Below are 60,948 nucleotides of genomic sequence, written 5' to 3' on the forward strand. Positions count from 1 at the left end.
CTGTCACTGCGAAGGCATGGCCACCCCAGCAGCTTCTCCTTACCTGACAGCCTCGCCCAGAGCGACCCAACCCAGGCTTGCCCCCCCCCCCTCTCCCTCCTCCCCCTCACACACACACACACACACACACCACATGCACGCAATGGGCACGTACATGCTGGATCAGCGTCTCCACGATCTTGTAGCGGTCAGGCATGTGGGTCACCATATCTGTCATGTTGTCCTCAGATGTCCTCACCAATGTTGGCCCAAAGACCAGGGCCAGGTTCCGTGGCTCCATCTGGGCAGGGAAGCGGGCAGGCCAGGCTCAGTGTTCTAGCTCTCCCCTCCAGCGCTTCTTCCTTCCCCCTCCTTCCACGCCCCTGACCTCATCCTGAGCTGTCCCTAGCTTAGGGAATGGACATCTTGCATGGACAATGGAGGTAGCTTGGCAAACAGAGAACAGGCCAGACAGCCACGCACACCTGTACAGGATGGGACTGAGGGGTTTGAGCCAGCCGTGGGGGCACTGGCGTGGCATAGCTGGTGGAGGGCCCGAGGGTATTAGACCCAGGAGAAAATCATCACTCCCCTCCATTTCCTCACTATGGAACCAAAACACTTCAGGACTCGAGCAGGAAAAGGTGGCGCCTAGGCCTGGAGCTTGATCAGAGGACAGGTGTCCGTGACACAGGACAGGCCACCTGCTTTTCAAAGCCCTGGCTGGCATGCAGGAGGGGTGGGGCAGGCATTGCTGAGGAGACCCGAGTGAGTCTATCCCCCCCCAACTCCAGCCGAGCCCACTCACCTTGTTCTTCTCTGAGTGGTCGGCGATGGTCTTGAGGTGGCCGACGAGGAATTTGAGTGTCTCGTAGTAGTGTCCCGGGAGATCTCGGATCTGGGTGGGTGAGAGGAGGGTAGGGACGAGGCTATGACAGACGCTCGCAGCTTGCAACACGTCTCCACGGGCGTCCCCTGCCACACCTCAGACAGGCTGGAATCTACTGCCCCCTTTCTTTGGTACAGATGGAGAAACTGAGGCCCCAAGTGGAGAAGGGCTCCTCCCAGGCCATTGGGGGACTGGCACTGGAACCCAGGGCCTCCTGGCACAGACGTGCTCTTTGCCCTCCCCCCTGCGTCTGCCTAACTGCACCCCTTGCTCACCAGCTTCCGCAGCGTCTTCATCCGCTCCCTGGAGTCTTCAATGCGGTTGGCCTCGATGAAGTCGTTGTATTTGTCTAGAACACAGGAAAGGCTCCTTAGCAAGCGAGGCGCCCCCTCCACACACCTGGGTGGGCTGAGGATCCCTGCCGGGGGCGCTGCTTGGTGCCCATTTCAGTCTAGTTTGGAGCCCTTGAGCCCCTGAATGTCCATAGGCCAAGCCAGCACACCTGCACAGGTGCACCTGACCTGCAGCCCAGAATGTCCACTGGGGAGGAAGTAAGGGCCGAGCCGCATGCTGATCTTGGAAGGGGTCCCGTCCCACTCTCCAAGACAAGAAGCCAAGGCTCTGCAGGTCAGGACACAGAGGAGAGGCTTTTGGATGCTTCCGCCTGCAAATCCCAATGCCCGAAGTTCCCAAAGATGTCCACAGAGAACCTCACAATGAGGCTGTTCTGACTTCTATCTGGGGCTGGGTGGAGCTCAGTGGTAGAGCTGTGTGTAGCACACATGAGGCCCTGGTTCCGTCTCCAACACCAAAATACAAAATTTACCCAGATGTGTACATGCACACAGACAGCCAGGATATTTGTTTGCTTGTTTGAGTTACAGTCTCATTATAGAATCTAAACTGGCCTAGGATTCACAATCCTCCTGCCTCTGCCTCCTGAGTGCTGAGATTATAGGCATGCACCACTCTATCCAGCTCATGTTCAGTTAACTGAAAAGGTCAGAGGAAAATGACAACCAGAAGAAATATTTCCAAATACCAACAAAGGGTTCAAATCTACAATATCTGTTCCCACAAATCCCTACTGAAAATGATAAGCCAGCAGAAAATGGACATATACTATACACAAGCAATCACAGAGGAAATAGAAAAGGCTAATAATAAACTGATACATAAATGTATGCATGGCTATAATCCTAGTAATTTAGGGGCTAAGGTAGGAGAATCTCAAGTTTAAGGCCAGCCATGGCTTCAGAGGGATTCTAGGACAGGCTAGGATACAAAGCAAGGCCTTATCTAAACAATAGGGAATGTGGTTTAGTGGTAGAATGCTTGCCTAGCATGCATGAAGCCGTGGGTTGGATTCCTCAGTACCACATTAAACAGAAAAAGCCAGAAGTGGTGCTGTGGCTCAAGTTTAAGTGGTAGAGTACTAGCCTTGAGCAAAAGCAACTCAGGGACAATGTCCAGGACCTGAGTTCAAGCCTCAGGGCCGGCAAAAAAAAAAAAAAAAGCAAAACAGCAAGAGGAAAGGAAGATAAAAGTGCTTTGGCTCATACCTGTAATCCTAGTTACTCAGGAGGCTGAGATCTGAGGATCACAGTTCAAAGCCAGCCCAGGCAGGAAAGTCCATGGTAACTATATCTATTCAGCAAAAACAGTTTTGGAGGCATGCCTCAGTAGTAAAGTGCTTGTCTGCAAGAAATGGCCCTGAGTTCAAATACCAGAACTACAAACAACAACAAAAAAATCTAATGCAGCCTAGCACTGCTGGCTCACACTTGTGATCCTAGCTACATAGGAGGCTAGGATCTGAGGATCATGGTTCAAAGCCAGCCCTGACAGGAAAGTCTATGAGACTCTTTTTTTGTGTGTGTGGGGTCCAGTTGTGGGCCTGAACTCTGGGCCTGGGCGTTGTTCCTCAGCTCTTCAGCTCAAGGCTAGCACTCTACCACTTGAGCCACAGCGCCACTTCTGGCTTTTTTTCTTTTTGCATATGTGGTGCTGAGGAATCGAACCCAGAGCCTCGTGCATGCAAGGCAAGCGCTCTACCACTGTGCCACCTTCCCAGGCCTCTATGAGACTCTTATCTCTAATTAACCACCAGAAAACCAGAAGTGGTGCTGTGGCTCAAAGTGGTAGAGTGCTAGCCTTGAGCAAAAGAGCTCAGAGACAAAGCCCAGACCTGAGTTCAAGCCCCATGATTGACAAAAACAAAAATAACTAATGCAGTAAGATTTAATCTCCCTGGTAATAACGGAATTCAATGAAAACAATGAGATTCTATTTCCTCTACTGACTAGTAAAAGTTTAAAGTATTAATAACAGGGCCAGATGCAATGGATTATGCCTATAATTCTAGCCTCTCAGAAGGCTGAGATCTGAGGATTGAGGTTAAAAGCCAACCTGAGCAGGAAAGTCCATGAGACTCTTTATCTCCAATTAACTACTAAAAAGCCAGAAGTGGGGCTGGCTCAAATAGTAGAACACTACCCTTGAGCAAAAATCTGAGGGACAGCATCCAGGCCCTGAGTTCAAGCCACAGGATTGGCACACATACATAAAAACTATCAATAACATGTGTGCCAAACTCCAGGTTTGACCCCAGTGAATTACATCCAACGCCAATAGGGAGGTGGGAGACATGCTGGCCCGCGAAGGGGTGACCCAGGCCCTCCTCAGCATGTAGTCTGACTTTAGCTCTCAAAGATATTCAGCAGTATACTCACTTAGCAGTTCCACACCTCCTAACCCAGGCAGGCATGCGAGGACTCCTCCAGGAGTCACTGACTAAGGCAGGGTTTGGAATAGGGAGAATCTGAAGACAATCTAAGCACCCATCAGGAGAGGAGTGACTAGAGAAATGACTGTCTCCCCAGACTGCAATCCTACGTGGTGGATTTAAAAGAACAAAGTCAAGCAAGGCGCCAGTGGCTCACACCTGTAATCCTAGCAACTCAGGAGACTGAGATCTGAGGATGGCGGTTCAAAGCCAGCCTGGGCAGGAAAGGCCGTGAGACTCTTATCTCCAATAAACCACTCAGAAAACTGGAAGTGGCACTGTGGCTCAAGTGGTAGAGCACTAGCCTTGAGCTGAAGAGTTGAGGGGCAGCGCCCAGGCCCAGAGTTCAACCCCCACAACCAACAACAACAACAAAAGAATAAAATCAAGCTTTCCATGGGGATATGAATGAATCTCAAAATTACAACCTTGCTTTTGTTAGGAACCAATCCCAGGGGTATGCTGCGGCCTGCTCACACCAGCTCCTGAGAATGTATTATGATCATCTCTTCCCAGTTTCATGTTGGTAACTTTTTTTTGGGGGGGGGGGAGGAAGGGGTGGTCCTGGGGCTTTAACTCAAGCCCGTGCACTGTCTCTGATCTTTTTTATTCAAGGCTAGTGCTGTGCCACTTGAGCCACAGCTCCACTTCAAGCTTTTTTGGTAGGCAATTGGAGTTTCATAGGCTTATTTGCCCAGGATAGCTTTAAACTGTGATCCTCGGATCTCAGCTTCTTGAGTAGCTAGGATTACAGGCTTGAGCCACCTGGCTAATGTTAATGACATCTTGTTTAAAATAAGCCACAGTGGGAGTAGTTATACCAGGGAAATTGAAATACGCCACAGATCAAGGGCATTTCCCCTAGACAGCCAGATCTGAAGTATTTAGCAGCACACCATTGAGTGCAATCGCAAAGCCCATGCAGGCCTGGGTGTCATCCATGCGCACAAGGGCAGGAAGGAAGCAACAACTGTGAACAAGCAACTCAGGACCTGAGCAAGAACTGAGCTCTGTAGTAGAATCCTGGCTCTGCCACATACAGGCTGTGTGACCCCTGGGCGAGTCACTTGACCTCTCTGAGCTTCCTTTTCCTCTTCTTGTGATGGAGTGGTAACTCCTTAGCACTGCCCTTAGGGAGCTGTTTTCAGGAGTTGGACCTGGCACATTGTGAGTGTGCAGGAAGCGCGACCTGGGGGATGCCAGCGGGAGAAGGACAATGACCTCTACGTCTCGCTTTACAGCTCAGCATTTCATACAAATGTGTGTGTGCGTTACACAAACACACCAGGTCTCCTCTCACGTCCCCTCCTACTTCCGCCTCTCACTCACCATCAGTGAAGAGAGGCTCAGGCAGCTTCCGGAAGAAGGACTTGAGCAGGCTGCTGATCACATTGAGGTCTTGCCAGCGCTGGGGAGAGATAAAAGATGTCAAGCTCCACACGGGACCAGCCAGGGCTGCCCAGGTACCCAGGCTTCTACATCAGTCCAGAAAACACACACCTGGCCCCAGGAAGTCTACCCCAACACTCGAAACACCCATTACCTGGTCCCTTCTTTGGACCAGGCCCCATGGGGAACAGAAATGAGCAGGAGCCACCCACACAAACCTGCCCTCAGCGCCTCTGTTGGACCAGCGAGTACCAAGCTCCCCACCCAGTGAGAATCTCCCACCTACCCAAAGTCTACGTGTCCATAGCAAGCAATTGTATGCCTCACTCCTCTTTGTCTCAGGCCCTTTGCACATGCTATTCCCTGTACTAGGATTCTACTCCCCCATCCTTCACATGGCTAGCTCCTCATCTTACCTGACTGCACTTCCCTGTCTGCACCTCGGCCTGATTTTGTTTCTTCCCTGGTGCTTACCCTTAAACTCAGGGCCTGGGCACTGTCCCTGAGCTTCTTTTTGCTCAAGGCTAGCACTCTACCACTTGAGCCACAGCACCACTTCCGGCTTTTTCTGTTTATGTGGTAGGGAGGAATTGAACCCAGGGCTTCATGCATGCTAGGCAAGCACACTACCACTAAGCCACATTCCCAGCCATCATCCTTTTTTCTTTTCTTTTCCTTCCTTCCTTCCTTCCTGCCCTCCCTCCCTCCCCCCCCCCCCCTTTCTTTTTGCCAGTCCTGGGACATGAACTCAGCACTATCCCTGAGCTTCTTTTTGCTCAAGGCTGGCACTCTACCACTTGAGCCACAGCACCACTTCCGGCTTTTTCTGCTTAGGTGGTACTGAGGAATCAAACCCAGGGCTTCACACATGCTAGGCAAGCAATCTACCACTGAGCCACATTCTCAGCCCTATCTTTTTGTTTTCTTATTCATTATTATCACCCATGGGGAGGGGAGCCACTCATATCAATGCATATAGCCAGGAATATTGGTAAATTCCCTCCATTAGGAAGACACCCTTCTCCTTTGGATACGTAATTATTTTCCCCCAAATGTTAACCATGCCAAGGTAGAGAAACTCTAGTCTAAATAAATGGCTGACCAGAATGAATGAATAGTGGGTCACTACTCATTCTATCCACAAGAGGGCACCATCACCCTGTACCATGGCAAAGTCAGGCCCAAATAACCTGCAGTGAAGTACGGTGAACTCCTGACCAGAAAGCAAATGGAAAATTCTCAACAAAGAGACCCAAGGGACAATGTGCACACTCATCACAATCAAGCTGTCGTTTAATGCCAGACAATTCCCAAACAACAGACTCAACACTGAGGTCTAGCAAATGACATCCATCTATGACTGACAGCAGCCTGGGCCTGCCCAGGCTCAAGCCAGCCCTCCTCCCTCCAGCTCTGGCCACAATTCTCCCTGACTCAGGCCAGGGGAGGCGCTTCCCTGAGTGCTCACCCTGAGCCCAGCCCGGCTCCTGCCACTCATTCCTACCAGCCCTCAGGGATGGGTCCTTCTACCTCGCAGCTGTTGAACCTAGGTTTCCGGCCCAGCCTTCCAGCCTCCTGTCCCTTCTGGGTGTCCCTCTTTGGCCCCACACACCCCAGGCCACTCTCTGGTCCACACAGTCTAGAGGCTGAGGCTGCTGTGACCTCATAAGGGGACTTGTCGATGGAGACACGAGCTGACTCAGCCCCGCTTCAAACTCTTCCTAAGCCACTCTGTTCTTCCCACCTGTCAGAGGCCCATACTCAGCTCCCAGTCCCCAGCCCCAACATCTGCTGTTCCTGCCCCTCCTTCCTCTCTGCAGTCAGCTCCTGGACTAGTTCTCTCCTGCCTGTTGCCCTCCTGATCCTCAGTCTTTTTTTTAGAGCATCAGCCATCTTCTCACACCTTCCCCAGTTACTGGCCACTGGATCAAGGTCAAAGGTTCAACCTGGATACCTCTATGCCCAGAAGAAGCGTCCATTCTGTCCAACCATCCAGTCCTCCTCTGGGCTCTGGGCAAGTCCATCATCCCTTACCTGTACAGCCCTCCTTTGCGTCCTTAGAGGACTCAGCTGCGGTTCTGCCCTGACTCCCACCTCACACGTCCCCCTCCCTCTGCTCACACAGGTCTCAGTTCTCTTGTGCATGATAGCTCAGCTGCATGTCTTTCCCTGCCCTCTCCCAAAGGCAGGAAGGGGCTTCGTGCTGTGTGATCATGGTACTCATGGCTCAGATTTATGGTTTTCTAAAGCATCTTTTTCATTAGAACCCTTGTGGTCATGAAAACCCAAACTGAACCAGGCACTGGTAGCTCACACCTGTAATCCTGGCTATTCAGGAGGCTGCGATCTGAGGATCATGGTTCAAAGCCAGCCCTGGCAGGAAAGGCCATGAGACACATATCTTCAATTAACTACCTAAAAACTGGAAGTGCACTGTGGCTCAAAGTGGTAGAGTACTAGCCTTGAGCAAAAAAAAAAAAAAAAAAAAAAAAAAAAAATCTCAGGGACAGTGCCCAGGCCCTGAGTTCAATCTCCACAACTGACCAAAACAAACAAACCAAAAGGTGACAGGCAGAACAAAGAGGGTGGCTCTTGTCCCAACAAGGATGGAGGTCCTGGTCTGTCCCTGACCTATGTCAGCCTCTCTGAAACCCTAGGATGCTGGGATCAGCATTTGAGAACCGAGGAGCCTGCTACAAATTCCTAAGTGTGGTCGCCCACTCTCTCCAGACAGGGTTCATCTGCCCACCCCACTCCCCATGACACAAGCCCTCTTCCGCTCATGGGGTCCTCCTCTTCCTCTAAGCCAGGGGGTCTGTAAACCCCCATCTGGTTTTATTTGCCCCTGGGCTAAGTATGGCTTGTACATTGTTAAAACCTACAGTGGAGAAAGGAAGGGAAGGAAGGAGGAAAGGAAGAACGGAAGGAGGGAGGGAAGAATGAAGGGAGAGAGAGACGGAGGAAACAGCAAACCAAAGCTTAACGTGTTTACTAGCTGGCCCTCTCCCAGAATTCATTCATTCCTGGCAAACATTCTGTTACCAGGCTGTTCCTCTGCCTGGACCTTGAATCTGGCTCCCTCTCGCTGTGGTGAATCCTGCTATCCTAAAGGCTCAGCCAAGACTGCAAGCCTCTGACCTCGGGGCTAGGGCTGAATTTCGGGTGTCCTCAGCCTTGGGAGGTGGCCACCGGAATAGGAAGGGCCCACAGATCATGGCACTGTCCCGACAGGTCCCCTCCCACCATCCCTGCCGCACCCACCTCATCCTGCAGGTTGATGTCACCAGGCCCGCGGTTGAGCTGCTCCTGTAGACTGGACACCACTGCATTATTGCCAGGCACCCGGTAAATGCCGGTGGACTCCAGCCCCCGAGCCTCCACAATACGGCAGCAGGCAGCTACGATGAGGGGGACTCGCTGGGGACACAGGGAGATCATGGTTAGAGCTTGGTGGCCAACATGGGAGTAACACAGGACCCAGAGATGCTGCTGGCAGCTCGAAGGGATAAGAATTCATCATGGAGGGTGGGGTCAGGGAAAGCAGCAGGAAAACACACTCTGCCTACATCCAGACAGTGGCTCCATGCCGCCCCCAGAACTGGTGCTGGTACTTCACCACAGACCAAGAAGGAGCAGGGCTAGGCTGTGCCCTCCAGAGGACAGACAGCATGGGGCAGGATCTGTACAAGGCACAAGGCTGTCTGCATGTCCCCTGCAGCTTGGCCTCTAGACCTAGGTTTCTCCTGCCCTGCTGCTCTGGAACAAGATGGGAAAGAACTTACCTGGTTCTCTGTGGCAGGCTGACACTCCTCTAGCCGGATCCCAAATGCCCTTGGGGTGACCTTCTTGTTCTTCTTGATGATGTTGATACCCCAGGGAGTTTTAGGGGCAGCAACAGTGTCATCTGGAATGGAGGAGGCAGAGAGAGCCAGGATGAACTGGGGGAGCCCAGACGGGGTGCCCACACTGTCACATTCACATGAGTTAGTACAAAGGGACTCCACCAGCGAAGTATTCAGGGTGCTGGGGGTGGGGAAGGGAGGCTGGGAAATTTTATCTGTTTGCCAGTGCCAGCGTGTGAATTCAAGGCCTCATACTCGCTAGGCTTGCTTGCTCAGCTGGCACTCTACCACTTGAGCCACAGCTCCAGCCCGGCATTTTGCAGGTTATTTTTAGAAGAGGAGTCTTGTGGACGTTTCTGTCTAGGCTGGCTCTGAATAGTAATCCTCTGTGTCTCCACAGAGTCACAGGCATGAGCCACTGATGCCTGTCTCCAGATTGTTTTTGTGTGTGTGTGTGTGTGTGTTTTTTTTTTTTTTTTTGTCGGTTGTGGGGCTCGAATTCTGGGCCTGGGTGCCGTCCCTCAGCTCTTTAGCTCAAGGCTAGTGCTCTACCACTTGAGCCACAGTACCACTTCCAGTTTTCTGGTGGTTAATTGGAGATAAGAGTCTCATGGACTTTCCTGCCCGGCCTGGCTTTGAACTGCAATCCTCAGATCTCAGCCTCCTGAGTAGCTAAGATTACAGGTGTGAGCCACTGGTGCCCAGCTCCAGATTGTTTTTGACATAGAATCTGGTTAACTTTTCCCAGCCCTGGCCTCAACATACAATCTTCCATGGCTGCCTCCCAGTATCTGGGATTAGGAAGACCTTTCTAAGGATATAAAGATGGACATGGCTATCTGCAGAGTAGGGTGAACCTCCCACCCCAAAGAGACACAGTGTGGACTGGAGGTTCACCGGGCTGGGATGTCATGGAGGGGGGATTAGGCTCCAGGTCTTTCCAGCCTGGAAACGCCAAGGCACCTCCCAGGCTCACACGTGCGGATAGGCCCCCTAAGAGCGCCCTCAGCACACCTGCACACACCGCCAGCCACCCAGTCTCAGCAGCCACCTTCCTACCCTTGTTCCCTGCAGGCTGCTCCTGAGTCCTGAGGCCACGGGCTGCACTCTGCTTGAGGAACTCAGACTTGAGGCCCCCCAGGCCCCGAGAGCCCTTTGGGGAGGAATCAGCTTTGGGCCCAGAGCTATGGCTGCAAGAAAAAGGAAGAGAGGAGGAGTCTTCAACACGGTGAGCCTAGCATGCAAGCCACCCAAGTCTCTACCCCTCGCAGCTTCCCTCCCATCCTAAGGCAATCCCACCCCCACCCCACCCCCGCATGACTGTGTGGGGAACTAGAGATGCTCCATGCCCTGCCCCAGGCTGGAGGTGAGCCAGGATGACCAGTATGACCACTGCTGCCTAGGCCCCCAGAAGCCCCCTCCCCGCCATGGCAAGCTGTTCTGTGAAGGCTAAGCCCCTCACCTCACTTTGCGGTAATCATTAAGCTTCTTGCTGATCAGAGCTTGGTTGGCACAGCCGGGGTCCTGGAGGAGGAGAGAAGAGAATAGCTACATGAGTACTCACATCCTGTCCACCATACAGCCTGTCCCTGGTCCCTGCCTCCTCCTTCCCTTTCCTCTCTTCCATTCTCAGGGTCTATGAGCAGCACAGATGCAGCTGTGTGACCCTGGATATGTGACACTTTGCCTCTCCGAGCCTCAGTCACCTCTGCAATACTAGCAGGGCAATCCCAGGGGTGGGGTGCAGAACTGTGCACACTGCACTTATTGCAATCCTGGTAGACATGAGAGCAGCTACTATGAGTCGTGAAGAGTGACACAGGACCCCCTGGCAAGACCCTGTTGGGGACAGCATAACCAGGCTTCCAGAGCAGAAGCCCGATGCTAGGTGCTTCTGCCCCTGCTATAGGGAAAGATGCCATCCTGAGCCGGGCAGGGCCTGGTCAGCCAGAGTTCTCAGAGCGGAGGCTGTGGCCCAGGGGCTAAGCGCCTCTCTCCCATGGCCAGAGAGGGGCCCACCTGGACCACATCCAGCCTCAACCCCAACACCCTACCCGACTGTCTGCAGGCGGGAGAGACACATTTGTGCACATGGTGACTGGTGACTGAAGGGGGGATGGGAATTCAACCCTTGGTGTGTGGCTCTAGCTCCCAGGAGGGCTACCAACCAATCCCTGCCAAAGCACTTGGCTCTGCCCGCTGCCAGGGCCCAGGCCTCCTGGCCTCCTCCCAAGGTCAGTGCCCACCCCCCTGTGTCTGGGCCGGCCCTGCTGCAGTCTGGACAGGGGCACCTCATTCTAGAACCCGCTCCATTAGAGACTCAGCTCCCTGCTCTGCTGGCCTGAAACTGACCTCTCTATGCCAGGGCCCGCCCCAGGCTGTCCTGACAATAGTAATAATTACCATCGTTACTGTAGTTGTTATTGTTCCTGGCGGCCATTGAACCAACCCAGGACGCCAAGCACTCTGGGAACGACTATTTATGTGCTTTTCCTCACACCTGAACTTAGGTGGGGAGCGGTAAGGTGAAGTCTTGCTAGCCTTTTCTAGAAGGAGTGAGGCTCAGAGAGGCAGCCCTGCCCTGCTCTGCCCCCGTGGCCCAGCTACATTGCAGGCCCAGGCCTCACCTCGCCCTCGGCCCTGCTGTTCTCCCGGATCGCTCTGATCCAGCCCAGCATGTCATCCCGGTCCTCAGCCTGAAAGAGATATTCACAGAAGTCAGCGGTGGTCAGCCGGAACACGTGCCTCCTCTTGGTCTCGCTGTAGGAGATGTCCACCAGGCAGGAGCCGATGCAGACGGGCGCCGCCTCGTCCTCACCTGCGCCGGCCGCCGCAGCCCCCACCGCCGGCCCGGGCTCCCGCCGCTCCTTGCTCAGGGAGAGCGAGCGCGCCCGCAGCGCGGCGTACACCCGCTTCCACTGGCGCAGGCCGCTGCCCGCTTTCTGCAGGGAGACATAGGGTGGGGGAGAGAAGGGGTACAGGTGAGATCTGGGCCTGTCCCCAGGGCCCCAAGCTGAGGAGCCAAGGGCAGCAGGTCCTGGATGGCAATGGAGACAGACCCCCACAACCTGCCCCATGTCAGGAGGCCCAGTCTACCCAGCCTCACCTCACCAGCCTCTTCCCGAGGCCAGCACTGCCGCCTAGGCATCTAGCAGGGCCTCTGGAGAGGCTTACAGGCCCCAGCCGACCTGACCCTTTTAAAATTAAAACTTAAAGCCATTCCTCGTACAAGCCCCACCCCAGATTCACCGCCCTGCGTGGAAAAACTGGTCAGGAGCTGCCCACACTCGGGGAGGGGCTGTCCCAATTCTTTGCCAGTCCCTCATGACTCCACTTAGCACCCGCTGCTTAGATGCAGCTCTCAGGATCACCTGAGACTACCATGTAGCCACTGCCAGGGTCCATTTCCCGCCTCTCCCTGCTAAGGCCTCTCTGGCATTAGGGGTGCCATACTCCAGATATCTTCTACTGGCTTCTTCTTGGGCTCCCTGCACTGCCCTCTACCCATGCTCTGATATTCGGTTCTCCACCTAGGAACCTGCCTCTTGGGGACAGTTGTCTAGAGACAGGCGTGGGTAGAGGCCAAGGATGCTGCTGAACACCCACCATGCATGGATGAACCCCACAACCAACAGAGCTGAAGGTAAGAAACTTGCCCTTTAAAAGGAGGCTCCTAGCCGGGCACCAGTGGCTCACGCCTATAATCCTAGCTACTCAGGAGGCTGAGATCTGAGTATTGGGGTTCAAAGCCAGCCCAGGCAGGAAAGTCCACGTGAGACTCTTATCTCCAATTAACCACCAGAAAACCAGAAGTGGCTCTGTGGCTCAAGTGGTAGGGTGCTCTTGAGCTGAAGAGCTGAGGGACAGCGTCCAGGCCCAGAGTTCAAGAATCTCCAAGAGTGACCAAATAAAATAAAATAAAAAATGAGGCTCCTGAGCTTTGTCCCGCCTCTCCCCTCCCCTCCCTGCAGGCCTCCCGCTGGGACCTCAGAGCTTTAAACCAGGTGTGTCTGCTGAGTGTGGGGGGGAGGGGGGTTCATGCACAACCCTGGCCCACGAGACACCCCAGCCCAGTCCTGAACCTCTCCTGGCCAGCTCTGTGCGTCCACCTGCACATCCCAAAGGCGTTCCACTACAAGGCCCAGGATTCTCACCCCCAAACCTGTTTTCCTTCCCCGCCCCCTTTGGACTCAGTCAATCCACCCAATTGCCCAGAAACCTGGGAGTTGCCCTTGACTCCTCCCTTTTCCTCGCCCTTGATGTCTAACGCCTCAGGAAGCCACAGCTCCAAGGCTTCCACAGTATCACCTGTCTGTCTCCACCATCTTGCCCACGTCACCGTTGGCACAGATCTTCTCAGTTCCCCTCACCTTGCCAGCTCTTTCTCCAGCCTGAAGCTGTGCCATCCTTTCCAAAGGTTGAGGAGAGCATGTCTTTCTCCCTGGGCAGCATCCTCTCATGGAAGGCCACCACCCTTGAGCCAAATCCAAAGTACTCAGAGGTGCAGCCCTGTCCCCTCTCCCAATTCATCTCTTTCCTCCATTGGCAAGCTGCCAGGCCTTTGCCAGTGAACTCCCAAAATCTTCCTTTTCTCAGGACCTTTCTTTTTTTTTTTTTTTTTTTTGGTCAGTTGTGGGGCTTGAACTCAGGACCTGGGTGCTGTCCCAGAGCCTCTTTGTGCTCAAGGCTAGCATTCTACCTACTTGCCACAACACCACTTTCAGTGTTTGAGTGGTTAATTGGAGATAAGAGTCTCACAGGGACTTTTCTGAACCGTGATCCTCAGATCTCAGCCTCCTGAGTAGCTAGGATTATAGGTGTGAGCCACTGGCACCCAGCTTCTCAGGGCCTTTGTACTGGCTGCTTCTTCTGGGGGAGCAGGACCCAAACTCCCTTCTTACTTCTGTTGCTAGGGATCAAACATAACTTATAGCACATGCCAGGAAGGGTTCTATCACTGAGCAATGCCCCTCGTCCTAAAGTGTTTGAGGCAGTGTCCAATGTCTTGCTGGCCCTCCTGCCTCTGCCTCTACCTCCCACTTCTTTATGTGGCTGCCTCCTCACCCTTCAGATCTGGCCTCCAAGGTTATGAACACCTCCCGGATGAGGCCTTCTCTAGCTTTTTTTCTGGATCAGTCATAGGGACCTGGATGTTGTCCCTGAACTCTTTTGCTCAAGGCTAGCACTCTATCACTTTGAGCCACAGCACCAACTTCCGATTTTCTGGTGGTTAATTGGAGATAAGACTTTCTTGTCCAGGCTGGCTTGGAACCATGATCTTTAGATCTCACCCTCCTGAGTAGCTAGGGTTACAGGCATGAGCCACCAGCACGCAGTTTCTCTGGCTTATTATTATTATTATCATTATTATTATTATCACTGCTGTACAGGGTTTGAGCTCAGAACTTTTATTTATTTAATATTTTTGGCCAGTCCTGGAGCTTGAACTCTAGGTCTGGACACAAGCCCTGAGTCTTTTTGCTCAAGGCTAGTGTTCTACCACTTGATCCCAATTCTAGCTTTTTGTGGTTAACTATAGATGTTTTATGGACTTGCTTGCCCAGGTGAACTCAGAACTTTGTTAGCAGGTGTTCTACCACTTGAGCCACACCCCTAGCCCTTCTTGCATTTGTGTTTCTTTTGTGCTGGTATCAGGGTTTAAACTCAAGCTCTTGCTCAGCTTTCATGGTCACAACTGACTCTGCCATTTGAGCCATACATCCAGTCCAGCATTTTGCTGGTGAAACAGGAAATGGATTCTCATAGACTTCTTTTCTTGGGTCTGGCTTCAAACTTCAATTTTCCAGGTCTCAGCCTCCTAAAAGCTAGGATTACAGGTGTGAGCCACCAGTGACTGGCTGCTTTATTAATTTTTGTATAGGGCTCACTTTTTGTCTGAGCTGACCTAGACTACAATCCTCCTGGACTACACTTCCTGTGTAACTGGGGATGACAGACAAGAGCCAGCATACCCAGCCTTTTATTCATTGAATGATGAGCCATGGGTGCCTGGCTTAGTTAGGTCTTGAGAACTTTTTGCCCAGTCTGGCCTCTAACCACCATCCTCCCAATCTCAGCCTCCCGAGTACTGTCGCTAGCCAGGACACTGGTATGAATTACCTTGGCTAGCTCTAGCCATTCTCCCTCCTCCCCCCCCCCCCCGCCCCCCATTAACGGCAGTACCACAAATCTCAGCCTGGTTGTGGATTTCTCCAGTAAATGGCTGGCCAGCTATTGAGGGGAAAAGCCCACCTGTCCTCTTACCTCCAGAGCCCAAAGCCTCTAGAGCCCAGAGCAGGGCTGATTTACTGATTAACTAGGTTGATCTTTGGCATGTCTTGAGGGCAGGGGATCCATCTCCCTAAAGACAGGAGACAGGGTGGACACAGTATACACTTGGTCTCCTTTTGGGTTAATCTTGAGCAGTTAAGCCATGAGCCCTGTTTGCTCTTATAGAACTCCTGGGCCGGGACATAGATGCCCAGAACAGAGACAGCAGCCCTTATAATAGAACAACTGGACTTTTCTGGGGAGACTCCCAGAGAACCCCTCCGGCTAAATTAGCTGGACCGCCCTGGACACATTAGGCCTCTCCCTGGTACTGGTGCTCCCTGCAGGTGCAATGAGAGTTCAACTGAAGTCTTCCTAGTGGCACCCCGCTCAGTACTGGCTCTTCCTGCAGGAACGGTGCCCCATGCACGCTCACATCCAGTGAGGGCTGTCTGACAGAGGCTGAGGACTGGGAGGGGGCAGGGAGGCTGGAGCAGGTGGCATCAGGACGCTGAACAGATCACCGGACAGACTCAGGATACTCTTCCTCTAACCTGCGGACCTTGGCTCCAAAAGTGCCATTAGTTTGGGCCAGCAAAGTAGACTCCTTGTGTTCCTCCAGTGAATGCCTTCTTCTCTTTTTTTGGTCTCTATGGTTGGCCTCACCTTCTCATCCCTCACTTCCTCCCAAGGCCCTGGCCTTCTCCCTGTACCCAAGGCCACAGGTACCCAAGGCCACACCTTCCTACGTGCCACACCCTCAGAGCGTCCGTCCCCAGGACACCCCTACCAGGGGATGTCCGAGTCCCCTGACTTCATAGAGTCTCAGTGGAACACCATGGCTTCATGAGGCTCAGAACCCATCAGCCTCTACCTGTCTGTCTCACAGCCCCAGCCAGGAAGCCAAGATGACAGCACCACCTCCACCTTCCTCAGTCTTTCCCGGTCATCAGCAAGCCCTGGCCACCCTTTGCATAGAATCTCTCATTCTCTCTCTAGCTGGTCCCCAAGACTTGATCATGCCCTCCTACCCCCACACCTAGACACGAGTCTTGACACTGTCTCTTCCTGTCACAGACAACACCTGTCTATTGGGTCACACTCTCTCCACTCAGCCTCCCTCGTGAGTCTGTGGACAGGGAGGAGACGGTCTCGGGTGTCCAGGCCACGCGCTGTGACAGCTGCCAGTGCTCAGGTGTCTTCCACATTCTGCCCTGGGCGCTCAAGGCATCCAGGCCCTCAGCATACATGCACCTCACCTTTCCTTCCCGATGAGGGTGGCTCCCCTACAAACTTTCTCTTTTCTTTATGCTGGTCCTGAGGCTTGAACTCAGGGTCTGAGCATTGTCCCCGGACTTTTTTTGCTCAAGGCTAGTGCTCTACCATTTGGGTCACAGCTCTACTTCTGGCTTGCCCCCCCAACCTCTTTCTTTCTTTCTTTCCCTCCCTCCCTCTCTTCCTCCTTCCCTCCCTCCCTTTCTTTTTTGGTGCTTAATTGGAATTTAGAGTCTCATGGGATTGCCTGCCTGGGCTGGCTTCAAACCAGGATCCTCAGATCTCAGCCTCCTGGGTAGCTAGGATTACAGGCGGGTGCCACAACACCCAGCCCAGAACAGCCCTTCCTGTTTCAGACTTCTGGGTACCTGCTTCCCGCACCCCTACCCTTCCCTGCGGAAACCTCCGAGCCCCCATCTCCACAATCTGTGCACTTGTCCCTGTTGGGCAACATGTGTTTTCTCTGTGATTGGGAGTGAGGACTGGCTGGCCCCTCCCACTGTGCCCTTACAACCTGACAGGAGGCTGAGCAAGGGATCTCACCATTGCTTGGGTTGAGGGCTAGTCCTACCTGGACTGTGCACCTCACTCCATCCCACCACAGTACTTGGAGAAGAACAATATTGTCCCATCTTACAGATCAGAAAAGGGAAGCTTGGGAAGTTAATGAGGTCCCCAGAGCCCTGAGCTTGATGACAAGGCCTGGGCAAGAGCTTCAAAGTGTGTCTCATTAAAACACATGCTCAGGGCTGGGAAGCTGGCTTAGTGGTAGAGTGCTTGCCTAGCATTCTTCAGTACCACAGAAGCAGAAAAAGCCAGAAGTGTTGCTGTGGCTCAAGTGCTAGCCTTGAGCAAAAGAAGCTCAGGGACAGTGCCCAGGCCCTGAGTTCAAGCCCCAAGACTGGCAAAACAAACAAACAAAAACCCACATGTTCTTCCCAGGTTCCACAAAACCCCCTGGGGACAGTGTGGGAAATTCAGGTCAGACTATTCAGGCTAGCCCCCTGGGTCACCACCTTCCACATCTGTGTATTCAACCAGCCATGGACCAAAAATAGAGAAAAAGACTATCTGTACTAAACATGGACAGATATTTTCTTGCCATTATCCCATAAACAATACAGTACAATAGCTATTTACTTGGCATTTACATTGTATCAGGCATTGTAAGTCATCTAGGAGGAATTTAAAGGGTATGGGAAAGTAGGCAAAGATCAGATGCAAGTATTGCCCCATTTTACAAAAGGAACGTGAGTACCTGTGGACTTCTGACATCCACAGAGGGGCCTCAGAGACAGTGGTGTGGTGGCAGTAAGGCAGACAGCAGCCCCCAAGTCTCAGGGCCTGGGATTTTTTTTTTTTTTTTTTTTTTGGTCAGTCGTGGGGTTTGAACTCTGGGCCTAGGTGCTGTCCCTCAGCGCTTCAGCTCAAGGCAAGCGCTCTCCTACTTGAGCCACAGCACCACTTCCAGTTTTCTTGGTGGTTACTTGGAGATTAGAGTCTCACGGACTTTCCTTCCCAGGCTGGCTCTAAATCGTGATCCTCAGATCTTAGTCTCCTGAGTAGCTAGGATTACAGGCGTGAGCCACAGGAGCCTGGTTCCTGGGAAATCTTTTCCTTTGATATTTTCTCCTTTCTCTTTTTGTTTCTTTTTTTCCTTCCTTCCTTCCCTGCTTCCCTTCTTCCCTCCCTCCCTCCCTTCCTTCCTTCCTTTCTTTCTCTTTCTGTGCCAGTTCCTGGGGTTTGAACTCAGGGCCTGGATGTTGTCCCTTAGTTTTTTGCTCAAGGCTAGTGCTCTATCACTTGAGACACAGCTCCACTATTTTTTGTGCTTAATTGGACATAAGAGTCTCATGGACTTTCCTGTCTTCAAACTGTTATCCTCATATTTCAGCCTCCTGAGTAGCTAGGATTATGGGCATGAGCCACCAGCTAGATCATTTCTTTTAATCCCCAGCAACAGGTTGAGAAACAGAGATTACTGTCAGCCCAATTTACAGACAGGACACTAAGTGACAGTGTTCCTCAGAGCACTATCCCAGACCCTCAGAGCTATATGCCAGGCTATCAAGAGTCAAACCTAGGTTTTCCTGGTGGTTTTGAATGGATGGCTTAGAGATAGAAGACTGAGGAGGAATGCAGAGGAACTTCGGCTGAGGTTCATGCCCTAGGCCCCATCTTCTCTTAGGGGCCACGCTTGTCCTCCGTCTGTGTCCTTCCTACCTCCTGTTCCCAGACCTTAGGTTCAGGCTTTTCATCTCTCACCTAGATCTTTATTTTGGGTCTGGTCGTGGGCCTGAACTCTGAGCCTGGGCACTGCCCCTCATCAGCTCTTCAGCTCAAGGCTAGTGCTCTACCACTGAGCCACAGCACTACTTCCGGCTTTTTTTTTGTTTATGGGTGCTGAGGAATCGAACCCAGGGCCTCAAGCATGCAAGGCAAGCGCTTTACCACTGAGCCACCTTCCTAGCCCCTCTCACCTAGATCTTTGTAGTGAACTCTAACTGGTCTTATTTCTACTTTCTTCCTTTCTTTCTCTCTTCATGTCTTCCCTCCCTCCCTCCTTTCATCCCTCCCTTCCTTCCTTCCTTCCTCTCTTGCTTACTTTACTGGGGATAGGACTCTGGAGCTTTCTAGGTAAGTACTCTACCACCTGAGCTATACGCCCAATCCTTTGGGCTTTACATTGGATCTCTTTTTATCCACTAGCCTAGCTCTAATTTTCCTACCTCTACTTTCCAAGTAGCTGGGATGTCAGGCATGTTCCACCATACCAGGCCTCTGTGGTAGTTTATAACAGGTCTTTAAGTTGTTTTTTTGTTTGTTTGTTTGACCAGTACTGTGGCTTGATCTCGGGACCTTGAGCTGTTCTTTGGCTTGTTTTTTGTTCAGGGTTAACACTCTACTAATTGGGTGACATCTCCAGCCTAGCTTTTTGCTGGTGATTAGAGATGGACTGTCATGGACTTTACTCCTGAGCTGCTCAAAGCAGGCAGCTAGGATTACAGGTGTGAGCCCCCAGTGCCTGGCCTAACTGTCTCTTTCTAAGCCATCCTCAGGAAGCGATGTGGCTCTGAAAATTCTAACACTCCTCAAAGGACCACCAGGGTTTCAAATGCCCTTAGGACAAGGACCTAGCTGCTGCAGTCCTGAGAAGACTGCCCTCTGATCTCTTCCTCAGCCTCAGCTCCCCTGTGATTGACTTAACCTTTTCTCATAAGCTCCAGTGGCCATTTTCAGAGAGGTTAACTCAAATCACTGTGTGATGGTTTGTCAGGATTCTAAACACCATTTAATCAGACCTACCCACCCCCACAGCAAAGACCACCTCTCTTGTAAACCTTTTTGTGAGTTCTTTAATTCCTCCTTCCCTTGAAGTTCTTCCTAGTCTTTAACATCTATCCTTCACGCTATAGGCTAAGCAGGTTCTTTGTCACTTCACAGGCTACAGAGTAAGTGTAGGAGTTGCTGGAGAGTTCTGCCAAAGCCAGCTTCCATCGACCCATACCTCATTCCTGGTCCACCTTACCTTCCCCTTCTTCGTGAGGATCTGCTTATAATATAACCAGCCTTCTCTCCTGATATCGCTGAAGGTCGCATCTGAGAGGTCAGAGGTTGAGTGTCGCTTTGAGGGGGCGTCAGCATCCTCGGAGGTACCCCAGCTATCCAGAGACTGCAGGGAGACAACAGAGGGCAATTTAGGGTGGCTCCCACAGTACCAGCATCGCAGGAACCCCATGAACCACTGGCAGCCACACGGCCCCGGCCTGTATCTGTGCCACACTCCGATGGGCTATGTGACCTCATGGGTCTTGCTTGTGCTGTGAGTCTCTGGACCATTTGTGTTAAGGTCATAAGACGTAATGGAGAAGCTAGAAAGGAGGAAAGGCCAGCAGAACACAGGCCAATCTGGACCCTCTTTTATCTTTATAGCCTGAAAGGAATTAAGGAAACAGAGGAAGCGGTGGTGTCAACAAGGAGTTAAGTAAATAGGGGAAGTGGGAACAACAACAGAGACTGTGAGTGAAGCAGGTAGCTGTGTGCACAGGAGCACCACAGAGGAAGCGATAGTGTCAACAGGACTCAGCCACCAAAGGGACTCAGCCAGGGAGAGTTAAGTAAGCTGAGGAAGTGATAAACAAGCCAGGTGGCAAGATCTTGAATGTGTTAAAACTCAAGATATGGAGGGTTTCTATCAACATGGATTTTGCAGTCCATAAATAATCCAAAAGAGGGGTTACGGTTGTGACTCAGTTGGTTGAGCACTAGCCAATGAGCAGCAGGTGCCAAGTTCGAGTCCAGTCTCAGACCTTAAAAAAAAAGAACGGGGGGGGGGGAGCCAGGCTGGCATTGGTGTTCACACTTCTAAATCCTAGCCACTCAGGGGTCTGAGATCTGAGGATCACAACGGGAAGCCATCCATGGCAGATACATCTCTGAGACATTTTTTTCCAATTAACCAGTAAAAAGCTGTAAGTGGAAGCATGGATAATGTGATAGAGCACCAGCAATGAGAGAAAAGGTCGAGCAAAGCGTACAAGGCCTTGAGTTCATGTTCCTAGTACTGACTAGCACCCACACCCACACATACAAAGAACTGTGGGGTATGGAGTGCATACCAGTAATAGACAGCTTGCCTAATTCATGTAAGGTTTTAATGCCATCCCCAGCACCACAAGAAAGAGGGGGGGAGAGAGAGAGAGAGAGAGAGAGAGAGAGAGAGAGAGAGAGAGAGAGAGAGAGAGAGAGAGAGAGAGTGTTATAGCCATAGACACCCTGATCCTTTCTGATCCTTTGCCCCCACCCAGGTCCTGAGTCTAAATACTTAACCCCCTCTGTCAATCTGAGCCATGTTCCCCCTCCACTCCAGGGCAAACACTACAGTTCCTTCCTGGGCTAGTTGGGTGACAGGCACTAGGGCTCTAGCAGGGAACAAAACAGAGGAAAGCCTATAGTATTTGTCCTTTAGCTGGGGAGCCAGTGAGCAAGCAAAACATACAAAGTAGCAAAAGGAGAAATGAACTGTTGGGTGGAGTTTGAAGTTTCAGAACAGGCCAAAATGTCCCAAAGAAAATAAAAAGGATGCTGGGTGCTGGTGGCTCACAACTGAGCTCTGAGCTCATGATACTTTTTGTTTTGTTTTGTTTTGTTTTTGTCAGTCGAGGGGCTTGAACTCTGGGCCTGGGCACTGTTCCTCAGCTCTTCAGCTCAAGGCTAGCGCTCTACCATTTGAGCCACAGCACCACTTCTGGTTTTCTGGTGGTTTACTGGAGATAAAAGTCTCACTGACTTTCCTGCCTACTGGCTTTGAACCGTGATCCTCAGATCTCAGCCTCCCAAATAGCTAGGATTATAGGCATGAGCCACTGGTGCCTGGCTCTCATGACTCTTACTTTCAATTAACTACCAAAAAAAACAGAAGGAGAGGTATGGCTCAAGTGGCAGAATGCCAGCCATGAGTGAAGAAGTCCAGTAGTAGTATGAGGCTCCGAGTTTAAGCCCCAGTACTAGCACTGGGACCTCTAGAAAGAGTTTTTCCAGATGAGGTGAGAGACAGGCTCAATGTCCTTAGGTAGGAGGTGCAGTGTGCAGCCCGAGCCCACAAAAGCAAGATGGGTCAGGAGGGTAACACAGAGGCAGGGGGAGGGGTGTATGTGTGTGTGTGCAGGGAAGAAAGAAACAGGAGTGCTGGGGTGACCGGAGCCACAGGGCCTGAACTCACTCCCAGCCCTCCCTGCCACCCTCCTGCACATGCGCAGGTGCACCCTTGTTGCTTACCCCATCAGTGAAGAAGCTTCGAAGCATCCGCAAGCTGGGGACGCGGTTTGGCAGGCGCCTGGGGAGCAAGGGCCGAACGTGAGGGCTGTGGGAAGCACAGTGAGGACCTCACTCTCTTGTCACCCACCCAATGCCAGAGCCAGCCTCAGGAGCAGCTGGCCCAGATGGCAGAGGCCGCCCCACCCCACATTCACGCAGGGCCTCACCGAAGCACCCGGCCTTCATCCCGGAAAGTGTTGAGTCCGTCGTCGCAGGACTTGGAGCGCTCTGTGGTGATGGCCAGTAGGTAGGAGGAGCGGCGGCCAGTCTTGATGCTACCTGCAAAGCCACCCATAGCGGGCCTTAGGGGCTGTGGCACTGGAGGCCCAGGCTGCCCGGAGCCCCCCCCCATTCTGGGTAGGGCCACGAGGGGATTCTCTCCATAAGTCCCAGAGGAGCAAAAACCAATTGGAAGAAAACAGAAAATGGGTTGTGGAAGGCCCCGCAGAGACCCCTGGGGAATAGGCAGTTGGGGAGGTGTAGGGGGGCGAGGGGGTACTCACTGCAGTCCTGTGAGTAATGGCGGCCAAGGGCGAAGGTGAAGGTTGGAGAGGATGGGCTAGTGCCCAGGACAGGGGCTGAGTTCATGGCACTGGAGACCACTGCAGAGGCAGGGACGTGTTTGGCCTGGAGGTCGATGCTGGGGCTGGTGGGTTCATCTGGGAGCAGAGGAAGGGAGGTATAAAGCTGCCAGGAGGCCACCCTCCCTGGCCTGCCCCAACCCTGCCAGCCCTTAGGCCTTGCACCCCTGAGTTCAAAGCACACCCTATAGGCTGGTCAAGCCCTGCTGGAAACACACATACACACATACTGTCCAGAACGACCCACCCACCAGACTAGGAAGCATCTGTACTCAGCAGGGACTGAGTGTCCCCTCACATCGAGGGCATGCCCCCTCACACTGAGGAAACCCTTCCACATATGGAGGGACCCCCTCACATCGAAAGAACCCAGGAATGGGGGGCTGAGGCCACACTCCTTAAAGTGGACTCTTGAAGTAGAGCCAATATTCCTCCATCAGACTGGAAACTTCCTGAAGGCAGGGACTATTATCTCCTCCACCAGATAGGAAGCATTTTGAGGGTAAAGGTAGTCTCCCCCATCAGCGAGGGACTTCTGTGGGCAGGGGCCACATCTCCCTCTCAGATTGGAAATGTCTGACAACGCCCCAATCTGTGGACTTCTAAAGCAAGCTGTGCCTTCTCAGACTGGAAGCTATAGTCAGTGAACACTCGCAGACTTCTTCCTGACATCTTATGTTGGTCAGATGCAGCTACATTCTCTGGACCTGTTCCCAGCGCAATAATCTAACATCCCCATCCAGACGCAGCCCAGTCCGGCCTGGTCCCTCATGGATGGATGCCTCGTATCCCACGAGCCCTAAACTTTCTTCTGCCCCTCCTGATTCTCCAATAGTAGAATGACACACTGCTCTCTAATGAGGCCAGAAAGCTGAGAATCACCTCGGCCTCTCTGCCTTCTTGTCTCCTCTTTATTCACCATCCAACCTATGGGCTTCCCTTGCAGCCCTCTCTACTCCTAGGGTAAAGTTCAAGGCCCTAGCAACTGGTGGGACACTTTGGACAGAAAGGGCCTTGGGGACTTAGAAGAGCATCTGCCTCTCCCACTACAGTCCACATTCTCCCTAAACATCTACCCCCTATAACCTTCTCATCCTCCAACTCTCAGCTAAAATGTCGTTTACTCAAGATTCTCTCCCTGGTTGCCACGCCCAATCTGAACTGCACAGTCCTTCCCTGTCCTCTTGGAACTCCCTAGATCACTCCCACACCACCAGCCTGTTCTGTCTTACTGATTATCCCTATGGACTGCCCAGTGAGCCTGTCTGACAGAAATATTTATTGGAAGGATGGAGAGTAGATGGAAAGAACAAAGAGAAAAAAACACAAAGGAAGGAGGGAAGAAAGAATGGAAGAATGGAAGACTAAAAGAGTGGTGAATGAATGAATGAAGGAACAAATGGATAATGAATTAAAGAGGGAAGGAGGAAAGCTGGGCACCAGGGGCTTATGCCTGTAATTCTTTTTTTTTTTTTTTTGGTTGGTCCTGGGACTTAAAACTCCGCCTAAGCACTGTCCCTCAGCTCTTCAGCTCAAAGCTAGTGCTCTACCACTTAAGCCACAGTGCCACTTCCGGTTTTCTGAGTGGTTTATTGGAGGAGTCTCACAGACTTTCCTGCCTGGGCTGGCTTTGAACCACGATCCTCAGATCTCAGCCTCCTGAATAGCTAGGATTACAGGCATGAGCCACAGGTGCCCGGCCTTATGCTTGTAATTTTAAATACTCAGGAAATGGGGATCTGAGGATCACAGTTCAAAACTAGCCCAGGCAGAAATGTCTGTGAGACTCCTATCTCCACTGAAATACCAAAAAGGAAGAAATGAAGAAGGAAGGAAGGAAGGAAGGAAGGAAGGAAGGAAGGAAGGAAGGAAGGAAGGAAGGAAGATGTAGAGATGTGGCTCAAATGGTAGAGTGCTAGCCTTGAGCAAAAGAAGCTCAGGGACAGTATCCAGGCCCTGAGTTTAAGCTCCAGGATCCCAGGACCAGCACACACACACACACACACACACACACACACATACACACACACACACACACACACACACACACACAAGCTCCAGGATCCCAGGACCAGCACATACACACACACACACACACACACACGAGAAGAAGGGAGGAAAAATGAAGGAGGAATGGCTAGGTGTTAAGATGGAAGGAGGAGGGGCTGGGAAGGTGGCTCAGTGGTAGAGCGCTTGCCTTGCATGCCTGAGGCCCTGGGTTCGATTCCTCAGCACCACATAAGCAGGGGGAAAAAAGCTGGAAGTGGTGCTGTGGCTCAAGTGGTAGAGCACTAGCCTAGAGCTGAAGAGCTGAGGGACAGCACCCAGGCCCAGAGTTCAGGCCCCATGAAAGGACCAAAAAAAAAAAAAAGATGGAAGGAGGAAAGAAAAGTGATGGAAAGATAGCTCAACAGATGAATGAGTGAGAGGTAGGATGGAAGAAAAGATGACAGAAGAATGGGTGAGGGCCGGGTGTTGGTGGCTCATGCCTGTAATCCCAGCTACTCAGGAGGTTAAGATCTGAGGATCACGGTTCAAAACCAGCCTGTGCAGGCAAGTCTGTGAGACTCTTATCTCCGATAAACCACCAGAAAACCAGAAGTGGTGCTACGGCTTAAGTAGTAGAGTGCTTGCCTTGAGCTGAAGAGCTGAGGGACAGTGCCCAGGCCAGAGCTCAAGCCCCACAACAACAACAAAAAAGGGTGGGGGGCAGTGAATAGTGGATGAACAGGCAGATGGATAGAGAAACAAGATGACTCTGTCAGCATCCAGCCCACCGGCTTGTGCATAGTAGGCAGATGAGTGGGGTAACAAGGCACAACCAGTCTCCCAAGAGAGCCATCTGCACCATCACTCACCAATGAAGGGAATGGAAGCCAGGGAGTCTTCCGTATTGGCCAAAGGAGCCACCTTCTTGCCCAGACGTTCCCCTCGCCCAGTGGCCTCTGGCTCTGAAGACTCGTCACTAAATCCCAGGTTCATCTGTCTTGCAGGGGTCAACTGAACCTTGCGGCCCGTAGGCGGTTTCTGCCTCAGGACCACCTCATCGCGGCGGTCCTCGGTAGGGGGATCCGTGGCGCGGGTGCTGGCTTCTGGCCTGACGACTCTGGGTGGTTCCGAGGCCTCTGGTGGGAATGGTGCAGGAGACTGGGCCAAATTGAAGGTGGGTAGACCCCCAAAGGGTGAGTCCCGGAAAGAGAGCGCGTGCAGGAGGCCAGTCCGTCGCTGGAATGATGGGCTGTAGCTCCGGTACCCGATGTAACCAATGTCATCCAAACCCTGTAGGCCGCTTGGGGGTGGGGCCTGGGATCCAGGCAGGTCCCGAGGTGGGCAGGCAGAGGTGCGTGCTGAGGGACGCTGGGAAGCCCAGCCACAGCGCTCAAGGCGAGGTGACACCAGTGCTCCTGGCCCCAGGGCTTCGGCAGAGCGGGTTGCCCGGCTCAAGTAATCATCAGAGCGAGCTCGGTGCCAGCCCTCCTGACCCAGCTGGCTCAAGGCGTCCTGGGAGGTGGAGCAGGGCCATGGGCGGTGGGCAGTCACATCCTCTAGCCGGTCCTGGGAGGCACTGCGGGCCCGGGGTGGCATGGCTGGGCACCGTCTTTCCCCCAACCTGCGGGGTACCTGGTTGGACAGCCAGTGTGACAATGCCTGCTGGCACTCCAGTCTGCTAGGAAGCACCCGGTTGCCAGGCTCTGGGAAGGCACGGGGGGTCCGCGGCTCAGAGGAGAGGTGGGGGAAGGCACCAGGGCTGGGGCGGGAGTGGCTCATCCCCAAGGAAGAGTTGTCCAGATGGGCACGGGTGGCAGGTAGGACACGGGGTCCTGGGTCACTCCAGGTAGCAGGACTCCGGGGATCACTGGGCAGAGCTGAGATGGGCTCAGGCACCATAGTGGCCCAGGCGGAGACCCGGGCTGGTGGGGCGTAGGTCTTCCGGGGATAGCAGAGTGGGGGCGGCTCTGGGATGCTGTGTGCCTCTCCAGAATATGGCTCGTTCCCCTTCAGGTAGGCATCCTGGGAGTAAGCCTGGCCGGAGACACAGAGGTAGGTGAGCAGAGCCCAATAGGAACCATGGGAACAAAGCTACAACACCCCTAGGACTAAGCGAGGGTGTCCTTAGCAGTTGAGAGTGGCAGGCTGGGCTCCAAAAAGTCCAGGGGAAGACAAAGAAGAGGCTTCACATACCCACACACACTCTCAAGAGCCAGGATTGCTGGAAGACTTAGGGTGGCTGGAGGGTGGCTTTTTGCCACAAACATTTTAACATGTTTTCTGGGGTCCTCCCCTAATCCTGGCCTTTGCTGTGTCCCTGTTCCCTCAAGTCCAGAGATGCCCACAGGCCCTGAGTGGAGCCGGAAAACTCCAGCAGAGCCCAGTCTAGGTGGCAGATGACAGGGAAGAAAGGCGGCCGAGGGGCGTGTCCAGGGTGGGGTGGGGTGGGCTGGGAGTGGGCAGAGGCTGGGAGAGGGAGGCTGGGATAGGGAGCTGTAGATCGGCTTCTGAATGGAGGGGTGAGAAGGAAGTGCCCAGCCCGGGATCTCTAGAGGCCAACTTGGAGGAGGGGCAAGACTGGTTGAGGGGCCTTGGGCCACCTTCTGCCACCCGTAGGCCTGGAATTTGGCACTGGCTGCTGAGGCTGACGCTGCATTGCTGAGGAGTGACAGGGCCTGTGTCAGGCCCAGCCAAAAAAGGAGGCAGCCCCTAGGGACAGAAGCCTGTGGCCCTGGCCCAGCTGGGCCCTGGATGAGCTACAGGGCGGGGAGGAGAGGGGGGACACTGTTTCAGGGTGAAGTATCAAAGGGTGGAGGAAGGGGTAACCCAAACATACACATACACCACACCACTGGAGACACTGGAAGATACGCACCCGACCGAGACACACACACACACACACACACACACACACACACACACACACACACACAATGAGACACACACAAATAACTACTCCTCCAGTCCCAGGCGCAAACATCATGTGATGAGTTAACCACACCCCCATACCCAGCCCCTCCAGCACACTGGCACAAGGGCACACGGCCGGCCGGCCGGCCGACCAGCCCGGACACACATACCTCTCCCTCCTGCCATCCTGCTGGCTCCCGGAGCTCCCTGAATCACGGTGGTGGTGGCAGCATCCCGCCCACCTCCAAGCCGCCACCCTAGCCAGCAGCTGCCCCCCCTCCCAGTCAAGGCTGGCCCCTCCCACGGCCTCTGCCCTGGCCGGCCTGGGGTCCCTCTCGCTGTCCTCCCTGCGACTCCCCCTCGCCCCCTCTCTAGGCTGGCTGGCTGTCGGGAGGAGGAGGGAGGATGGGTGTGGAGAGGCCTCGCCGCGTCGGTGGTGGCGTCAGCAGCTACTGCCACCTGATTGGCCTCCAGCTTTGGCTCCCAACCACAGGAATGCCTGGGCCCCACCCTCTGGCTGCTCAGAGATGGGGGGTGGAGGGTTATAGAGGCCCCCAGATGCTGACATCTGGGGCTGCTGGTCCACTCCTGCTGGGCAGCAGAGCTCAAAGGGGCTGCCTTCTAGTCCCTATCAGCTGGAAAGAGCAGGAGAGCATGAGGAGGAGGGGCTGGGGCGCCCTGGGCCGGCCCCACCCTGTCTCCCTCTCATAGCTGGTCTCTCTGCAGGGGAGGTATACAGGCCGGGCCATTGGGACTTGAGATGAGCCACCCACTTCTCTAAGCCCCCCTTTTTTCCTCCCTGTCTCCAGGAAGAGCAAGGGGACAACTGAGGTTGGGGATGGAGGTTCCCAGAGGGGCATTGTGCCAAGTGTGGCCCATGATTCCAGTGATTAGGAGAGAACATCCAGGGCCTAAGCCAGCACAGCAGCTCCCAGGGCCTCTGGGGCTTGGCCCTCAGCCGTCCCTGGCCGGACAGTGACCTCAGGGCCAAGCAAGCTAACATCTGGCTGGGGGCCATGAGGCCAGGGACATGGGTACTGAGCAGGGAAGACTGGTCCTAAGCTCTGGCACAGGGCTACGGGTGTGCCTCAGACACCCTCTGTGGGTCCTGCTCTTGATCTGCACACTTCATGGTCTATCTGAGTGAGCGGGGGACAGTGCAGGTTGTCTATCACCGCTGTATAAACCAGATCCCGTGACCCTGCTGAGCACAGGTGCCTGAGCTGGGCTGAGCACGCTCCCATGTGGAGGGCACACCAATGGACATTTGTGTCCCAGTGTCATGGAGTTGAAATCTATGCATTGTGACAGATTTTGGTGTGGGCACTGGGGTAAATGTTGCTGCTGGTGAGCAAGCTACACAGTCTTGCTGTTTGAGGGCAGAGGTTGGGTAGTGTGCAGTGGTATTTTGAGGAGGGACTTTGGTGGTACTTAGGTTTATGGCTTAGGCATGGTGTGGTGCATATGTTATGGCACACTGTACCATATGGTGTACCATATGAAGGGGGTTTTATGGGTTGTGTATCTGGTGTTTTGCTGAGTGGTCCCCATGGCAGTGGGGTTCAGGAGGCCACACGGCGGGTGGGCTGGGGAGAGCATATTTGTTGTGCATGCAGGTCTACACCTGCGGAGACACTCATTGAGGTCAAGGATGAATTGGGGTGGGGGGCACAGGAAACAGACACCTTTCACAGAAGCAACAAGAACATGCCAGTCTGGCAGGGCCCGCTGGGCCACTCTCCTTCCAGATATCCTGGCAGGAATCCTGCCTGCCAAAGCACAGAGCGCAGAGTTGCCCTGAATGAAGCAACCTGCAGCCCCAGCCCAGGGATGGGTCTGGCAGCCCAAGTTGGGCAATACCAATCTGTGTTTCCTTCTCTGTATTCTACAAAGGCCAATGTAGGGGAGAAGGACTTCTTCTGCCCCTGGGTTCAGTGGCTGAACTCACCAGCTGAAGGATGTCCTCGTCCTTGGGCATGATGGAGAGCTCCAGGGTGTCATCACTGCAGACACAGAGAGAAGGTCAGGCCAGGCTGAGGAGACCAGAGATCCTGGTACAGGACCCCAGGACCAAGGGTATGGGGTGGGCTGGGAGCTCCTGGAGGAGGAGGAGGGAGGCAGAGGGAGCTCACCTGTTCTGGATCAGAGCTATGACCTGGGAGTAGGTTTTCCCAACGACACTCTCCCCGTTTACTTTCACCAGCCGGTCTCCTGAGGACAAATGGCAGGGCCTACATGTGAGCGGCCAAGGCGTGTCTATGGCCCCTATAGGAATCCCTATGCCACGTAGGAATGATACCAGAATTCAAGAATTCCATCCTGGGGCTGGGAAGGTGGTTCAGTGGTAGAGTGCTTGCCTTGCATGCATGAGGCCCTGGGTTCAATTCCTCAGCACCACATAAACAGAAGAAGGTGGAAGGGGCTCTGTGGCTCAAGTGGTAGAGGGCTAGCCTTGAGCTGAAGAGCTGAGGGACAGCGTCCAGGCCCAGAGTTCAGGCCCCACGACCGATTTAAAAAAAAAAAAATTCCATCCTAGCTGTATGCTAGTGGCTCACGCCTGTAATCCTAGCTACTCAGAAGGCTGAGATCTGAGGATCAAGGTTCAAAGTCAGCCCAGGCAGGAAAGTCTGTGAGATTCTTTTCTCCAATTAACCGCCAGAAAACTGGAAGTAGAGCTATGGCACAAAGTGGTAGAACACTAGCCTTGAGTGAAAGAGCTCAAGGACAGCATCCAGGCCCGAGCTCAAGTCCCCCAACTGACAAAAATAAAAATAAAAATAGTTTCATCTCATCTTGAAGGTACAGATCAGAGTCCTGAGGTAGTGTATGGTGTGTGTGTGTGTGTGTGTGTGTGTGTGTGTGTGTGTGTGTGCAATAAACAAGGTAACTGAGACAACTCACCTGTTCGAAGCCCAGCCCTATGGGCAGGGCCATCATCCTTCACATTCTTGACAAAGATGGTATCCATGGGCTCCAGGCGATGCCGGGGGGAGGGTCCTGGTGGTCATCAGCCAGGTTAGCTGGGGTAACTGCTGCTAAAGGTCAGCCACACCCATCAACCCAGCTACACACATACTACACACACACACACACACACACACACACACACACACACACACACACACACACGGTACATGCAGGATTATCACACTATCAAAGACACAAGCATACACATAATACACATAGCCACACATCCATACTGGGACACTGGGAACAGATTCACAGAGCCAGACAAGAGGTCATACCTGAGAAAAAGACTACTTTCCTGGACACAGAAAGAGCTGCTATGTAAATAACTGTGCCAGTAACCAGACTGAATAGGGCATGTATATTCAGTTCCTTCCCTCACTGTCTACTGGGGAGACAGAGTCACAAACACTAGTCACAAAACCAAGAGGCCATATCAAGGCCTGAAGATACCTGGCAGGGGAGACACAGGCATCCAAAGAAATGTCCGCAGCACAGACCCAGGGGCCTCCGACACTCACAACCCCACATGCTCCCTTCTCCAAGGTCCAGGGTGGGGGAAGGGCTTCACAAACAGTCCTGAGCACCCTGGGTGGGGCATGAATCCCATTACACCCCAACAATAAATCTCTGTCCTCCAAGTAAGCCTGTTCTAGGGCAGCCATCTCCCTACCTACAACACAGCCTGTGGTACTGGGACTCAAGAAGTCAGGTCCAAGAAGGCTGCCCATTTAGGAGTTCTTACTCAAGTACCCTAGCAGGCCCGTGGAATAGCAAAGCTGACAGCAAGGGGAGTTAGGTTTGCATCTTAAGAAAGACCTCAGGACCCACCTACTTCCACCAGGACCCACTGTCTATCCATCAGGAGAGCCTTTCCTCAGAGCATCCCACCACTGTTCCCCAAGCCCTGCAGCCTTGGCTTGGGCAGAGAGAAACTGGAGGGAGGCCAGGGACCACAAGTGTCAAAGAGATACCCATTTGTGAAAGGGACAGAGCCTTCAAGGAGATAAACATGAGGACAGAAAGGGAGGAGGAAATGCCCAGGGTGAGCCAGATCAGGAGGCAGAGAGAAGAAAGCAGGAGTAGAAAGTGGGGCTGAGCAGGGAACTGGAGAGAAACAAGCCAGGGTGAGTGCAGCCACCACCATGACCACCCTAGCCCCTGGAACCTGCCTGCTCCAACCACCCTTACCTCCTCCGGGGCCTCTGGCTCGGCCTCCATTCTCTTCCTCCTGCAAGGAACAGAGAGGTAGGTGTGGCCCCAGGTCCTGCCCTCAGCAGCATCTTCAGCTTTGGGGAGGGCCAAAGGGCCAGCTCCAACTCCATTGAGGGCTGGGAGGCCCCTCCAAGCTCCCAACACCCCTTATCTCCTTTCAACTGGCTGGCAGGGAGTGGCAGGGCTATCAGCGGGAGCACGGAATCCCAGACCATATTCCCCACCAACATGTGCTCCCCACCCCTCACACATGCCAATTCCACCAGCTTAGCATCCTAGCCATCTGGAAACCCCCAATCCACCAGGGACCCACCTCCTCCTTCCCTTGGGAAGCTCCTAGGAAAAGGGGAACATTCCACATCCTCCTCACACACAGAAGGCTAAGGCCAACACAGATAAGCAGCCTGACAAGTGCAAGTAGTGCTATCTCAGAAGAAGGGGACAGGAAGAGCTGATTAGCAGTCCTCTGGGGGAGGAGACCGTAGGGCATGTTTGAAAGTGGCTGGAGCAGGCACTCTGGGGGAGGGGAAGGGGTGTCAGCTGCTCCACGCAGGAAAAAGCAAGCACATGTAGGGCTGGGATCTGCTGAGCTGAAGCAGAAGGTCAATACCAACAAATGGCAGAGGTCAGGTTTGAAAAGAAAGAAGAGGGCCGGGCGCTGGTGGCTCACGCCTGTAATCCTAGCTACTCAGGAGGCTGAGATCTGAGGATCTCTGTTCAAAGCCAGCCCGGGCAGGAGAGAACGTGAGACTCCTATCTCCAATAAACCACCAGAAAACCGGAAGTGGCGCTGTAGCTCAAGTGGTAGAGCGCTCGCCTTGAGCTGAAGAGCTGAGGGACAGCGCCCAGGCCCAGAGTTCAAGCCCCATGACCAACAACAAAAAAAAAAAGAAAGAAAGAAGAGGGAGCCAGGAAAGAGGGGTCAGGATCCTAGTAGCTAGGTTCAGAGAGTCACAAGACCTCCTAGGAAGCTCAGGAGACCACTCTGCTGAGGTGGAGGGCACTGGCTTTAGGGAGCAACTAGAAGGAGGTCAAAGACAGGCTAAGCCAGCAGGACATGGCATTTCAGAGCTGGACCACCTTCAGTATCATCTTGTCCAACCCTCTCCATAGGCGCTTCCATTTTACAGAGGACAGGCATGCCTTGTCCAAGGCTCAGCAGTAGAACCAAAGGCTGGATCCTGGGATTTACTGGCAACCTAGTCAGGCCAGAGTGGAGCAAAGAAGGCTGTTGGATGCTGCTGGAACCCAGGCCCTCTCCTGTGTGCGGTGTGTGCCCACTGATGTGAGCTGACAGCAGGGAGAGCGGGTGGCAGAGGCAGACAGATGCATTAGGACGGCTCAGTTCTCTGCAGGCTCCAAGGCTGCAAAACTGGGCCTCCTCCTGCCTCTAGGCCAAGAGCCCCTCCCAATCCTGGGCAGGTTTTGGAAACTGAATGGAACCACTCCTGACTTGCCCTGCCCCAGACTTTGCCAGTGCCCCACGGGAGAGAGAGCTGCTTCGGCAACTGTCTCCCTCAGCAGGGTCCCCTGAGAGAAGATGGCAGGGGTCCGGGAGGAGGGGCGTTCTGGAGAAGGAGAGGAGGAAAGACTGGGTTTCACGGAACTCAGGGGATGATATCCTGGGGCTTTTAGAGGTAGACAGTGCTACAGGCCATCAGCCCCCACTTTGGTACCAGGCACAGCTGCAGCCAATGACAATAGTTATGCAGGAGCCCCTGATTCAGACATGTGTAAGAGATGCAGTGACATGTGCACATTACCTAAGTTAAGTGTATCTCTATGTATACATAATATAGATACACGTGTACCTGTCCAAGCCCAGCATAATTGCATACGGGTGTGCACTGAGACATGCAAGCAGCACACAAATACAGTGACATGTGACATCTAGGTACTCTGGCAGGGTGGGACCAAGGTCCCTAGTGTTAGCATCCCAGTCCTGGGGGAAGGAAAGAGGGGCTTTGCTGATTCCAATATAAATCTCTTTCTGTAGGAAGAGATGTGGAGGAGAGGCCCTTGTAGGGAGCCCTGGGTGCTGCCAGGCACCCATACTCCTCCTCTTCCCTTGGGGACCCCTACCCCCCAGCCTACAACTTGGATTGAGCTGAGGAACCCTGGTTCCCTGACTTTGGAGAACTTGATGATGTTTATATTAGGGCTTAAGATGTTCTTAGAGATCGAAGCAAAAACTACCCTCAAGCTACAGCAGAAAAGGAACTGGAGAGGGATGGAATGGTCCCCAGTCCTCAGGGAGTTAGCTGTGGTACCAAGACAACAGCCCAGGGCTCTTCTGTCCTATTCTGGAGCTCTTTCCAGGCCACAGAACTGTGGCAGGCGGAATAAACACAGGGCACTCTGGGAATGTGTTAAATGCCCTGATCTCTCAGGCTAGGGATAGGTAGGGCAGACCCAGCTCACAAGCATCCAGTGGACAAGGAGTCCCAGGAACTCCATCTTTCTTTTCCAAGACAAGTGTTCCCTTTTCAGAGACCAAATGTTATGGTAGGGGCATCCTGACTCCCCACCCATCCTGACTCCGCCACCACTTTGCTCCTCCAGAATAGTAAGGGAGTTTGCTTATGGTCTCATCGCACCCATGTTCCAGCCCCTCCAGCTCACTTCCCTGAAGCCTTCTTCTTTGACTTCAGCAGAAGTCAGGCAGGACCCCAGGAAGGGCTGCTTCTCTGAGACGGTTCTAGGAGTCACACACCCTCTCCCTCCCCCATCAAGCTTCCAGGACTAACTGGAGCTGGTAGGTGAGCTGGGCGTACCTTCAGGCTGCAGTGCACAGCTGACTCGGGAGGGTACACGATGAAGTGGCGCAGGGTGAAGCCAAAGCCATCCTGGAGACTTTTGCGCAGCAGCAGTGTCCTCGGCCCCTGCCAGGGGAGGGGCCGCCCAGGAGGGAAGCCATCTCTTGGGCCCAGTGGCAGCTGCAGAGTACAGGGAGATAGGGTAAGTGCTATGTGACCATCACAGTTCCTGCCGCCTAAGAACTGAAAGGAATCACCAGGGGTCCCTGGCTCCAGGAAGCCAGGTACCCTAATCTGCCCTTGACCTCCAATTCCTTCCACCCTACCCTTCTCAGCCCAGCAGATTATTCCTTCCTTGTTTTCCTTTCAGACCCGTCCAGGTTCCTTTGCATAGCTTGCTGCAAACCAGACATTCATTCAACATTCACTGTACACCTACTATGTGCTGGGCAGAGAGAGTGCTGCAGATTAAGCACATCCATAGACAAATAGGGGACACGTACACACACACACACACACACACACACACACACACACACACACACACACACACACACACATACACAGATGGAACATGCCGCAGACAGGCACACATACAAACATGCACACGGACAGAACCACAGATGCACATATGGATGAGTACACACACACACACTTATGCAGACAGACATATTGACATAGCGCACAGTTGCACATACTCAGGCTTGCATCCACAAGTGCGTACACACACATCTGTGTGCAGACTTGAACACACATCCTTCTGGAACAGCAGCAGGAACACACCAGGGACTAAGAACCACGAAGGAGTAGAGCAGACATCAGATAAGTGAAAGGACTTCCCTAGGTCCCAGAGCCCAGCCCAGCCCAGAGGCCTAAATGGTTCACCAGGAAAGGGAGGGTGGGAGACCTTCAGCCCTCTATCCCACCTGCCTGCAGGAAAGAATACTTGAGATTTCCCTAGATGACATGGCTGTGAGTAGCTGAAAACAGGGTTAAAGGTGCCACACAGGACTGTTTCGGGGGTCAGGGGGCAAAATAAGACAATTGGTGCTTAGGAGAGGTCTGCCTTCCAGTCATCTTGGACACCAAGAATGGCAGGTGACAGAAAGGTGTGAGAGAGGCTATACAGAGGGTCTGGAAGGAGAAGAAAGGAGTGAGGGAAAGCAATTAGTTGGGGGAGGGCAGGAGGCTTCTCTAGGGTGCTGGGGGGAAAGGGAGAGGTGGCCACAGGAAAAGCTGGGAGGCCTCCTTCTCTCAAGGACTCTTCAAGCCTTCCAACCCCTCCAGGGGCAGCCTGAGCAGAGTAATGCCTCTAATCCAAACCTTCAAGGGGCAGACACTGTCTACCTTCATAGGCCACCATGCCTGGCTCCTCAGCTCAGCTAAGCCTGCAGCTGTAGAGAAATGTACAGAGGGCTGGGTTCTAGCGAGGAGAAGCCCACCAGATCTGGGCTGAGCTCTCACATCAATCTAAATTATTCTAGTGGCTGGAGGAAACTGGAGGACTCCTGCACTCTAATGCCTTGATGCCGAGAAGCCCATGGCCAGCATAGTCCACCCTGAAAACACAGCCAGCCAGGGAGGGCTGCGCGGTGCACGTGTGCAGACCTCTGCTAGGGCTAGAAGGCTGAGCTGCAATGGAACAGGCTTAGCGAGGATCCATCCCCAAATCCCAGAAGATGAAAGAAAAAATGGGACAGAGGGAACAGGCTGGCTGGTTAACAGCCCCAGAAGACAGAGGCGGGGGAAAGACACCAGGAGGCTAAGAGACGCTCCAGGCAAGAGAGACCTCATCATACACAATGTGGGAAAAACAAAACAAAACAACCCCAGCAGTGAGGTTGGAATCTCCCATCCCTAGAAGGGTCCAAAACTGGACCACTCTCAGTCTGGGAAGCCTTAGCAGGGATTCCAGCATCAGGACTGAGATCGAGTGATATTCCTCTGCTCTTCCCACTTACAGCTACAGCATGGACTCTTCCACTGAGTCCCACAGCCCATGAGGGTCCAGAGAGCCCAGAGAACATTCCATGGAAATTCTGCTGAGGTCTGAAATCCCCTGGATTTCCTATCTCTGCTGACCTGGCAAGGAACTGATCAGGAAGAAAAGAGGACGTAGGGTGGGTCCCCTCCCACCCAGAACACACTGGCCTTTCTGCAGAAGCTCCTGCTCCTGTTTAGTGTGGGCTGCCTCCCCTGCTCCACCCCATGTCCCCACTCATACACACCAGGGCTCTGAGCTGAGGCTGTTTGCAGGGCTCATTGTTTTGGTGTCCTGGATTAAGGGTTAAGCCACCAGCTGCCCCAGTGATGAGAAGTGGCTGGGACAGGTCCCCACACGCCCCCTGCCCCTCCCCCTGCACACATCCTGACTGGAGCTGCCAGCTGTCTAGGGGGTGCCACTCCCTGGGGAGACCTGCCTATAATCCAGGACAGTGGGCCTGCCTTCCTCCAGGAGCTCCATCCCCTCCTAGCTCTACTGGTGGCCCCTGCCTTATCTCTGCTTCTTCCTTCATTTGTTCCTTCCTCCAGGCTCTCTTCTCTCACCCCTTCCAACTAGGCTCCTGAGAACATCAGCAATGCCCTACCACAGCAGCTACCACACTTGTGCCTAAAGAGGAGACACCACAGACCCAGATCCAGATGGTTCCATTCCCTCTGTGGGAAGTTCTTTCTCTGCCTTAACCTCAGTCCTTCATGCTGTTCATGCTCTCCTCCCCTCTGACCTGGTACAACCCTGAGTCTTATTCCTGTCTTGAGGGAAAGGGAGGTGACAGTCACAAAAATAAGAAAACAGAAAGTGATTAGACTGGGAAGAGGTACTGCCCACCTCTCTCCAGCTCTGCTTCTCTCTGATATAAGAAAAAAGACAGAAGAAGGGCAGGGGGACTAGGGACATTACTAATTAAACTTTCCTGGGCTAGAACTAGGTGCAAACACTTTCATCCTCATGTCAGGAAAGAAAAGAGACAACCAGAAGCACCAACTGGTATGAGAGAAGCACAGAAGGCCCCAGGTAGGCAGAAGTGGATATACAGCCTGTTGGTGATACCAGAAACTAGAACCCAGGAGGCCTACTCCCCTGCCCCCCCTCTCCGGAGCATAAAGAGGTCATTACAGAGAGTACAACATTCAGGCTGGGCATGGAGCCCGGTGACTCATGCCTACCAGCCTGGTAGATCCCGGACATCAGAGCTAGCCCTGGGGCTCCCGAGATCACCCACTACCTTTTGGGGCCCATTTTGCCATCTCAGCCTCCTTTGCCCACAAAGCCCCTGTGGGCCCCTAAATCCGGGTCCTATCAGGGAGAGGGTGCGGTGGTACGTACGGCTCAGGTTAATGGTACCGGTGTCCAGCTCTGGCTCCAGTCCCTGCCAGTCTACACACTCCAGGAACCCTAGATGCCTGGTCTCTTCCAACCATCAGGTCCCTTCCATTCTTCCACACCAAGAGGGTTGAGCCCAAAGGAAAGCCACCACACCCAGAGTTGAGTGTGTGTGTGTGGGGGGGTATTCTCCAGCACCCCGAGGAAAGTGTCACGCCACCAACTCTGCCACGCTCACTCCCATCTCAGCCTCCTCCAGCACTACCCACGCCAGGACATCAGTCCTGCAGGGCACAGTGCGCACAGCTGTAAAGTCTCAGGGAGTTGGTTGGGCGTCCCCAACCCCTGCCAACACTTGGCTGTGCCCCCCCCGCCCCCCGCCAGCCCCGGTGCTGCTCACCCTGGCACGGTGCAGCCCGGGCGCGCGGCGGTTGCTGTGGCTGAGACAGGGCAGCCAGACGCAGCGTGGCTCCGGGGCGCTGCAGTCCACGCCGACGGCGCGCTCCCAACGCCAGCCCCCGGTCCCCGCGCGCTCCACGCGCCACACGGCGCTGCCCACGAGCGCCGCGGCCGGCGGGGGCCTCCGGGCACGACCACCGCCCCGGCCCCCGTGCGCCCGGGGCCTGGCTTCCGGAGCGGGGCGCGCCGTACCGGGGCCCGCGGCCACTACTCGGCGCGCGGTGGAAGGCGTCCTTGACCCCACCGGCAGCAGGTGGACCCCGAGGGTCCCCGCCCGCCCCCCGGAGCCGCGGGCCCGGGGCCCAGGCGCCCCGAGGGGACGAACGGCCCGCGCAGACGGAGGCAGGACGGCTGGAGCAGCGCCGCGCCGCCTCCCGCGCCGCCCCACTGACGGCGCTGGGGCCGGGGACAGCCCGGGCAGTCGCACAGGGCAGACGCCTCCCCCTCCGGGGCGGCCCCTGAGCGCGGCCTCCCCACCCCGCAAACACGCCCCCACGCGCTTGGCGCGCCTGACATTCCCCGCACCGGCTTACTCGGGCAGCCAGCCCCTTACCTTGAACACCCTGGTCCCCTCCCAGTGCGCAGGTGGGCACGCGCGCACGCGCGCGCGCGCGCACACACACACACACACACACACACACACACACACACACACACACGGCCAGACCCCTATAGATTCCCATGGACACCCACAAACTCCACACCGAGAGATGTCGGGTACCCACTGCACAGCGCAGTCTAACCTGTCACGGCCACCGGCCAGCACATAGTACGGGACCTACTCTGACCACCCACACAGATACCCTCAGGGGGCAGATAGAATCCTCACCCCCCCCTCCCTATCCGCTCTAGAAGAGGGGTCTCTGCCAAGCCAACAGCTCCAAGCTCTGTGATGGCCCCCATCCCTAAACCACTTCACTGTTCACAAACAATGCGCTTGGCCGCCACAGCGGGTGACCCACGTTTGTAGAGGACAAAAACTATGGCCCAACAGCACCCAGCTTGTCATGGCGGCACTGAGACACCAAAATCCAGAGCCCCACATTCCAGCTTTGGATCGTGTCCCCAGATCCACGGGAAGAGGTTGGGCCCGGGGGGGGGGGGGGGGGGGGGCAGGATCAAGGGAGGGAAGGGAGGAGAGGAGGAAGGGTGAGGGCCAGGGTGAGGCCCAGGCAGCCTGTGTCAGCCAGGGAGCGGTTTTGTTCTCCTGTTTCCTGTTTGCCGCTTGTGGGCCGCCCACCCCCTGCAAGAGCTGGACCCCCACCCCCACCCTGCGGAAGCTCGAAGGGAAGAGCAAGGCTGCCACCAGCTGAGTCAGGAGGACCTGGGGGACCAGGGGGAAGGACCCCAGTCAGGGACAACAGGGCAGTCAGGGACCGTGGGTTGTGTCTCTGTACCTCCACTGACCCTCTTCCCTCTAGTCCCTACAAAATCAAGAACTCTGGCTCTGACTAGTTCCTACCCTGCACCTCCTTGGTACCCCCAACCCCAAAGCCCTCATAGACCTCATGGATGGCTAGAAGTGCAGCTTAAGATGTCCACCTCAGTCATGGTGGCCACGGGGAGGGGTACGCTGCAGGGAAGGCAGAGGCTGCAAGGCTGTCTCCCAGCATGCAGCCAGGAAGTCCTTCTAGCTGCTTAACTGCCTTTCCTCAGGCTTTAAGTTCAGGGCCAACAGGTACTACCTGCCTGGGATCAGAACTTCAGAGGATTCTGGGGTCGGCCAGGAGAGGAGCAGTAGAGATGTGGCCTGAGGTTCCTGTCTCAGACCTTGAAAGGGAACAGCTGTCTCTGATGTGAACTTCCCAACCTGGCAGGGGCAGCAAGGTCGGACAGAGAAGGTAATAGACCCTTTCAGTCCTCCTTCCCTTTACCTTACTGCCTCCTCAGAGATGCACATAGCCTGAATAAATGATTCCGAAGGTCTGAGGAGCCTGCTCCCTCCCCTATTTCCTCTGGGAAAGGAATGTGGGGTGGGCCCCAGAGGCAGTGGGGGAGGGGGCCCGAGGCCTGGGAAATACCAGGCGTTGCTGAGATTCTATTCCAAGCCTTCCTGCCCAGAGAATCCTCCCCCCCCTCACACCCTGCCCAGCTTCCTCCCCCTCCATGGCAGGAATTACCCCACTGAGCAGTCCTTCCCATCCCCCTTTAGTTTGACCAGCTTGCAAAATCCATTCAACCTATCTTCCTTAGGGTCCCTGGGAATACAGGAGTACTCCCCCAAAGGGAGAACATGCAGTCTTCTTCCTCCAGAGATAACCATCCCCAAATGCTTGTAAGTACTTTCACTAGTTTTCACGGGGACCCTAAATGCTGGGTATCCAGGGATTGCTCTTCATACACCCACTTTTTTTTGTTTTGTTTTGTTTGTTTGTTTTTGGCTATAGAAACAGGTTCAAAGAGAACAGTGGTCTGGTTAAGTCATGGCTGTTTTTAAGCTGAGACCAGCTTCCAGGGTTCTGAGCCCTCACCTAGATCTTTTGTATCACTCTACCCATTCAACCACCACATCTGGTAGAGTGCTGGGAGAAGGGGGAAGGGGAAGGAGTGCCAGGCCAGGAGCTTTTGAAGACTCAGGTACCCTCCATCTCTGCCTGCCACCAGAGCCCTTAGGGTTCTTTCAGACATATCACCCAGCTCCTGAAGCGCTTGGGTGGTCCCTCATTTCCTGACAGACTCAGCTAGTGTCTTCACCACCAACAGAGACCCCCCCAGGTACCAGGAGATCCCTGACATGCCATCAGAGGCACCCGAGTTAGGGCCTTGGGCTTCAAGAGCGGAAACGTGCAGGGCCAGAGCCTGGTCATCAGGAACTGGGGAAGGGGAGGAGATCGTCCTGAAGCCCAGGGGTCAGGGACATGAGACAGAGGGACACTGATACTGCTGCAGAGCCTGTGGCTCAGGAAGTGAGAAGGAGGGCCTCAGGGTCAGTCAGCCTGTTTTTCCTTCCTCTAGCTTGCTCAACACCTCTTCCCAGAATGCAGGCCCCAGACTACAAGGTGACCAACAATGCCCCCACCCCAAAAGAATGATCCAGATGAAGCTCACCTGATCCCACCAAACACCAACACATAAACATCATCCCACAACCTCGCACATAGCCAGGGAAAATCCACCTGACACCATGGCTATCCCAGGGCATGCAGGCCATGTGATTTCCCCAAAACGCCCTCCAGCCCATGCCTTTTACCCCTGTTCCAGTCTCCTCTCTCATGGGCAGCCACCTCCTGGGCCTCCTCCACCCTTTAGCCCCATTTGGATGCCTGGTTCCCAGCACTGCTGGTGAGGAGGCCCCCACCTGACATGCCCCAACAGGCCAAGTTGATAGGCCGGTCAAGCAAGCCTGAGCTCCCCGCACCCTCCACATGCACACAACTTGTATCATCAGGAACTTGAGGACCCAGCACGAAATCTGACAAAGGGTCTCTCCAGATCCTGTGTCACACTCTCCCCTTCTAGGGTCACTTTGCCCTGGGTTCAGATGAATTGTAACAAGTCACTCTTCCCCAAACTAAGCCAGAGCTATTGAAGGCTAGGGCTAGTGAGGCAGCCCGAACTTCAGATGCCACACACCCCAGCACCATCTTGGAGAGGGGCCAGTACAGGAGCTCTGAAGTCCTCTAAATGCCAAGACCTCCTGGATCCCAGTCTCATGTCTACCCCTTTTGAGCTGAGAGACCCTGGCCAGTTAAGTTATCCAAGCTCTTTGAGGCTTGACTCCTCACCAATAAATGAGGAAGTATGTAACTTTCACCTCAAAGGACTTTAGGAGGATTAAGTCAATTAATGCTTACATAGCTGGGCGCTGGTGGTGCATGCCTATAATCTTAGTTACTCAGGTAGCTGAAATCTGAAGATCACAGTTCAAAGCCAGCCTGGGAAGGAAAGTCTATAAACTGCTTAGCTCCAATTAGCCACCAAAAAGCCAGAAGTGGGGCTGTGGCTCAACTGGTAGAACATCAACTTTGAGCAAAAAGCTGAGGGATAGTGCCCAGATCCTGAGTTCAAGCCCCAGTACCACTTACATTTAACATAAATAAGAAGTTATCTAAAACAAGAGGTCACAGCTGAGCACTGGTGGCTCATGCCTGTAATCCTAGTTACTCAGGAGACTGAGATCTGAGGATCAAGGTTCAAAGCCAGCCCAGGCAAGAAAGGTGGTGAGACTTATCTCCAACTAACCACCAGAAAACTGGAAGTAGAGATATGGCTCAAAGTGGTATGCTGCTAGCCTAGAGCAAAGAGCTCAGGGACAGTGTCTGGCCTTTGAGTTCAATCCCATGACTGACCAAAAAGAAAAAAGTCTTAGCACAGGCCTGGAGCACACAGTAGGGGTTTTATAGATGTAAGCTGCTTGGATTGCAGTCTCTCACACCCAATCACTTACATTCACATATGCAAACAGGGCCTAGTGTGCACAAGGCCTGGTGACACATACAGACACCTAGGCAAACACATTTACATGGAGATGACTCCTTCCCCTTCCCCTAGCAGTCCCAGGCACAACTCTAGCCCTAGCTCATCGGCCCTTTGGGAGTCGAGAAAGGGGGTAGGTGACATGATACACCAGGATGAAGCTGCTCCTAGTGCCAGGCTGGCAGGAGGGCTGAGGCCTGCCACACAGACGCCAAGGGAGGGGAGACCAAAGAAGAGTATCTTCCTTCATGGTGGGAAATGAGTACTTGCAGAAGAGAGCAAGCTTGGAGCCAGCCACAAAGTAAACAACCGGCAGAGCCATGGCCCAGGCAACCACAGGCAGAGTGGGACAGGGAATGCCACAGACTCCCCCCTCCGCCCTGGACCCACTCCACCCAGCAGTGAGTCCCTGGGCTGTCTGGGGCCTTCTAGTCTCCAGGCCTGCCAAGAGACTCCTCAAGGGGAAGAGGCCTTCCCCATCAGACTGGGAGCTCTATACCCTGACAGTAAGGGCAAAGCACCACCCCAGTCTAGGTTTCCTACTCTGAAAGCTGAGATTTGAGGATTGTAGTTCAAAGCCAGCCGGGGCTGAGAAGTCCAAGAAACGTATCTCCATTTAACCAGCAAAAACCCAGAAGTGGAGGTGCCACTCAAGAAGTAGAGTGCCAATTATGAGGGGAAAACATGAACAAGAACTCAACACCCTGGCATTCAATCCCCAGTCTGGCACAAAACAAATCAACACCTCCTGCCCTGAAAAAAGGTTTGATGGATGATGACAATGTGGAGAAATTAGAGACCTTGTATCCTACTTGTGGGACTGTATTAGGGTGCAGGCCCTGTGGGAAATAGTTGGGACGTTCTATAAAAAGTGAAATATAAAATTATTGTATAATCCAGCAATTACCAGTATATATATATATATATATATATATATATATATATATATATTAAATAACTGAAAGCAGAAAATGTTTGTATACTCATATTCACATATGTGTATTCACAACAGTCAAGAGGTGTCAGCAGCCCAGGCGTCCATCTATGCTTGGGATAAACAACATCTAGCCTACACATATATTCGAAATGTGGTCTATCCATATAATGGAATACTATTCAGCCTTAAAAAGAAATGAAATTCTTCCCATGCTTCAATATCAATAAGCCTTAAAGATACCATGTTAAATAACAATAAAGCAGACACAAAAGAGTAAATATTATACTATTCCACCTATATGACACACTTACAGTCATAGAGACAAATTAGAATGAGTAGCCAGGCAGTGGAGAAGGAGAATGAACAGGGAATTCCTATTTAATGTGTATTGACCGTGATCTGAGGAGGATACAGAAGTTCTGGAGATGAGGGTTACACAATGTGCCACAGAGCTGAATAGTTAAAAATAGCTAAAGCCAAGCACCAGTGACTGACTCATGCCTGTAATCTTAGCTACTCTGGAGGCTGAGATCTGAGGGTAATGAATGGGGAATTCCTATTTAATATGTATGGACCGTCATCTGAAGAGGACACAGAAGTTCTGGAGATAGAGGGTGATGAGGATTGTACAATGTGCCACAGAGATGAATATTTAAAAATAGTTAAAGCCAGGCACCAGTGACTCATGCCTGAAATCCTAACTACTCAAGAGGCTGAGATCTGAGGATCATTGTTCAAAGCTGGCCCAGGGGAAGGAAAGTGTGTGAGACTCATCTCCAGTTAATCACCAAACAGGTGGAAGTAGAGGTGTAACTCAAGTGGCAGAGTGCTAGCCCAGGCTCTGAGTTCAAGCCCCAAGATTCACATGCACATGTGCATACACACACACTACACACACACACTACACACACACACACACACACACACACACGCACACACACACACACAGAGGTAAAACAAACCAGCAAGTTTCCCTGCCCTCTACCACCTGGCAGAGGACCCAGGGCTCCCACTATTTGGTTCACCACCCTCTCAAGGCTCCAATTACTCCTGTGTGTGCGTGTGTGTGTGCGCACGTGCGCGCGCGTGTGTGCGTGTGTGTACGTATGTGCGCGCGTGCGCCTGTGTGTGCTGGTCCTGGGGCTTGTACTCTGGGCCTGGGCATTATCCCAGAGCTTTCTTTTGTTCAAGGCTACTTTTCTGCCCAGGCTGGTTTCAAACCAGGATCCTCAGGTCTCAGCTTCCTGATAGCAAGGATTACAGGTGTGAGCCACCAGCGCCCAGCTATTCCAATCACTCTTGATGGAGATGACCACCCTTGGAAGCTGGACAGCAGATGCACAGGTGCTTCCACATCCTTCCAACCTGCTGAGCTGGCAGGATGATGGAAGTTTCCTTGGTAGAAGCCTGCCTCATTGTGGAACTCCTACCCCGAGACCCAACCCCACTGAGCATACACCTCAAAGGTCTATTCCAATCCCCCCATGAGCTTGCACACTGTAATACAAATCACCTGTGTGCCTACAGGCATCTATGCTAAAAATAAATAAATACATAAACCTACCTAGGCACTGCAAGGTGCCCATTCTATGGTCATGCAGTCAGGGAAGACACCCCATCTGGCCGGTCTGTGGGCAGCAGAGCCCCCTGCTGGCCTAGCCCTAGCATGCCTGCCTTGTCTCCCTTAGAACTGAGGGGCAGGCAGGGTGTGCTGCTCTCTATCGGCTGGCAATCTACAGGCCCTTGAGCTCTAACCACAGCCTAAAACACCCTCTCCCTATCCCTACAGAGAAGAGGACAGAACTACTGTGGGTTTCAAGGTCTCCCTTTGGCCCAGCAGAGAGGGGCCAAAGCCTGCTTTAGGGTAGACTGAGTGACTCTGAGGAAGTCAATCCTGGAGGCAGGAAATACCTGCGGTGACTCTGCTCCCAAGTCAACACATCCATCCCCGCTGGACAGCTCACGTCAGAGAACTACTGGCTAGGTGTGAGTCACTTTATGATCCCCTCCTACAGAATTCTTCCTGTTGTCTGACCACCTGCTTAGAGACAACAGGTGCATCCACTGCTTTCTTTCTGAGGAGAACTTAGGTCTAGTTAATCAGAGCCCACATCCCCCCCCCAACAAGTTTCAGCAGGCTTCTCCCCAAAGGGCACAGAGGGCTCCTTGCAGGGAGAAGCTCTCAGCCCCACCCCTGAAACCACCCACCCCCTCACCCTAGGCCTGCCCAACCTGCCCAGGTTACCTTGACATTCATACATGGCTCTGAAGTAGAGGAGATGGTGGCTGTGTAGGGACAAATTGCCTCCCTGGGTTTCTGCCCATGAGAGAGCTGTCTGGGTAAGACTGTAGTCAGAAGAGGACAGAAGGTATCACCCTGGGCCAGACTCTTCCTTCAGTGGGTCTGGCCCACATGGGAATGCGACAACATAGTGCCTATTTGTTGAATGCATGTGATATGCCAGGGTCCCTGTGTGGCAGCACCATGGCTAACAGCAGAGTGGCCTCATTTTGTTTTCTTTTTTCTTTTTTGTTGGTCATGGGGCTTGAATTCAGGGCCTGAGCACTATCCCTGAGCTCTACCACTTTGGTGATTAATTGGAGATAAAAATCTCAAGCCTCGGGGCTGGGAAGGTGGCTCAGTGGTAGAGTGCTTGCCTTGCATGCATGAGGCCCTGGGTTCAATTCCTCAGCACCACATAAGAAAATAGAAAAAAGCCGGAAGTGGCTCTGTGGCTCAAGTGGTAGAGCGCTAGCCTTGAGCTGAAGAGCTGAGGGACAGCACCCAGGCCCAGAGTTCAGGCCCCACGACTGGCCCCCCCACCAAAAAAATCTCAAGCCTTTCCTGCCTTAGCTAGCTTTGAACCTCGATCTTCAGATCTTGAGTAGCTAGAATTACACACATGAGCTGCCAGTGCCCAGCTCAGAGTAGCCTCTTGAAGCAAAGGTGCTGGCCACCCTGCAAACCACCCTAATTTCTCCCCTATACTTGAGCTTGAGCTAGGAAGAGAATGCACAGAGGAGAAGGAGACAGGACAGCAGTGTCCCTAGGCTGGCACCTGCTTAGCAATTGCAAAGCCAAGTTAAAACCCTATTGGCAGGAGGAGTGGGGAAAGGGGAAAGTGAAAAATGGCCAGGCTAATCATTTCAGTGCTCCTTTCTGACTAAGTAACCTCAAGATCATCATTTAAGGTCACATGGGCTCTCACTTGTTCAGCTACAAAATGAACTTGGGAGAGAAGCCTAGCAAAACTGCTAAACCTTCATCTAGGACTAGCCGGGCACTGATGGCCCACACTTATAATCCTAGCTACTCAGAAAGCTGACATCTGAGGATTGGGGTGGGAAGCCACTTTGGGGAAGACAAATCCAAGAGACTCTTATTTCCAACTAACCAGTAAGAAAGCCAGAGGAGTGGCTCAAGTGGTAGAGCACCAACCTTGAGTAAAAAATGTTAAGGGAGGGGCAGGGAGTGTGGCTTAGTGGTAGAGTGCTTGCTAGCATGCATGAAGCCCTGCGTTTGATTCCTCGCTACTATAAAAACAGAAAAGGCCAAAAGTGGCGCTGTGGCTCAAAGTGGTAGAGAGCTTGCCTTCAGCAGAAAAGCTCAGGGACAGCACCCAGGCCCTGAGTTCAAGCCCCACAACCAGGGGGAAAAAAAGTTACAGGAAAGCCTGAGGCCCAGAGTTCAAGCCTCAGTACCTGCACAATAGAATTCATCCAGCACTGGCATGTGTGCAATGTCATAGCTCCACGCTCCATCCCATCTTCGGGGTGTACTCTGCCTCCCAAATGCCCCCAGTTCACCCCCTCCCATCCACCACCCTCACCAAACTGCTCTGTCACCCTCTGTCTCCTGACAGTCCAGACTGATTGTTTTAAGGTTCTGACCAGCAGGCCCCATGGGACAGGCCTCCAACTTTCACACCCCCTCCACCCTTCTTCTATGTTCCTGTCCCCCTGGTTTCCTTCCAATTCCTGAAAGGACAAGACAACCTCCAGCCTGGGGTCCTTTGCACTGCTGTTTCTGGAATGTTTCTCTCTTCCCCGATTCCCTCCCTGCCTAAGTAATCCACACCCTAATTAACTCCTACCAACCTGGAGCCCTCAGCACAAATGTCCTTCCCAAGCTGGTAGCTCACACCTGGAATCCTAGCTAGTCAGGAGACTGAGATCTGAGGGTCGCGGTTCAAAGCCAGCCCAGGCCAGGAAAGTCCATGAGACTCTTCAATTAGCCACCAGAAAACTGGAAGTATCACTGTGGCTCAAGTGGTAGAGCACTAGCCTTGAGCTGAAGAGCTGAGGGACAGCGCCCAGGCCCAGAGTTCAAGCCTGCGACTGACCAAAAACCAAAACAATGTCCTTCCCCAAAGCATCCTCTAGCTGGTGCAGATCCATGCGAAGCTAGACTGACCAATACAACTCAGCTGCTGTGAGTTGTCGGGGGTGAGCTCTGTGCTGCTTTGCAGGGGGTGGGGACGCGTAGCCCAGCATGGGTGCTCAGCACATTGATTCTGAATGTGGGGGACGCAGGAGCCTCTGGGCACAGACCCACCCCCAGGGGGTCTGCCATTGCTGCAGCTGCTTCAGTCTTGGGTTCATATATTTACACCCCCACCCCTTCCTCCTAGGGAACCATGTCTGAAAGTGGGGAGGGGAGGCCACTGGAACAAGGACGTAAGAGTAAGGGAGACAAGGGACACTGCTTCCATCCTTCCTACAGCTGTGCCTCCCCCTGCAAGCCATGCCTGGCACCAGCCCTGCTCATAGGCTCTCAAGCATCTCAAGCATGCCAAGCTTTTGCCCCAAGGCATAGCGCTTGCCTATCCGGTCCCCAGTGTGCTCCCACTGCTACGCAGCACTGCGACCTGGCACTTGCCTTTCCTCCTGTGTCTTGCCTTGATTGACCCCTGTCCTTCAGGACTCAGCTGAACAGTTTCCAAACAGCTTTCCTAGCTGGCAAACTGAGCAATGTGCCAGTGTTCCACAGCAGCAGCCTTAGCTCAGGTTCCAGCCCAGGTGTGTCCTCCCATCTGCCAACAGAGCCAGGCTCCCAGACACCTCATCTCATGCCTCATTACTACCAGTTTCTCCCTTTAGGCCCGGCCCAAAGACACGCCCCCTCTCTGGGGCCTCAGTTTCCTCGCGTGCACTCAGACACAAGGAAGCAGCTTGGGGGTGAAATCTCAGGAAGAATGGCTTAGTGGAGGAAGACGGGAGGGCAAGTGGAGAGACAAAGGAAGAGGGGAAAGAGAAAGGAGAGAGGGAAGGGAAGGATGGCCAGCCAGGAGTGAGGAGCGCCAAGTATGCGAAATACGCCAGCCCCTGAGCTATGAATAGTGTAGCCTGGGCTGGCAGCCCAGGTGAGCCCTTCCTACAGCAGCCCCCCACCCCATCCTTCCCAGTGGAGTTTGCAAGCGGGCCTGAAATAGGGCGTGGGCTGAGGATGTATGCTTTTGGAAATAAAAGCTGAGCAGTAGAAACGAAGGGTGTGGTCATGAAAATGAGATGTAAATAAATAGCAGCAGGCATCTCTGGATTGGTGGATCCCTGCCCAGCTGGAGCTCTGGTTGAATAGACACTCAACAAAAGGCAGTACCCAGCCCCCAGCCTCTGCATAGGGCCCCTGCCCACAACTTGCTGGGGCTGCATTTCCCAAGCTGGGAGGTCCGCTCTTGCCGTCCCATAGCTGAAATCCCAGCAACACAGTGTGGCTTCTGGAGACTTCTCACCTTCTCTGCCAATGCCTCAGAAAGATTCTACCCCCTTCAATGATGTCCCTGACCACCCCAGCCCCAGACCAGCCTTGCCTCCTCCCAGTTCACAGATCTAATAGACAGCTGAAAACAGAAAGTGACAACTGCCCCAGCCTCCTCTCCTTCCTTCCTTCCTTCCCTCCCTCCCTCCCTCCCTCCTTCCCTCCCTCCCTCCTTCCTTCCTTCCTTCCTTCCTTCCTTCTTTCCTTTGCCAGGAATGGGGCTTGAACAAAGCCTCATGCTCTTACTTCACTTCTTTGCTCAAGGCTGATACTCTACTATGTGAGCCACACCTCCACTTCTGGCTTTTGTGGTGGTTGAGGTAAGAGTCACACAGACTTTCCTGCCTGGGCTGGCTTTGAAGGCCAATCCTCAGATCTCAGCCTCTTGAGTAGCTAGCACAGGTATGAGGCACTGGTGCCGGGCCTCCCAGGCACTTTCTTGTCAGAGAATATAACAGTGACCACAGAGATAGGAGTAGGAAAGAGAAAGGCCCAATTTTCAGTTTGGATGCTGGGTGATATTTACCCTCTCAAGTTCTCAGTTCTTGCAGCTTACATGCCAACACCTTGTTTGTTTGTTTTTGTTTTTGGGTCTGGTTGTGGGGCTTGAACTCTGGGCCTGGGCTCGGTCCCTCAACTCTTCAGCTCAAGGCTAGCGCTCTACCACTTGAGCCATACTCGCCTCTTCCAGCTTTTTTCTTTTTGCTTATGTGGTGCTAAGGAATCGAACCCAGGGCCTCATGTATGCAAGGCAAGTGTTCTACCACTGAGCTACCTTCCCAGCCCCCATGCCAATATCTTGTGATGGCCTTTGAACCTCTATCAGAAGGGGTTTCTCTAAAAAATTCTCAACTTGGGAGCTGAAGCCGTCACTCAGTGGTATAGTGCTTGTCTAGACTGTATGAAACTCTAGGTCAATCACCCTTCCCACAACAAGAAAAAGGTAGGGGTGAGTGGGGGAAATCCTCAGCCTCACCAACTAGTCTTTCTCTCTTGCCATCTTCCTTTTTTTTCAGTTTTGTGTATGTGTTTCTGGGAACTGAATCTAATTCTTTAATGCTAGGCAAGCAACCTACCACTTAAGCCATACACTCAGTTTTTTTTTTTTTTGCTTTTATTATTATTTTTTGCATGCATGATAGTCCTAGGGTTTGAACTCAGAGCATAGGTGCTATCCCTGAGCTTTTGTGCTCAAGGCTAGCACTCTACCACTTGAGCCAAAGCTTCATTTCTAGCTTTTTTTGGTGGTTAATTAGAGATAAGGGTCTCACAGACTTTCTTGCCCAGGCTGGCTTCAAACCTCAGTCTTCAGATCTCAGCCTCCTGAGTAGCTAGTATTACAAGCATGAGCCACCAAAGCCCAGCTGCTTTTACTGGTATTGTTAAAATTGCCCAGGGTTGGCCTTGAACCTGAGATCCTTCTGACTCTGGTATGATCCTGGGAGCTCCACTTGAGGAGCTAGGATTAGAGGTATATATTACTATGTACTGGTTATGGCAGTACTGGCTATGACAATTCTATCCAGCTACTCTGTCTCCATCTTTTTTTTTTTTTTGTGAGTCATGGTGCTTGAACTCTGGGCCTGGGCTCTGTCCCTCAGTTCTTCATCTCAAGGCTAGCATTCTACCACTTGAGCCACAGCTCCACTTCTGGTTTTCTAGTGGTTTATTGGAGATAAGAGTCTCACGGACTTTCCTGCCTGGACTGGTTTTGAACCATGATTCTCAGATCTCAGCCTCCTGAGTAGCTAGAATTACAGGCGTGAGCCACCAGTGCCCAGCTCTGTCTCCATCTTTAAACTTTATCCATCACCTTTGTGACATTCACACTCACAGAATGTCACAGTGAAGTATCTGTGTCTGTGCTGGGTTCAGGTTTTACGTTATGTTAGTAAAATCTTGGGTGAGGGGATCATAGTTGTATTCTGGACTGGCAAGTAGTGGAGATGTAATTCTCACAGGCTATGTTTCAAAAGTCATAGTGGAGATTTTCATTTGGTTTGGGGGCAGTCAGAAAAGCAGATAAGGAACCTCTAGAGGGGTCAGGACTGTGTTTTATTAATCCGGGTCCCAAGAGCATCCGGAACACAGATCGCATGCTTGTAATGACCACCCACAGAACCATAGCTGGTTTGCTTTAACATTCTGCTCACCGCCTGCTTTTTCCCAAGCATGGAGCCTCCCATGCCACTCTAGGCTGAATTAGGGAAAGAGCAGGAAGGACAATGTATGCCAGCCTTGCCTGGGAATGTACTCAGCAGCCCCAAGCCATGCCTGATCTCTCAGAAGGTCTTCTCCTTACCAATAGAAGACCAAGACCTCTGGGAGCCAATGGAGGAGACAGAGGTTGCAGGGGGGGCGGGGGGGGGAAGGTAGGGGACTACTGTCCTCTCACCACCGGCCCCAACCTGTCATATGGGGCCCTCACTTCCTGCCTCCTCTCTTTCTGATGTTCTCCCTCTCTGAGCTCCAGGCCCACCTCAGCTGCCCCCACAGGTCCCCCAGGTGCAGCAAGGTGGAGGGGCCCAGGGCCAAGGCTTCATTAGAGCTAATGAGGGCTCCGCTCTGCAGATGCCAGCCCAAGATACAGGCAGCACCAACGTGGCTCATGGGCCCTCAGCTCCCTCCTCCTCTCTGGCCACACCTCCAGGAGACTTCCCAAATACAGCAAGGGCAGTGGCAGGTCACTTAATGATGGGCTGCATTCTGAGAAGTGCTCAGGGGGGTGATTTCATCACCGTGAGAACCCCACGGTGTACTTACACAAGCTGAAACGGCCACCATTTCACTAGGTTGATATCATCTCATGGGACCACTGACACAGGCTGCATGCAGCGGTGGCTGAAATGTCACTAGGCAGGGCAGGGCAGGACTGCGCAGTGCTGTGACTCCAGAGAGGGGGATGGGGGCTTGAATTAGATCGCAGCACCAGAGTGGGACAAAGCTCAGGGCACCCTTGTCCACTGCTCAGTCCAAATCCAAACACATGAAGCCCCATTTCCTCCTCAAAACTCTGGGAACCCACCAGTAGAAACCTGCTCCTTCCTCTCCCTCTTCCTGGCCTCACAGCAGGTCAAAGCACAGGCTCTTCCACCAGCTTCCTTCAGTCTTCTCTCTTCCTTCCTTCTTGCCTATCCCCTCTGCTCTGCCTCATCCTCTCGGCCTGTCCTTTCTCTAAGCCTCAGTTTCCCCAAAGGGAAAATGGAGAGACAGGAGAAGAGGTTTGGCCTCCAATATTCCTCTATCTGAAACAGACAAAGGTGTACCCTCTCTAGTGGGCTTTCCTCTCCTTTCCTCCCATCCTTTCTCCTTCTTTCTCTTCCTTTCCTTTCCAAAATCATACTGTTTCCTCCACGTTAAAGGTAAGGGAAACTGCTGGGAAGGTGGCTCAGTGGTAGAGCGCTTGCCTTGCATGCACGAGGCCCTGGGTTCGATTCCTCAGCACCACATAAACAAAAAAAGCTGGAAGTTGTGCTATGGCTCAAGTGGTAGAGCACTAGCCTTGAGCTGAAGAGCTGAAGGACAGTGCCCAGGCCCAGAGTTCAGGCACCATGACTGGCAAAAAAAAAAAAAAAGGTAAGGGAAACTGTGGTGAAGTGTGGAGGTCTCCACTCAGCCCTTTCTAAGCCTTCTAAGGGCTCCTTGGAGCAGGGAAAGCCCAGATGGCCCAGATCACCACTTCCCTCCCTAAGGCTCTAAGACCTACGTGTCCCTACCCAATGCTCCCAAGGAAGAAAAAGCTGCTGGTTTAGGAAGCCAGCGGCAGACAGAAATTAAACTGGAGACATAGAAACCAAGCACCTGGCCAAAAGGAACTCTGCCTTTCCCTACATTGACCCCCACCTTGGCACCAAGACCCCTGGTGGCTGTCCTCCCACATGGGTCCTATGTGCTCCCCCAGCCCGCCACATTCCTCTAGGCCCCAAGCCTCCCAGTGCCTGCCCACCCCACAGAGGCAGCCCAGGCTCTCCACCATCTTACTGTCTCCTCCTGAGCTTTGAAAGGGTCTCACTTCAAAGACAACCTGCCTGCAGAGGGCTCAGCCAGACCTAGGGCCAACTCCTCGGCCAGATTCCAGGGCAGCGAGGGACAAAAGCCCCACTGTTTCCCCGACCCCCATACGCCCCCAAATGCATTGGGCATAAGAAGGCTTTCTTTCCCCAGTTCCGCTCCTTACAGACCCAGGCTCCTTGTCACAGGGAGTAGCCCTGAAGAGGCTTGGAGGGGGGGGGAGGGGGCAAGAGCTCCTAGTTTCCCCACCCCTAACCCTACCCACTCAGACCCCTCAGGCATGCCGGATGACCAGACAGCCTTGGGGTGGGCTTCAGGATCAGTGACTTCTTGACTAGTGGCTCAGGCTCCTCCCCACCCCTCAGCCTCCAAGCCCTTCAGCACTGTGATGGCCTCCTGCCTGCTTCCACCCACCAGAGCCATGCCCATCCTTCCAGGCCTCCTCCAGGCAGGCTCTCAGGTTCCCAAGAGGCCAAGCATCTGACTCACTCCCATAGCATGAGAGAGGAGGTAGGTGTCTGATGGCTTATCCCACAGCTGGTCCTAAAGCAGAGCCCTAGGGTTTCCTGGGCTGACCTCTCCTCTAGTGACTGAGTTCTCTGCGGACCATATTTCTGTCCAGTCTGATCTTGTCCATCTCTGGTGATGGAGGCTTCATTACCTCCAGGATCCGCTGACTTCTTTTTCAGATTACTCTGACTATCAAAGGTTCCTTTTATTGAGCCAAAGGTGTGTTCTCTGGGCTTGTCTAGCATGTGCAAGGGATCTAGGTACCACTCCCAGATCAAAACAAACAAAAAAGTCTTCTCATTTCCATCCATTGATTATTATTTGTTTTTGTTGTTGCTAATAGTTGGGATTACCAAATGATATTCATTTTGCCTGTGTTACCTCATTCGATCCTTTTGATAATTTTGTTATTATTTCAGGGATAAGAACACTGAAGCCAAAGCTAGGTGCCTGTGGCTCATGCCAGTAATCCAAGCTAGTCAGGAGGTTGAGATCTGAGAATGGTGTTTTGAAGCTAGTTGGGTAGGAAAGTCTGTGAGACACTTATCTCCAATTAACCACCAAAAAGCCAGAAATGGGGACTGTGACTCAAATGGTAGAGCACCAGCCTTGGGCAAAAAAAGCCAAGGGACAGTGTCCAGACCCTAAATTCAAGCCAGAGCTCCAGCACCAAGAACAAAAACAAAAACACTGAGGCTGAAACAATTAAGTTGTCCAGTGCCACACGGTGAATTATGGAAACAGAAACCAGAACTTCAGCAGGCTGAAGCCAGGAGGCGGTATACTAAACCACAGCGGGTGGCCAGGCCCAGGCTGCTCCTCTTCCCATACTGGCCTGCTATGTGAGACGGTAAACTGTGTCTCCTACACTTTCTATCCTATCCTAGCATACACTCCCCTCCCACTCCCATCACCCACTGTTAGCACAAGATGAAGAATGACCTGGAACATTGACTAATATTAATTCAAACTAGCGAAGAAAGAACAGTGAGGGGGAAGGGGTCACCTGCTCAGGTGCATAAAGGTTGGAGGAGGATCGAGATGTCCCTGGACCTAAGGTTTAGGACTGAAGATGATTAGAAATCCAATACTTTTTCTTGTGAGAGATGAAGAATTGATCGTTATGATCTGGGGGTATCACTCAATGGTTAAGTGTTCGTCCAACACAAGGGTTGCTTAAAAATTGAATTATGGCCAACCAGTGGAAGCTCATGTCTGTAAGCCTAGCTACTCAGAAGGCTGAGATCTGAGGATTAACCTTCAAAGCCAGCCTGGGTAGGAAAGTCCGTGGGACTCTCATCTCCAAATAAGCTACTCAGAAAAGGCTGGAAGTAGTGCTGGGGCTCAAGTGCAGAGTGCTAGCTAGCCTTAAGCAAAAAGAAGCTCAGGGACAGCACCTAGGCCCTGAGTTCAAGCCCCAGGACCAGCCAAAAAGAAAAAAAGAATTGAATTATGACAGGCCCTGCCCCAAACTAGACTCAGGTCACCCTCCAGCCTGACAGGGACAGTCTTTCCACGAGGTGACACACTGAGATGAACACATGAGAGCCAGAGGGATGATCTAACCTGTAGTCTTTTCCCACATGCTCATTCCTCAGCATTGTCCTCTTTAAACTCTCAGGGAAGAAGTAGACTGAGAACAAGCGAGAAGCAGGAGCCTCGGAACCCCCAGTGGCCTGCGGTAGCCTAGGAGGGGCAGCTGGATGAGCTCTCCCTCCCTCTAGCTTCAACTCAGACCTCTTGGTGTAGAAAACACAGCAAAACACCTCCAGATTCCCTTCCCAAATCCCCAACCCCACCTTCTTCTAAAGGATTAGGTTACAGGAGTCTGTGGTACGCCATATCCTGTCCCATCATTCATGAATTTTAGTCAGTCATCCAACAAGAATTCTTGGGGTTCCGGTTGCATGCCAGGTTCTGTGGGTGACCAGACAAACATGATACCTCTGGGTTGCTTGGAATGAGATTACAAGCATGGTCAACTTCTCAGCTCTGCCACTTCTTTGTTGTGTGACACCTTTGTGTCAGTTTTCCCATCCGTCGAATGGGACTAGGATAATGTACTACTCAGTGGTAAGCACTATGGATATGGTTGCTATTATTATTTTTTTCTTGCCCTTGAGCAACTTAGGATGTGGAGACTGACGTGTAAGGGGACCATGACAATACCAGGGAGAGAGATGGTCACAGGGCACCCCAGGGCGCCAGGGCCCAGTGGCTCCCCTGGTTTGTATTTCACAAACATTTATGGAGAACTGCTCAGTGCCAGGCTCTGTTGCTGGTCACTGGGGACACAGAGATGAACAAGACACATTGTCCACTTAGTCTTGCCCCTCCCTGCCCTCCCCTCTCTGTCTCAGAGCCCAGTGCTACTGGCAGGGTGGGGGCAGGGGACACCCAGAACAGAAGGATGGAGGGAGCAACTTGGTCTGGAAGTCAGGGGGTCACAGCTGAGGCTGTGTGGCATCAATGTCTCGCCCTGTAGTCTGGGAAGTTGGACAAGATGGCCGCTTTAGTCTGAACTATTCTGACAAGTGATGTACACTCACAGGGCTTTAAACTTCTCCAGAAGTCCCAAGGCCACCTGAGCCTGATGTCCCACTGAGGCTACTGGGGAAGAGATATCCGCCTGGTACAGCCTGGCACTGCCCTGCTGACAAGCTGGCACAGTTTCTCAAGGCACAGGGGCCTGGGTCTGAAGGCAGGTTGTGTGGAGGGGTGGAGCGCCTGGGGAAGGCTGTGCCAGCTCCCACAGGCCCTATTCATGGCACTGTCTGCGGAGGGTGACAGAGCAGGATCATTAAAACCAGGCTTTGTCCAAACCCCTGAGCAAGCCAATACCCCACCTTTGAATCCCTGTAGCCAACAGAGCAGGGCTGATGTGCCTTTGGAAAGAGAGCTCCGACTGGCTAACCCAGGACCCTGGTGCGTGTGGTCTGGTATGGATGGGGTGGGGAAGACTGGAGGAGTGACTGGACAGATCCACCATCTGTATCCACGGCCGAACATCTCGGCTTCATCACCCCTGAAGACAAGAACAAGACAAGTGACCAAGCTCCAACCCAGAAAGAGACTGACTTGATCTGGGGCTGTGTCCACGATGGACACAGATTTGAGGTGGGCCAAACAGGAGAGGGAGGTGCTGGAAAGTCCAATAGGGAAGGTGATGGCTCCATGTCATGCCAATGGCCACTTCCCACTCTGGCTCTGCTACTTACTACCCATGAGACTTTGTGCCTTAATGTCCTCCCTCCACTGCAACATAGGGACAGTAATGGTCCCCCCCCTCACGGTGATACTGTGAGGATGAAACAGGTAATCTGCATAAAACCTGGCCCAGAGGAACTGCTATCTATGCCTAGTTATCAGCAACTCTCCTTAAAGTACTAAGTCCTTCTTGGTACTTCTTCTTAAAGTACTAAGCCAAGTGCTGGTGGCTCATGCCTGTAATCCTAGCTACCCAGGAGGTTGAGATCTGAGGATCTCAGCTCAAATCCTAGGCACTAAGTCTGTGAGACTCTTATCTCCAATTAATCACCAAAAAGCTAGGAGTGGAGTTATGGTTCAGGTGATGGAAAGCCAATCTTGAGCAAAGCTCAAGGGCCTGAACAGTGCCCAGGCCCTGAATTCAAGCCCAGCACTGGTACACACACACACACACACACACACACACACACACACACACACACACACACACACACACACACACACACACACACACACACAAGAAAACACACACACAGACACAGAAGAGGAGCATTAATGTAGGTGCTCATTTGACTATATTTATATGCTCTGGATATCTACACTGGGATCAATTGAAGGAAACATCCCTGCATGATGCTCTAGACTGCTCTGGAGTGGTGCACCTCACAAGCCTGACATTGGAAGTTCTCCTGAATATCTAACTAGAGTCCCTTACATCGTCAGTCCAGTCTTGCTTTGTAGTCTTGTCTTTGAACATTACACATGGACAAGTCCTTCAAAGCAGCCCTGCAATGAGGGATGAAGCAATTTGCTGCCCACTCTTGCATGCCCTGCTCTGTCACCAACACCCTCCCTCACCCCCGTTCCTATTTATGTCAACAATGCTTCACCACTTCACCGTAAGTTCAGAGTTGGGCTGAGGAGGGGACACAGAAAGCCCCCAAGCAGGCTGCCCTCCCACAAGGCCTGTTTTCCAAGTCCAGTGTCCTTCTGCTTCAGCTGGGAGCCTCACAAAGCCATCTTCTAATCACTTCTCTCTTCAGTGCCCTGGCTACCATCAGAAGACCCAGTCTCTATCCCTGCAATATCACTGAAGAGATCAAACTCATCCTCTATAAATGGCTACAGTGACACTCACACCTCCCTGGCCATTCAGGGCTCTGAGGCCCTGGAATTGAGCATGATCCAACCTCAGCCTGGGGGAAAAATCTCTGTTCTCTTCCTTCCCAAGGGCAAGGCAGGGCCTGGGACCCAATGACCCACCTGGGGGTCATTCCAACTACACAGCCAGTACGTGGTGAAACCAGCCAGGGCTGGGGGACTTTAGGCCAGAGTTTGGAGGTAAAAGGACTGGTTACATAATGGATATTGAAATGGCATGCCAATGAACACATCTCAGCAGAGCTGGCCACTTTTGAAAAATGGGGCTGTTTGCCCTGGCAGAGGGGAAAGGAACCACGTGGGATCAGCAAGCCGTCCACCCCCAGCTGGGCCACCCAGAGAGGGTGGAGATAGAGGGGAATAGAGATGAAGTATGTGTTGGTGGGGGGAAGTGGGGGGTGAATCCCGGGGACTCATGCTTAATGACCTCCACCCCCGCCCCCTGTCCATCCTGAATTTCAAGTTCATAATGAGGAAACATATTTTGGCTGCAGGGATGGGAGAGAGAGAGAGAGAGAGAGAGAGAGAGAGAGAGAGAGAGAGAGAGAGAGAGAGAGAGAGAGGCAAACCAAGGAAGAAGTGAACAGAACCAGCTCCAGAGAAACAGTTCTGTCCCAGAAAGAGTTTGCAAAGCATATGCCTGCAGGGCCAACCCTGGAGAGGGCTGGAAAGAAGAGGGGGTGCCGCTGCCCTGCACCCCATCCAAAGAGAAAGAGGCTTCAACTCAGGCCTTGACCGACGCTAACTTGGACCCCAGGGAACTTCCTTTCTAAACTCAGGAAAACTACTGGCCTGACAGTGCTCGCTCCTTCAAACTTGAGAAGCCTCTGTGCGGGTGCTTGCCTAGACCAGGCCTAGGGGCGGGGGGAGGCAGGGGACTGGCCCCATGGTGGGAGGGGGAGTGCCCCCCCAAGGCCCTTGCTGGCCCTTGCCCAGCCTCAGCAGCTGGCAGATGAAAGAACCCAAGCAAAGCAGCCCAGCGCTGAGTAATGCCCCTGGCACCCCGCGCGCCCAGACCCACCCACAGCCAGCCTGAGGGGGCAGGAGGGAGGGCAGCCCGGCCTGCAGGGCTGGGGTCCCGGGCCTGGCGGCTCTCTTCTTCAGCATCCAGAGGAGCGGCGCCCCCCACCTCCAAGCCTGGTAGCCAGCGTGTCGCGCGAGGGTGGACCCGGCGACAGGGGGCGAGTGTGGCCCGGGGCCCGGGACGCGGTGCCCGGCCCCTGCCCGCCCGGCCGCCGCCGTCCCGCCCGGGACCCCCTCCCCCACGGCCTCTCCCTCCAGCTGTGCCGGGGCCAACGGAAAACGAAAACTCGGGCAGAGGAAACGGCGGCAGGAGCCCCGCCTGAACAACCCGGACAAAAGGCGCCCCCCCCCCCCGCTCCCCGCGGCCTCGCCACAAGGGGCCTGGCACCGCCACCCCAGGGGTGGCCCCTGCCCCGCCGGCCCCCCGGGCCTCCGCTCAGCTCCCTCCTGGCCGCCCCTGGGAGGGGCAGCTCGCTCTTCGGCCCCCACCCCAGCCCGGCACCACCCCCCCCCCGCCACACACACACACACACACACACACACACACACACACCCCGGTGTCCGGGGCCGTGCGCCCCAGGCCCGCGCCCGCCCCCCGTGCAGAGTGGCAGCGACCCGGGCCCCACCGCGCCCGGACCCGCCCCTTCCCGGCCCAGCGCCCTCACCTGGTGGGGCCGGGGCTCCGAGCGCGGCGGGATCCCGACCAGGCAGAAGGCGACTCCATTCATCGGGTGGCAGCGACGGCTCTGCTGCCCGGGCACTGCTGGGGGCGCGGGCCAGAGACCCGGGGGGGCGGGCCGGGGGCGGGGCCGGGCGCGGGGTGCCCCGGGCCCGCCCCCTCGCTCCGCCCCCTGACACCCCAGTGCTGGCGACCGACCCAGCGCACCTGCGGCCTCTGTCCACTCGGAGCAGCAAGGGTCAGAGCGGGCTGAGACCTGGGTCTCCACCCAGCCTGGCGCAGAGATGAGATCGCAGCTAAGGAAGTTCGTGTCGGCCTTCGGGGGACCGGCCCGGATAGAGGGTGCTCCAGGACCAAGGACACAGAACCCAGGGAGCAGCACCCGGAGAGGCAAAAGGCAATGGCCAGAGATGGCCAGAAACAGAGCCCCAAAGAGCCAGAAAGCATGAGAGGCAAAGCCAGAGACCAGATGATGCAACCCGGAATCTGAGTGAAGAAAAGACCGGGCTTAGCTGCAGGCTAGAGACTCTGCAAAGTCGAGGCATGAGGGAAGATCTGGTGTGGGGATGCCCTGGCAGTCTTAGCCAGGAGCTCACAGTGGACTCAAGGCTGGGAGACACTGGTCTGGTAGATGCCTGGCCCTCTGGAGCCCACCTTCACTGAGGCCTGTGGCTCAGACACATGCCCCTCACGTCACATGGTCTTTATGGCTTCACTCTGAACTGGACCCCAAAAGACAGCCCTGGCCTGAGCCAACTTCTCATTTCCCTGCACTCAACAGGATCCCTCCAGCTCATC

The 60,948-nt window shown here is 53.6% G+C and overlaps 2 protein-coding genes across 3 annotated transcripts in view; both read right to left on the reverse strand.

The window, feature by feature from the left end:
* The window catches only part of Arhgap23 (Rho GTPase activating protein 23), a 46,172-nt gene extending 18,102 nt beyond the window's left edge, over positions 1-28,070 (reverse strand). The window contains exons 1-15 of one of the 2 annotated variants that reach the window (XM_070028195.1): positions 27,897-28,070; positions 25,686-26,850; positions 22,750-22,905; positions 22,414-22,525; positions 22,208-22,292; positions 19,959-20,102; positions 11,512-11,826; positions 10,347-10,408; positions 9,944-10,074; positions 8,825-8,946; positions 8,304-8,459; positions 4,983-5,061; positions 1,144-1,217; positions 788-877; positions 155-280 (exon numbers count right to left, since the gene is read on the reverse strand). In XM_070028195.1, the coding sequence (XP_069884296.1) occupies positions 155-280; positions 788-877; positions 1,144-1,217; positions 4,983-5,061; positions 8,304-8,459; positions 8,825-8,946; positions 9,944-10,074; positions 10,347-10,408; positions 11,512-11,826; positions 19,959-20,102; positions 22,208-22,292; positions 22,414-22,525; positions 22,750-22,905; positions 25,686-26,715 (2,682 nt within the window). In that variant the 5' untranslated portion in view covers positions 26,716-26,850; positions 27,897-28,070. The remainder of the gene's footprint in view (positions 1-154; positions 281-787; positions 878-1,143; positions 1,218-4,982; positions 5,062-8,303; positions 8,460-8,824; positions 8,947-9,943; positions 10,075-10,346; positions 10,409-11,511; positions 11,827-19,958; positions 20,103-22,207; positions 22,293-22,413; positions 22,526-22,749; positions 22,906-25,685; positions 26,851-27,896) is intronic. The other variant, XM_070028196.1, reaches the window with a different exon arrangement.
* Positions 28,071-31,156: 3,086 nt separating this feature from the next.
* On the reverse strand, positions 31,157-60,203 carry LOC138831090 (rho GTPase-activating protein 23-like). Its single transcript, XM_070028197.1, has 4 exons — positions 60,137-60,203; positions 34,683-34,844; positions 31,885-31,924; positions 31,157-31,281 (listed from the first exon to the last, which is right to left on the reverse strand). The coding sequence occupies exons 1-4, from the start codon at positions 60,197-60,199 to the stop codon at positions 31,211-31,213; spliced, it is 336 nt and encodes a 111-aa protein (XP_069884298.1). The 5' UTR covers positions 60,200-60,203; the 3' UTR covers positions 31,157-31,210.
* Between the last annotated feature and the right edge of the window lie 745 nt (positions 60,204-60,948).

The sequence above is a fragment of the Dipodomys merriami genome, unplaced genomic scaffold, assembly GCF_024711535.1.
Source record: "Dipodomys merriami isolate MVZ:Mamm:240054 unplaced genomic scaffold, mDipMer1.0.p SCAF_19, whole genome shotgun sequence".
NCBI classification, from domain to species: domain Eukaryota; kingdom Metazoa; phylum Chordata; class Mammalia; order Rodentia; family Heteromyidae; genus Dipodomys; species Dipodomys merriami.

Excerpts from the sequence above, each read along its gene's own strand:
- LOC138831090 (XM_070028197.1), bottom strand. The coding sequence starts at position 60,199 with ATGAATGGAGTCGCCTTCTGCCTGGTCGGGATCCCGCCGCGCTCGGAG. Across the intron at positions 31,925-34,682 it reads CTGTGCACTGCAGCCTGAAG|GAGGAAGAGAATGGAGGCCG; the intron begins GTACGCCCAGCT and ends TGTTCCTTGCAG. Across the intron at positions 31,282-31,884 it reads AGCCAGAGGCCCCGGAGGAG|GGTGCTCAGGACTGTTTGTG; the intron begins GTAAGGGTGGTT and ends TGCCCCACCCAG.